General features: G+C 43.9%; 1 protein-coding gene across 2 annotated transcripts; it reads right to left on the minus strand.

The window, feature by feature from the left end:
• Nucleotides 1-320: 320 nt before the first annotated feature.
• On the minus strand, nucleotides 321-25169 carry DSTN (destrin, actin depolymerizing factor). Of its 2 annotated transcripts, none has more exons than XM_027559674.1 (4): nucleotides 25060-25169; nucleotides 5040-5347; nucleotides 2440-2516; nucleotides 321-617 (listed from the first exon to the last, which is right to left on the minus strand). In XM_027559674.1, the coding sequence occupies exons 1-4, from the start codon at nucleotides 25060-25062 to the stop codon at nucleotides 508-510; spliced, it is 498 nt and encodes a 165-aa protein (XP_027415475.1). In that variant the 5' UTR covers nucleotides 25063-25169; the 3' UTR covers nucleotides 321-507. The 2 variants fall into 2 exon arrangements, with proteins under 2 accessions (XP_027415475.1, XP_027415476.1); XM_027559675.1 differs by lacking the exon at nucleotides 25060-25169 and adding an exon at nucleotides 10760-10821.
• Between the last annotated feature and the right edge of the window lie 31120 nt (nucleotides 25170-56289).

The following is a 56289-nucleotide window of genomic DNA, read 5'->3' on the forward strand; positions in this document are numbered from 1 at the left end:
GTAGAATCACCAAGTTAGGACTTTAGTGCTGTTACATGTTGTGAGGAGAACTACTTTCCATGATTCAGTTTAGCTCAACAGAATAAAGAAATTTGGGCCAAAATTACAACCAGATTATGACCAAATCTCTAAGCAAAAAAGAAAAAAGTAAATACCTGGTGAGGTTAACAAAGATGCAGTAATTCTCTTCATGTGGCCACCTACTGGTTTGTGAACTGCACTATTAAATATTAAAAATTACGAGCTTTAACAAAAATGTTTATAACAAGCCAACTCATCCAAACAGGCATTTGGCCAGTAAGAAGTTAATTTCACACCAATAAAGTTTTAGAGTGTAGATTTATTTAGGGCCATTTGCACATGTTCATAGAATAGTTTACCCCCACAAATGACAAGACAGCTCCCCTTCAGTGAGTCCCTAGCCTAAACATTATCTGCTTTACTTATACATAGCAAGAGGATAACATTAAACACAGAAGCTTTCGATTTGTGGCACCAGATGATGGTCTACACAGGGCATCCTTCAAAAGCTACAATCAGGGATCCACCTAGCTTTTCAGCAATACAAGCCCGATTGAGGTCTTCTGGCCCATTTGCTTGACACTCGTGTTTTATGCCTAGGGAGGAAAGAAAACAATTATGTTTAGTTATGGCGGCGGTTTACCTATTTCTTTAACACAGCAACTGTTTTAAAAGGCCGGTTTAAACAGGGGTGGGACAGCTGTGGCAGAGCAAACCGCGGGCGAGTACACGGTGATGAGTCATCTGAAAGCACGGGCACCGGCGAGAGAGACTCTCGAACTAGTGCTGACAAAGAGGCGCCAGACCTAGCAGCGCACATTCTAGACGCTTCCACTCACATAACAAAATCAGCCAGAATTACTCTGCGCTGTTAGGAGCAGGGGACAGGGAGGGGCAGCAGTGAGGCTGGGATGCTGGTCATCAGATCAGGAGACAACCATGCTTCACGTACGCTTTCCATAGGTAGGCTGTTTTCAACAAAAAAGTTAAAAAGCGGGAGTAGGAATCCTTTTTCCTGGTTTTTGAAACGTACGTTAATACATGAATTTGACACTTTGATTCAGCCAGCTGGATTGAGGAGTAAGAGCACAAAGGGGATCATTCTGCCCAGAAAGCAGCCCTCCGGTGGCTGCACACCCCACGTCCAGGCAGCTCTCTCAGAGACGGCCTAGTGATGGCCTTCTCGGGAGGACAGCGCACGGCACCGGGAGTCCCGTGTACAGCAGAGGCTCTGCAAACAGCTGCTCGCTTCTGAACAGCTGCCTTGTTTTCTGGTTTTCCGTAGTTTTGAGACTGTTTCTTGAGCTGCTTTTAGCACAGAGGGGCAACTTCTAGACCACGCGGGACCACCGGGAGAAAGCCAGAGATGCTTTCGCTGGGGAGAAGGGCAGGACGGGGATGCCTTGCGAGTCACCAGAGCGTGTCCACAGAGCAGCTCCTCTCCGGGACGGCAACACAGAGCCGGGATACATCCCACACCAAACAAGCACGTGCGGAGCCAGGCAGGGATGCAATGAGGCAGCACCAGGTTTCAGGGAAGGAAGTGAGAATTTTGTTTTCCCACGTAAAACAAGCTAAGGCAAATCTGCCCTACTGCAAGAATATAAAACCAGTCACAGTGAAACCAAATGAACATGACCATGGGCCAAGCCCTTGTGACCTTGGCTCTCCCAGCGGTTTGGAGCCAGTCACAGCAGGAAGGCGGGCACCTTCCCACCCTCAGCTGGGAGGACCCAGGCCCACAGAGGTTATGCAGTCTGGGCTGAGCCACACAGCAGTTAGATGACAAGCTCAGCCCTCAGTGGGCTACGGGCACTGGCCCCATGCTCTGTCCATCATACCAGCATCTCCATCTGGTTGGAGACAGAAAGTAGGTCCAGGCCATCTTCTCAGGATCCCCGTGACCCAGCGGCAAGTCACATATAACCGGCCAGCCCTGGCCAGTCTCCTTTGGACACAGTTGAGTCAATAACCTAAAAACCATACCATTCCAAAGAAAAGCCAGCAATAAGAGCATCCCTTCCCATTTATGAACACGTCCTTTTTGCTACTTGGCTACGTTCAGAGGTAATAGCAGATTTATCACTTACTATGACCGATATAAACCAATTTGTCTCCACCTGCCCTGAGAGAAACTTGGCAACGTCTGAAACTAGTTTCAAACCAGACTGAACAAGCCACACACACACACACACACACAATGTTGAGAGGGCAGAGTATCAGGCACAGGCCTCCCGGCCCAAGGACCTGCAGGAGGCAGAGACGTGCTGAGAGCCGGCTCTGCCTCCGGGTGTCCTCAGAACAAGCAGTGCCCTTCGCTCTGTGTGGAGGTTTGCCAAGGAGATGAGGCGCCGCTCTGAAATGAAGCCCCACTCCTTGGCTTGCCACACCCGACCCCTGGCGGAGGCTAGACCTTACCTTGGAACTTCTTTTTGATGGCATCCTTGGAGCTCGCATAGATCATTTTACTCTTCAGAGGAGCTAGTTCTGGTGCCCTGGAGAGGAGAGGGGCCCCAAAAGAAGAAAACCAGTTTAGAGAAAGCACAACTAACATCGCGCTACACAACTGCATCAGATGGGGGAGGGCCCTCAGCCTTCTGGGAGAACTTTTCCAACTGCACGGTTTTCCAGTTCTGCTCCGAGACTGTGCCGGACGCGCATACACAGAGCAACTTGTGTTGACCAAGGAAAAAAGTCAGGGACCAATGATCAGATTCAGTTAATGGAGTGAAAATAAACAACACTGGATAATTCACTGTATTATCAATTGTCTTCTTGAAAATACCTTTTTAATCATTTGTATCAATAAAGGATTGAGTTCAGGCTAATAACCACCATCTTCGTGAGAGGTTTTTTAATAATTTCTGGTGGGAAAAACTTTCAAAATACAGGAAAGTATAGAGAATAATCTGTGAATCAAGTATCTGCCACCCAGAATTAAGAAATGCTCCCAATTTTTGCTTCAGGTTTTTTCGGGAGAAGAATGTGAGTGAAGTCCAAGTCCCCACACTGCCCTCCTGGTCACTGTGCCCAGGTCCACTCCAGCAGCAAACTCTGACCGTGTGCGCCTGTTTTCCATCTCGGTCTAGCGTCACAAAACACAACACAAAGATTTCTTCTTCTAAGCTTAATGGAAGTTCAGCGATAATGATGTCTTGCTAATATTACTATTACGTTACATTCACAGATTTTTCAGTGCCTCCCCCTCTTGAAAAAATACTGCATACGCTTTACCACATTCATTAGCAGCAATACTGAAAAGCAACAGATATATTAACAACCCACAGAAAAATCTCATCTCCTCAAACTGCATATCCACACATGCATTATTTCTCACTGCACCACTGAACCTCAGGCCCGCCTGCGTTCTACACTACATGACACCAAAGGGTAAAAGGAGTGTAGTTAAATACTTTTAAGCACTTAACAACTCCATTTAGTGGCCACATTTCCAGGACATCAACAATCATGAACACCATGGACTTGTGTGTCCCTCACCTAGTCTGATGCCTGCCAACAGCAGGCCAAGTCTATTCTTGGGAACAAGATGCGCATTCCTCCCCATTCTAGGGTCCAAGGAGGGTGGCAAAGCCACAACGTGGACCTCAGATACACGAGCTACAGAATTCAGTGGGTACGTTTCTTATGCAAAATAGGTCAGGGACAAAAAAAGCTTTAGCTGTTCTCATTTTACTCTAACCAGATCTTTAAAATACTTTAAGAGCCATTCCCTGGGCCCTAAACAGAGCCTTTTACAGGAAACTCCTAAAATAAGGTTTTATGTTTTAAAAAGTAACAATGCAAAATAAAACACAGCACTAACACTGGAATTTTCTCTTCTTCATTCATTTCCCAAATGTTCTTTAATGACAATGTATCATTTTATTAGTGGGGAAAAAAAGGGATAAAAAACCAGGATAAAAATAGTGCAAATAAAGGAAATATTCACCAATTTAAAAGCTTAAACTTTTACCTGCCGTATCTGCGGCTCAGAGTAAATTCCAGAGGGGCCAGGGCTCTCCCTGCTTTTTTCACAGCTACTTTCCCAGCCCTAACACAACACCTGGCATGCAGCAGAAATAAAAGTTTAACAGATGCACTTTCATTCCACATGCTCAGTGTTAATACTCAGTACTATCTTTAAGCATGTGTCTGTGGCTACCAGGCCTGCTCCACAGCAAGAGCCCAATATGACCTCACGACTGTAACCCCAAGGCATCTCTGCAACCCCATGGCATCTGTTTCCCCAGGTGCAGCCAAGGGCCGCAGTGGACTAGGGGTGGCCTAGAGTCACATTCCTTGAAACCAGAATGCTCTGATCTCCCAGTCCCCTGGCACACAGCTAAAGAGCTAAACCCCTGCTTGCCTTGCCCAGCTCAGGCCAAAGGATCAACAGGACCCACAGGGCCCACCCTTGCTCCCCAAATCACAAGCCATTACCACCTGCCCCTTTAGAAGCTGGAGAGATTCTCACTATGTGGCAATTCCATATCATGGGATGTACAGTAATATGATTAAGTGAGGATCAGGGTGACTTTCAAGTCAAACTTAATCTCAAGTATGAATTTACTTGAAAAGACCAGAATAATTTAAACAGCCTTTCAAGAAAAAGGCCATGTAAATGGCTCTACAGTTCTTTCCCGCTGTGTAAAGCAGCACTGTTGACAGAGCTTTCTGCAGTGATGGGAATGTTCTGTCTCAGCGCTGCCTAACGAGGCGGCCACTCATCACACGTGACTACTGGGCATCTGAAATGTGGCGACTCAAACTAAAGCCGAACTTCTGATTTTGTCTCATGTCAATAGCCCCAAGAGGCCAGCAGCTACCCTCCTGGAGAGTATGGACGAAGAACAAATCCCAATCAGAGATGACGACCGCACCCGCTTCAAAAGCACAAATCAATTGGGAAGAGGGCTGGCTCTGGGCACAGTGTCTTGAAGACTCTGGAGAGGAGCTAAGCTGACAACAAGAGATTAACTCTGAGTTTATGAAAACTTGATATTTTTAACAATGCTTACCACAGGAAAAACATCAACTCCTCTTTTCTGGATTCCTTTGTTTCAAAGCTTGCATCATACAGAGCATAGCGACAATCTTTTTCAGGAAGCATCCCCACAAAATGCTTGAAAGGATCGGTTATGGTGACACCAACATCTCCCACCAAGATCTCTTTGCCTTCCTCCACGATGATGCACTTTTTGTCTGCACTGAGACAGAAGATGACAGCCTTCTTTCTTTTCTTGATTTCCTCTGGCGTGGAGCACTTCCGAACTTTCATGTCATAAAAAATGCGACATACTTCATCGGCAACTTGCACTCCTGAGGCCTAGAGTGAGAAGAAAAGAACATCTTAAAGGGGTACAACCTTTATCATGCCAAATAAAAAACACTATGACTTCTGGTTATAGACTGGTATGCACTTACATGTCATCTACTAGGAAGACTAGAAAATCTGAGCTGCAAACACTAATCGCAGTCATTAAACTTTAAAAAGATGACACGTACAAAGCCGTTCATCACATTACGTGGGAGTAAGGGAAGATGTGGCCATAGCGGCTCCTCTGACCCCAGAACCTGGAAGACAGAGCTTCCTGGGGTGGTAGGCTAGTTTCTTCTCACAGAGGTTGCTCAGAGCCCAGACTGTGGGGAGTTCCCTCTGCAGTTCAGGTGTTAACACCCCCTCCCAAATTCTTTTCATAACGAGTAACAGATGGTCAGAGTAGCTGGGTTGGGAAAACTCCACTTCTACAGCATACCCTTTGCTAATATTTTAAAGGTTTTTGTTCTATTCACATGTCAAAATTATGATTAATATCCAGTAATGTATCAGTCACATACCTTTAAAATTTCACTTAAAAAATCGCCAACTTTTAAATTAAAATTAGAATAAGTAAGATTGCTAGGAGACTAGACCTTAACTATTTACACCACAAGTAAAGAAATATTTATGTGATGTGATACAAGTATTAGCTAACTAACAGTGATAACTGTATTGCAATACATAAATGTATCAAAAACCAACACCCTGTAAACCCTAAGCTTACATGTTACATGTCAATTTTATCTTAATTAAAAGTAGATATTCACTGTTATAACAAAGAGGATAACTTAATTCGGGATTGTACTGACCAGAAGAAAACACACAACCTTTTATCATATAATATTTGCTATCCCTAAATGAAGAAGTGGTCACACAAGATGTTGGTAACAGAAGATCTAAAACTGGGTTTTGATCTTTTCATCTTAAGGAATGTGCTATTCTCATTAACTTTATTTACAATTTTTTATGCTTCATTAACTACTTTGGTTTGCATGTTAGCTTTTCTAAAACAAGAATTGTAAACTTAATGGAATTTAACTACTGAACAATACCAATTGTTAATGATACCCAAAATTAACATCAAGTTTTTAAGAAGTTAAAATGCATGTGAGATGAAAAAATAACCCGCACACTAGGAAAAAATATTTGCAAACGATACATCCAATAAGAAATTTGTATCTAGAATATAAAAAGAAACCTTATAACCACAGTTTAAAAAAAAAAAAAAAAGACAACCCAATCTAAAAATGGGCAAGCGATCTGAATAGACATTTCTTTAAAGAAAATTTTAAAATGGCCAAGAAGCACTTCGAAAAAATACTCAACATTACTAGTCATTAGGAAAGTGCAATAAAGTCAAAACCATAATGAAAAAATACTGCACACACACTAGGATGGCTGTTAACAAAAAAAGATGACAATGACAAATCTTCGTGAGGCTGTTGATAAAACAGGGCCCTTAAACATTGCTGAAAGAACCTGTCAAACAGCACAGATGCTTCAGGAAACCGTCTTGCAGTTCCTCAAAACATTAAGCATGGAGTTAACACCCAGCAATGCCACTCTTAGTTGTATATACAAAGGAAGTGAATGTCCATACAAAAATCTGTACCTGAAAGTTCATGGCAGCATTATTCCTAACAGCCAAAAAGTAGAAAGAACCCAATGTTTATCAGCTGGTGAACAGATAAACAAAACGCGGCATATCCATACAATGGAATCTCACTCATCATAACAACGAGATGCTGTCACCTGCTACACTTCAAACTGTACCTTGAAAAAGATTATGCTAAGTGAAAGACTGAATTGGGAGGCTGAAGAAGACTCTAATTAGAGTCCCTTGGACACCAAGGAGACCAAACTAATCAGTTCTAAAGGAAATCAACCCTGAATATTCACTGGAAGGACTGATGTTAAAGCTCCAATACTTTAGCCCCCTGACGTGAAGAGCTGAGTCGACTCATTGGAAAAGACCTTGATGCTGGGAAAAATTGAGGGCAGGAGGAGAAGGGGGCGACAGAGGATGAGATGGTTGGATGACATCACTCCATACACATGAGTTTGAGCAAATTCCGGGAGACAGTGAAGGACAGGGAAGCCAGGCATGATAGTCCATGGGGTTGCAAATAATCAGACACGACTGAGCAACTGAACAAATGAAAGACCAGATGTAAGAGGCCACATATCTCACAATTCTATTTTCATAAAATGTTCAGAGCAGGCAAATCCATGGACAGTAGATGAGTGGTTGGAGAGGGAATGGAGAGTGACTACGGAGCCTCTTTCTGTAGAGACAGAATGTTGTGGAATTTGACAGTGGTGATGGGTGCACGACTCTGGAGATAAAACTGAAAATCTGTGAACTGTACTTTAAGGTCTATGAACTGACTCTCAATAAAGCTGTTACTTAAAACTGCATGTAAGAATTCTGGGGGTTAAAATACACAAAGATCCTAGCAGTTACTTAGTATTAAGGTAACTGGGCCATTTAATCATTCATTCATTATAAAAGTCGGACATGGCTGAGCAACTGAACCACAGTCCCACCTAATCTAATCCACATCCAATCACTAAAGTTAACGTGTCAGTTGCTCAGTTGTGTCCCACGCTTTGCGGCCCCATGGATTGTAGCCCACAAAGCTCTTTTGTCCGTGAGATTCTCCCGATAAGAATACTGGAGTAAGTAGCCATTCCCCTCTCCACGGGATCTTCCCAATTTAGGGATTGAACCCAGGTCTCCTGAATCACAGGCAGATTCTTTACTGTGTGAGCCACCTGGGAAGCCATAATTCACCTCAATCTCACCTGATCTAATCCAAATCTAACCATATTCACTTCAGTCCTAACTAATCTGATCCACATAGATACAGAAAATTAAGGCCAGAAAATTACCTCAAAAGTCGCACAATATCACTTTCCCACTTCTAAAAACTACTTTCTTAAACCTTCTGTTACTGCTTTAGGAGAAATATTGTTCCAGTCGTCACAGTCATCTATGTAAAGCAAGTTAATCTTTATTTTGATTTTTTACCCTTCTCTGCCTCATTCACTCTTTATACCTCAGATCAATTCTCTAAAACCAAGTTGAGTTAAAACCACTACTGCATACTTCCATGTGTCTCAAACCCATGACACTCACTACAGTTTCAAGTCTTGTCTGTAAGATTATTTGACTGTCTCCCCAAAGGGGTGGTAAGTGCCTTAACACTCTTAAGTCTGTCTTGTTCACTTTTATATTCCCTTGAAATCAAAGATGAATCAGATTCTCAAGGACATGCACTGATGGAGAAGACGAAGACAGGGGTAAAACACTCATTATTCCTTGATAAACTGCAACAGAAGGGCGTTTATAGCAGGCAAACTGGGGGTGGGGTGGGGACACAGGTAAGTCACGGAGCGTTTCCACTCTCTCGTGAGTCACTCTTTCTGAGGGACTGGAAGGATGAAAAGACAGTTTCTGACTAACAGGACCCAGCGTGCACAACACGAGAAGAGGGGACTGAGATGGGGATGGGCAGGGGGAGGGGGGAGGCACTGGATATTTTCAACATAAAGGTGACCAGAGCTGCGCTTTTGGAAAATAATGAAGAGACGCATAAGACAACCAAGCAGGAAGAGAACTGTGGCAAGACCATCACCTGCAAGGCTGATTCTGTCAGCAAGGCAAGAGCTGATGAAGACCTCATCAGGGAAAGGGGAAGCACGCAGGGAGGAGGGTAGGCGGACGCGCTGAAGGTGACAGTCACCTGTGCACCACACCCTGGCTGGGAAGGGAGGGTCGGAAGGAGTGAGTCAGAATCAGTATTTAGTCAGCAGGAGGCTGACTAACATCACGAAACACTCATCTTCTCTAACCGGACGTTATACAAGCACAATCTCTTTGTGACGAGTTAATGCTGTAACACCAGCTTTTGCTCTTGAAAGTAATTTAAAAAATGTACAAGGCAACATGTTTATTTGATTCAATTGTAATGAATAAAATACGCTTCAATATGTTAGACTTTGGTTTACTTAGCGTATACTTGGAATGTATTTGGTATGGAAGATTAAACAACTGGTCCCTAGACCCCTGATAATGACTCTTATGAAGCTAAACTAAAACAAAAACCGCAAGGGCCGACTGAGAAGGCAAGGGAACCACTACTCCTCCAGCCCAACTGGCTCTGCCCGCGCCCCCCACCCGCACCCGCTACGGCTCGGGGCACCAGCAGGGCTCTTCTTCCGCCTTCCATCAGCAGGCGACAGGGAGCCAACTGCAAAGCTGGGGTAGAGACTGGTGGGATGGAAAAAAGGAAAACTAATCCTTAAGTAACTATAGTTTACTAACTTTTTAGAGGCCAAAAGAAGCTAACTTGAAATTAAAGTATCAGAATTATGACAGCAACAGCTCCACCCAAGCTTCCCCACAACCAGCTGCGTCGCCCCGGGTGTGTCACTTAACATCTCCAAAGTAAACGAGTTCCTCAGCTGACTTATTAGATCAGTATTATCACCTGGGGATCCTGTTAAAATGCAGATTGTGCAGATTCCGATTCAGAGTATCTGGGGCAGACTCTGAGATTCTTACATGGCCAATAAACTCCAGGCGAAGACTGATACACTGCTGCTTTAAGTTTCAAGAAACATGATAAAATCTTAGCACTCATTGCTATTTTACTTCTCTGCCTACAAGTTTAATTTTTATAATGAAGCAGTAGAGATAAGAGTACATTACAAAAATGAATAGGCCCAAAGTCAAAGCATTTTTGGGAACACGGTCTCCTTGTAAAGCCTAAAGGGGTCCCTTCTCCACATGGTGTTTCAAACAGAAGACACAGCAGTAAAGAAGCCAATTATTCTGAAATATGGTCCATCTATCATAAAGATTAAGAATTCCTATGAGTAGTAAGTCCCCTGGATTTGTTACCACAAAAAGACATTACAAGGAATCTTCAAAGCAGGTGTAACCCTGATACACACAACCACTTGTTTACTGTGTTTTTACCTAACAGAAAAGATCCTCTCCCATAAGTATCAGTTTTCAGTATTTTTCTAAAATGTTAATTATTAACATATTAACTGCTAAGCTGTCATAAAAAACATCCAAAGTCTATTTTTTTTTTAAAAGGAAAACCAAGCTCAGTTGGGATTCTAAATTAATTTCTCTGGTGGTCTAGGGGTTAAGACTCCGTGCTTCCACTGCAGGGAGTACCAGTTCGATCCCTGGTTGGGGAACTAAGATTCCACATGCTGTCCAGCAAGGCCAAAAAAAAAAAAGGAAATTTATTTCTAGAGAGTTATTTTTATTCAACTGCAAAGTTTTAACAATAAAGACCTTTAAAGGATACTCTGAAATAGGACCAAAATCTGCTGCAGTTAGGAAAGAAAATCTTGAGAGCAAAAATAGATCTGCTATTACAACAAGAGCCTTGTGATTACCTTAAAAAGATATGTTATCCACGATTTGAGTTTCTCTCTGTTCTGTATCAGTGACCACTGGAGAATTAGCAGTTGCTCTTAGAACTCCACCCCCATGTCAAAATAGTTGCTGTTAAATGATTAACTTCACTGTATTTTATCTCATGTGGCTACCAGTTTTAACTTGTTCTTGAAGCATGGGAGTGCTTAGCCCACCAGGCTCCTCTGTACATGGGGATTCTCCAGGCAAGGATATTGGAGTGGCTTACCATGCCCTCCTCCAGAGTATCTTCCCAACCCAGGGATTGAACCCAGGTCTCCTGCATTGCAGGTGGATTCTTTACTGTCTGAAACGGATCTCAAACCTGAGTCATCTCTAGAAGAGCTTCTGTAAAACACTGATTCAGAGACTAAATGAATACATGGAGGCACTGCCTTTTATACTCAACATACACTCAATGTACACTTGTTTTTAAAAACTTATCTTTACTAACAGAGAGGGAAGGAAAAGCTACAAAGACTGTAAAACACTGGGTATTTTAAAGTTGCAGATGAGTGAACACATTTAAAACATCAATTCTCTCCATTCTAGTGGAAGGGTGGTAAGCTTCGAAAGAAGCTCAAGTTTCTGATTCAATTACTGTAAACAATTGAACCAGCTAAAATGTGATGGTTCACAGCAGCCCATCTTTCCCCAGAATATCACAGTGGTCTATGCCTACACCACCAAACGCAAGGACGACGCCTGACCGGCTCCAAACTTGATGTCAGCTATACCCAACAAAGCCCTCACTGCAGAAAACAGGAATGAAAGCTACTGTCTTACCTCCGAAAATTATTATATTTTAAAAAATTATTTCTCTAAGCTGAGAGAGTCTGAAATATTTGAAAGTAGGATATTGCATAGCAGACAAATACAATTTCAAATTTACAAAAACCTGGCAGAAAAAAAGGCATTAATTACGTCCTTTCTCAACCTGCCAACTCTTAACACCCAGCATAAATGCTAATCAAAGGAACTGGGGAGTTTTAAATGGGTTCATGAATATCCTTTACCTACACTCTCCTTGCACAAGGGCCAGGAGAAACAGAAAATTACTGACTACAAAATATTTAGGCTTCTGCCTACTACACACAGTGCCTCGGAGCAATAATGTTGAGATAACAAATGAGAGTGACAACTATGTCAGGGACATTTTTACATGTAAGGTTTAAAAGCCTCACAGATTCTGGGTCAAGAAGGGTGCTGAACACGTACATCTGTCTCCCTACCAAAATGCCACTGAATGTTCAAATAAATACGAATGAAAGTCTGAGAAGGATTTAGGTGCCCAGGTCTCCTCCTGAATGCCACTCTGCCGCCACCCCACATCCCAGGAATTCTGGCGAGGGTCAACAGAAGAGTCTTTCTGGCTCAGTTAACACGCCGAAAACAGGAAAATAGGTGGCCATGTGTAGGTGTCACTCTACCACCAGGCCCTGAAGCCTGACCAGGCATCTCTGACTCTGCAGTCCACTGTTCCAGAGAGCCGTGCTGAGCCATAGTACCTTCTGTGATGACACAGACGTTCTCCGTCTGCACTGTTCAACGCAGCAGCCACTACCACACGGGTGACTGAGCACGTGAACTACGGCTGATGCAACTGAGGACTTTAAGTAGCTTAATATAAAACATACAAAAAATTTACTCAATACATACTAAAACAGTACATTTTGGGTAAACAAATTTATATAGCTTATTATGTCATTTTCTGTCTTGGAAAAACTATTTAGCTTTATGGATGCCTCGTATCATCAGGAACCTCAGTTACTGTAGTAGGCAGTAAAATAATGCCTCCAAGGGTCAGGATTTCAACTTGAGTTTAACAATTATAGCCAACTACTGCTGGAGGTGAGGAGGCAATCTTGGGGGTCAATTCAGATAATAGACTCTCTGAGAGGGGTGTATTCCATGTGTTAATTTGGAAAAAGTCAAAACAACCAGATAATTTAAAACTTATAAACCTGACCTACATCAGTAAACCACAATTCACAAGGATGAAAACTTGGACCTGTGGGGTGAGCTAACAGTTTCTGTACTACAGTCTGTCCCTGCCCAGTAAGTATAGATCAGACCATCGACACACAGCATCCTCTATCCCTTGGTAAGTCCAAACTGTCCAGAGCTGCTGAGGATGGTTTTATATATTGTGCCTTGCTCATGGGGGCCTGACCAAGGGCGCAAGAAGGAGCTAGTTAAGTGCCTGTCCCACTAGCCAAGATAGGTAGGTGCCCATAGGCCCTCGATGTGGGACAGCCTGTCTCCCAAGGCCACACCACCCCGAGGGATGGCCACTCTTTCATTTAAACAGTCACTACAAAGACTATCAGTGATCCAGAAAACATTCCAAGTTAACTCCCTGCCCTAACTCACTGGTTCATTCCCCCAAACCAGGGCGACCGAACAGCGTTAAATTGATAGCCAATTACCACTTGTACAAGTCCTTCTTCACCTCACAGCGAAACAAACCATGTCCTTGAGACAGTCTATGCAGATCAAACAGCAACTCTACCAGCTATATGGTAAAATTCAGAGGTGCACAAAAATGATTTTATGGATACACTTTACTTAGTTGGGCGGGGGGTGGGGGTGGTGCGGGGAACCTCTACTTCAAAAACCTAAATTCTCTGAACCACCAGCCATAACCTCACCAGAAAAACAAATCTTACAGAAAAATTATTTCAACACCAAAGTAGACTAGACATAATAAAAGCCCAGTTGCTAAAAAATAATCAATCTCTCTTGCTCGGATTGCCTGCACTCATACAGACAATCTGACTAGGGTTAACAGGTTCCTCACCCAAGCTGGGAAGCAGGGAGTCAGAGAGGGTGGGGAGGAACAATAACAAACCGGACAGAGAAATAAAACCTAACAACAACAATAAAATACATAAAATTAACAAAAAATTTAAAAACAACAATAAAAAAAAAGTAACAATAAACCTGACAGAGAAAATAAAAGTCCCCATTCCCCTCCTACCCACTCCCAAAATGTAGACAGAAGAGCGGGAGGGGGAACACCAAGCAGCAGCGAGCACAATGGCAAGCAGTCCTAGGTCTTTCCTGTTCTCTTTCAAGCGTCTCATTTCCTTCAGGATAAACCCATGCCACGCAAGTCCTTTATGCCGTAACCTTCCAGTCTCCTTTCCCACTTCTCCCCGACACCTACCACGTAACTGCAGTCAGGCACAACTGTGACTCCCTGAATGCACCACACACATGAGTGGTGCTTTACTTTCCTCCTCTCCTCTGGCAAAGCCACGCACGAGTGGTGCTTTACTTTCCTCCTCTCCTCTGGCAAAGCCTCTAGGGCTCAGCTCAGGCATCTCCTCTGGGAAGTCAAGGCTTACCTGGTCCCTCAACCACCATCTGAACCCGAGTGACTCAAGGCTTCCATCTGCCAAGACAGAGGATAATCATTCCTAGCACAGCATCACCAAGGACGTGATCAACTTTCTCTAGACTGCACTCCTTAAGGGGAAGAACTAACTATTCTACCTAAGAAATATCATCTACTTGATTAGGTTCTGAAAAATGATTCTTCCATTTTTATGAAATGCCCTTCAACATGTTTTTCCCCATCCTTTACAGTACAATTCTTACACCAATGAAAAGATTGTATCTCAAAACTTTAGGGTCTCCTGAAGGGGAAAAAAAAGAGCAAAAAACTTGTAAGCAGAACTTCAGGGGTTCAGAGGTTGAGACTCTTCACTCCCAAAGTAGGGAGTCTGGGTTCCATGCCTGGTCAGGAAACTAGAGCCTACATGCCACAACTTGGACCCAGCGCAGCCAAATAAATAATTTTTGTTTTAAATTTCCTTTAAAAAAAGGAATTTCCTTTCTAAATTTCCTTTTCCCTGGTGGCTCAGATGGTAAAGAGTCTGCCCACAGTGTGGGAGACCAGGGTTCAATCCCTGGGTCGGGAAGATCTCCTGGAGAAGGAAATGGCAACCCACTCCAGTACTCTTGTCTGGAAAATCCCATGGCTGGAGGAGCCTGGCGGGCTACAGTCCCTGGGGTCGCAAAGAGTCAAAGACGACTGAGCGACTTCACTTTCACTTTAAAAACACTTCTAGCAATTTCCATTGATCTCCCTTGGACTGTTTTTTCCCCTGATGAGACATGCTATTCTTGTCTTTTTCTTAAAGACACAAAACTTCAGTCCTCTGAATGCTTTTTGCAAAAATTTATGTTTGGTTTTTAGGTTCCTCATAACTGATTGACAAAAAAAAAAAACTTTTAAAGAAGGAAAAATTTCACATAGCTTGATTTTATAAGTGACAACTCACCGCATATCACATCAAGGATCCATGAAAGTACTTGTGAAGATGGTGAAACTGAAAGATATTTTTTGCGCTATAACTGATAAACTGTTAATTTCAGGTGTACAGTACAATGTAATGATTCAGTATTTGTATACACTGTGAAACAGTCCCCATAAGTCTGGTGAACTTCCATCAACATAAACTTACAATCTTCTTTCTTGTGATAAGAACTTTTAAGGATTTGTTCTTTTAGCAACTTTCAAATATTCAGTAAGTACTATTTCTTATAGTCGCCAAGCTGTTCATGACATCCCGGGGACACTGGAGGTTTGTGTCTTTAGATCCCCTTCACCCATTTCGCTCACCATCCTCTTTGGCAACCATCAGTTTGTTCTCTTATCTGTGAGTGTGGGTTTTTTCTTTAGACTCCTTATATAATTGAGATCATACAGTATCTGTCTTTCTCTGTTTTACCTACTTCACTTAGCTTGTTGCCTTCAAGCTCCATCCATATTGTTGCAAGTGGTAAAACATCTTTTTTATGGCTAAGTAATATTACATTTATGTATTTATAAGTGCACATATATATGCCACATTTTCTTTATCCACTCATCCATCAATGAACACAGGCAGCTTCTATGTCTTGTCTACTGTAAAAAACGCTGCAATGAACAAGGGCTTGCATACATCTTTTATTCCTTTGGATAAATACCCAGAAGTGGATCATATGGTAGTTCTTTTTGAACTTTTGGAGGATCTCCATACTGATTTCCATAATGAAAAAAAGAAAAGAAAGAAAGAAACTGAAGTCACTCAGTCGTGTCCAACTCTTTGCGACCCCATGGACTATAACCTTCCAGGCTCCTCCGTCCACGGGATTCTCCAGGCAAGAATACTGGAGTGGCTTGCCATCTCCTTATTGAGGGGATCTTCCTGACCTACAGACCTAACCCACATGGCAGGCAGACACCTTACCGTCTGAGCTACCAGGGAAGCCCAATTTCCATAATGACTGCACCAATTTACATTCCCATAAACAGTGCACAAGGGTTCCCTTTTCTTCACATCCTCACCCACATCTGTTATTAACATTTCTTTCTTATAACTGATATTCTAATGTATATATAGTCAATTAATTTACCTCAAAAGAACCAAGATTATACAGTTGACCCTTGAATACCTTGGGAGTTAGAGGGCCCGACCCTCAGTGCAGCTGAAAAGAAGCATATAATTTTGCAGTCAGCCCTCTGAATCCGTGGTTTCACATTGGTGGATGCAACCAACCACACATTGTGTAGTACCGCAGCACAGATCTATTGAAAAAAATCCGTGGCTAAGTGGACCCAAACTGGTGCTATTCAAGGGTCACCTGTACAATGGGAAAGGACAGTGCTTTAACAAACAGTGCTGGGAAAAGTAGACAGTCATGTGCAAAAGAATCTTACAACATAAGGAAAATGACTCAAAAAATGGATTAAAGACTTGAATGTAAGATCTGAAATGGTGACTCTCCTAAAAGAAAACACAGATGGCGAACTCTTTGACAGGTCTTGGTGATGATTATTTGGATCTGACTACAAGAACAAAAGCAACAAAAGCAACAAATAAGTGGAACTATATCAATGAAGAGACTTCTGCACAACAAAGGAAACCATCCAACTGAACTCGTGGGAGAAAATATTTGCAAATCATGTACCTGATAAGGGGTTAGTATCTAAAATATGTAAAGAACTCACTCATACAATTCAGGAACAAAAAATTCAATTAAAAAATGGGCAGAAGCTCTGAATACATGTTTTTTTCAAAGACATACAAATGGCCAAGAGGCACATGAACAGGTGTTCAACATCAAGGAAACAAAATCACAATGACACACCACTTAACTCTGGTATCTTTATCAATGTCCTCTGCCTAACACATACACACAATCCCCCTCTACCCAGAACTGTATCCTAAGTGCTGAGGTCAGTTCTTGGCATATAATTTCTTAAGTATTTACTGAATAAACTGTTGATGTTGTAAACATTGGGGCTTCGCTGGTGGCTCAGATGGTAGAGTCTGCCTGCTATGCAGGACACCTCGGTTCGATCCCTATGTTGCAAAGATCTCCTGGAGAAGGAAATGGCAACCCACTCCAGTATTTTTGCCTGGAGAATCCCATGGACAGAGGAGCCTGGTGGGCTACAGTCCATGGAGCTGCAAAGAGCTGGATATGACTGCGCAACTAACACTTCCACTTCCATTGTAAACCTTGAGGGCCAAGAAGAACTGTGTTTCAATCTCCATTAATTACTTCAGGAAAAATATGAGTGGAAGACAAGATTTTTTATATTTAGAATCAAAGTCATCTGAAAAGTCAAATTAAAAAGTTGATCATAAAAAAATGATCATGTATAATGATTCCAAGCAAAATAACATGAATTTAAAGAATATAATAAACAATTAAAAAGACATGTTTTAATGCACTCACCCACTGTTTGCATTTTATCTACAATTAAACTTAAGTATGCACTAGTGTAATCGGAATATAAAGAAATGAGACTATTCATGTAATTTGGATCAAAGGTGGTTTAATATTACTATTTTAGCCAATGCTGCGGAGAAGGCAATGGCACCCCATTCCAGTACTCTTGCCTGGAAAATCCATGGATGGAGGAGCCCGGTAGGCTGCAGTCCATGGGGTCGCTAAGAGTCGGACACAACTGAAGCAACTTAGCAGCAGCAGCCAATGCTGATAAGCAGCACTTAACCATGTGCCAGGTATGCTTTAGTTTATTACATACACACCTCACCCAGAATGCTGGGATGGCAGGTACTATTACCATCCCCATCTGGAAGCATGATGAGCTGGAGACACCGCACAGTCAGTCATGTGTCTAAGGTCATATAGTTAATAAGTGGCAAGAGTCAAAACACCTAGACAGCCAGACCCGGTGTAGTCTCACAGCTATGATACAATACCCCTTCCCTGGGCTGCTGTAAGGATGAGTGAGATACAGTAACACAATGCCCGACACACAGTAAATACTTATAAGTTATCTGAGACAGCATTACTTCTTGTTCTTTGTTAAGCTTTCAAGTGCTCTTCTATGGTTCAGGATACCTCGGTGAGCATCAAATATCATTGTTTCATTTTTAAGAGAAGGGAACTGGCACTGCTGATGGGGCTTCTGTATGCCAGAATTGTATCAAAGCTGCCACTCTGGACAATACTTGCCTTATCTATCTCAAAGGATTTTCACTGTAAGACTCAAATTACATTATAACACTATACAAAGAGAAGATACTTAAAACTCAATTTTCATTGTATTTTTTTAAAAAAAGGTAAGGAAGAATAATAAGCATAAAAATCAAAGCAATCCATCTCTATGGGAACCTGCCCCATCATAACGAAGAATGTCCTCTCATTCACTTTCATTCAACAACATCTGTTGCGGGCCTACTAGCAGAGACTTCATGCTATTGAAACACACAAATCCTGTCTTACGGAGCTCAACGGTCCAGTTCCACAAAACATCTTAACAAGTCCCATAAAACAGTGCAATCAGTAACAGTGCTATCTCAGCAGTCATATGCAAACATGCAGAGAATTAACAAAAGTGCTGGTATCCACATTAACTTCCCCTTACAAAGTCTGACACTGGTCCATCAAGGTAGCCACTAGCCACTACATGTGGTTTATTGAGTCCATTAAACATGGCCAGTGTGGCAAGGAACTGCATTTCTAACCATATTTCACTTTAATTAACTTAGGGACTTCCCTGGTGGCTCAGACGGTAAGAAGTCTGTCTGCAATGAAGGAGACGTGGGTTTGATACCTGGGTCAGGAAGATCCCCTGGAGAAAGAAATGGCAACCTACTCCAGTATTCTTGCCTGGAAAATCTCATGGACAGAGGAGCATGCCAGGCTTATAGTCCATGGGGTTGCAAAGAGTCAGACACAAATAAGCGACTTCACTTTTACTTTCTTTAATTAACTTAAAATTTAAAATCAATTATCCATTCCATTACTGGAAAACCAAATAAGCTTGGAGCAACTTAGGTATGTGAATCTACTTTTTCAACTGTAAAGTTTATATCTAAATATATACCAAATGTGTCCAGTGAAAACTGAGGGTCTGAATTGAGATGTGTTGAGTATAAAAATATATACTGGATTTCAAACAATTTGTATGAGAAAAGAATGTAAAATGTCTCATTTTTGCATTGATTAAATGTTGACATATTTCAGATATATTTCATCTTTTTATTTTTCTAATGGGGCTACTGTAAAATTTAAACACGTAAGTAATTCACATTTTATTTCTATTCAACAACACTGGTCTAAAGATGACTTAAAACATTCTCAACACAGAAATTTGAGAATTCCTCAGAGCTTCGACAACTGACTTATAAGATTGCTCCCTAGCAACCTAGAGAAGTTTTACCCATATTTGCCCATGCTTTACTTTCAGCTCTATTACTACCAAAAAAAAAAAAACTATGAGCAAAAATGGGCTACATGAAACAATTAAAAAATAAACACTAATTACATTTACAAGTTGGCAATCTCCTGAAAACAGATCAAGATAGGAATATGGGTAGAAAATTCATCTTTCTTTTCTGTGATAAGACAAAGAGTAGCAACAACCTATAAAGTAACGCAAAAATGTTGAAAGGAGTAAACAGTCTTTCCTTAACATGATCCAAAAGCACAAACAAAGATAAATTAGTTTTAAATTAGGTTTCCTGCTATAGTATGCACTGAAGTTTCCATCTTTCAAGCACTCATCCTAAACCTTGTTGTAACAGTGTAAGATAAGAGTTCTTTGATGGTCCCTTGTCAGGTCAAAAATAAGTAAAGCCAAAGTCTCGTTATTTCACACTACAAATTAAAATATGAATTTTAAGAATTTTGATTGCATTTTTACTGAAATCGGGTATTTTTTAAAGATCTACCAAAAAATAGATTCTTCAATTTTAACACAGCAGACACATCATGAAATAGGGTAAACAGCACATAAGCATTACAATGTCAGCTACTAGAAGGCAATCTTAAAAGAGTTAAAGATCACTCAACTCTATGCAGTCCTTGTACAGAAGAGTCCATGATGAATTAAGCAACAAGTTTGTCAAAGCATTACTGAGATGGACCAATCTGACGTCTCTCTTCTATGCTTCTCCCGATGTAAAATTTCAAGCAAAATGAATAGGGGACAGCTTTTAGAAGAACAATTCCAAGTGAAACTCACTTGTAACATTGAGGCAAGGAGGCAGGGACAGAAGAAAAAGGAATTAAAACATTTCTGAGTGCGATGTATAATACAAATCTTTGGGTATATCTCTCATGGACAACCTGGAGAGGAATATTATGCTATGTGGGTAGGAAGCTCAAGATGCTGAAATGACAAGCATTATTTAGGTATGCAAATACCAAAGAGTCCAACAGAGACTAGACCTGGCTATTCAGACTAGAGCCTTCAGATCAGATCAGATCAGTCACTCTGCAGATAAAAACAATGTACATTTTAAAAAAACAGTTTTTAAAGAGTTTCAATTTTTTTTTTAAATTTCAAATTGAGTTCAGCTCAATTATTACTGAAAGAAAATAGCTACATTGTCATAAAAACACAAATGTTTAGTCTTCCTATATACTAAAAACATCATTTTGACTTAAACCAGTTCTATTTGTGAAAAACGATAATGGTTATTTTTGCTTATTTTTAATAAACTTTTTTTTTTAGAGACGTTTTAGGTTCACAGCAAAATTGAGCAGAAAGTACAGATTTTCCATCTATCCCCGTGTTTGTTTTCTTTTTTCTTTTTAAAATATCTTGGCTAAATATACTGCCTAGGAAAAAAGAAAGAAAAGGATACGGATAAAGCAGAGGATGTTAATCTCCACACCCAAACATAGAACTCTCTTCTGGATCACTCTACCACTACCAGAGCCTCACAAGGGCAGCTGGCTAGAATTAAGAGTATTGAGCTTAAAGAAAAGCAGGTGCCAGAGATGAGGGACATCAGTCTTCATTACGCAGGTCTGGTTCTGAAATGTCTCATTAATATTCTTTTAAGGCTGGATTTTATGGATCCACAAATGAGCTGAGATGAAGACATGAGGAGTATTTAAACAATGTCAGGCTCACTGAGAATGTATGCGTGTAAAAAATGAAAATATACTCAGCTATTGCTAATGAGAGAAACACAAATTAAAAGAATGAGAACCCACTTCACACCTACTGGATTGGTTTTCAAGGTCACATAATGCCAAGTAATGAAAAGACATAGAGTAACTGGCTGATGGGATGCAAACTAGAACTAAACCTCACAAAGCTCTTTTTCTCAAAGTTGCAAAAGGATGCATGAAGCATGGTAACATTTATATAAAAACTAACAATACATCAAGGAAACATAATACAGATACACACATGTACAGCTCAAAGTGTGGAACATCAATGAGAATCAAATGAATCAGCTGCAGGTGACCATGTTGAACTGTACCTGAGCCCTGTGCTCCTGGAAAGCAGAGATGATTAAGAAATCCACTCCCATCATTTTGTGTTCAGGGTAACAAAATGACCCTGCCCTTCTCAGTTTATCAGCCCCAGGTTTCTTTTTTGCAGATGTTCCTCATTTTAATTAATGTTCTCTCAATCCCAACAGCCTGCAAAAATAATCTCCTTAATTGGCCAGTAAGTGTATTACTTCTTTGACAAGGAGATGTTACCTCTAGGGAGGGAAGGAAATGGGATGAAGATGCATAATTTATCTAACATAAAAACCTGAAATATGGCAAAAAGTTAATCTTCTTTTGTACATAGGAAACTGTTAATTCTGTGTACCTTCCTGCTTAAAATGTTTCAAAATCAGTTTTTAAATTATTTTAAAACCAGATATGGAGCAGAAAAGGCCCCAAGTCAATTAATCCTTTACAGACTGTTTTCAAATATGTTAAACAGGCATAGGAATAATACATGACCAGCCTTTTCTACTGGATGGCTGTAAGTAAAAACGTTTTTGCTAATCATCAGGTGGCAGGATACACTTATAATTCATTCTGAGCCAACAGCTCAGTCTGTTAGAGCCGAGTTCTGATCAGGGTGAGGTTAAGGAAGAATTAATGCCTTTGAACTGTGGTTTTGGAGAAGACTCTTGAGAGTCCCTTGGACTGTAAGGAGATCCAACCAGTCCATCCTAAAGGAAATCAGTCCCGAATATTCATTGGAACAGGACTAATGTTGAAGCTGAAACTCCAATACGTTGGCCACCTGACGGAAGAACTGACTGACTCATTTGAAAAGACCCTGATGCTGGGAAAGATTGAAGGCAGGAGGAGAAGGGGATGGCAGAGGATGAGATGGTTGAATGGCATCACCGACTCGATGGACATGAGTTTGAGTGAACTCTAGGAGGTGGTGGTGATGGGCAGGGAGGCCTGTTGTGCTGCAGTTCATGGGGTCGCAAAGAGTCAGACACAACTGAGCGACTGAAGGGTGAGATTATCATGCAGACCTTTACTATTTCGGGGGCAAGACTACACTGACTGGCCAGAGAGCCACACAGCTATGCTGCAAATGCATTTACATTATCACAAGAGTAGCTAGGCCAGTCTCCTGTGATGTGTCAATCCATACCCAACAGGAAGAACTACTCAGCAGATAACCCTAGGAATTTGATGATAGGCTGGTAAATAATCTTCGTATGAGGAAGCTGGCACACCCAGTACACATGCACACCAAAGTTTTGTTTGGAGTGTGTATATGGTTCCTGTGAAGGGCAGGCTTATGGGGTGTTTTTTGTTTTTTTCTTTTTTTTGGCACTGTAAAGTGAGACTATGCAAACATGAAATCTCATTTTAAAGTGCCCAGGGTGATTTTGGGGGTTGGTTTCAAGTTACTTTATTCCCAAGTGCTTCTAGAAGTTAGTGAGTACCAGGAAGTGATTTTGTTAATGTAGAACAAACTCATCAGCAGTTAATACTTAATCCTAAAAAAAAAGCTAAGAAACTTGGAAGCAAGCATCTAACCAACAGATCTAAATAGTTTCAAACACAGACATAAAGTGCTACAGTCTGGAATAACTTTCAATCTTTTCAATCTTCACTATATTCTTTAACAGCTGGATTGAAGGGAGGATGCTCTTGTGCTCATAAGCCTAAATCGAACAGTAACTTTTAAAAATAGTCATCTACACAAATAAACCTATCTACAGAAGAGTCTCAGACACAGAGAACAAATTCAATTCATGGTTGTGAAGGGGGAGGAGGTTAGGGGAGGGATGGAGTGGGAGTTTGGGGCTAGCAGATGGAAACTACTATACAGAGAATGGATAACTAGGTCCTACTGTACAGCAAAATAAATCATATTCAAATATCCTGTGACAAACCACAATGGAAAAGAATACTTAAAAAGAGAATGTATACATGTGTATGTATGTGTGTGTATATATATATATATATGTACAACTGAAGCACTTTTCTGGGCAGCAGAAATTAACACATTGTAAATCAACTACACAATTAAAAAAATAGAAATAGTCATCTGCATTCTGAACTCACATTGAAAGCATCCAAACAAGAGTAGTTCATAAATTCTTCCTAAGTTTGAAACGTATTCAGACTCCACCCATCTTGATTTTTATTTCTCCTCCTCGAGCCATAAATAAAACCGACCATTTTATTTGAATGTACAGAAATGAAGTTAAGCTTTAAAATTCAAGCATTTAACTAAAGTAAAAAGGTTTGATTCTTTTTTCAAACAGAAAATGAAGCTACATCATATCAGAAAGCACTAAAGCAGGCTCCAATCTGATTCAAAGCACTTTCACTGGAGTGGATGGCCTTAAATTGATGAAAACTCAAAGCCGTTGGATGAAGTCTTTTAGTGTAGAGTAATATATAAAGTAGTATAATCTTAAAGCAGTTAAAAAGTTGTAAGATGCTGATCCTCTCTGTAGCTCACAGAATTAAACCAAAGAAGAATCAAAAATCGAACAGCAAATTCCTACTCCGTATTCTCAGTCATTAAGAAACTACTGGTTAATCTTTTTTCTTCCACTAATGAGCCACTCGGCATAACTATGAAAGAATACCTTAAGAAAATCCAAACTGTTACTCAGTGAAAACATTTTGTATGCAGATGAACTGGTACTAGCTGCTTTCAGGCAGACAGATGCAATAACAGTGTAATATTTCTAACAAAGTCTGGTAAGCCTTCGCCTGCAAATCATTGACCAAAAATGGTAACAGTGTGCGCGGACTAAAGAAAATGACTAAACGTTCTACTTGGTTGTCCAGTTAATACCACGGTTCTACAGCAAACTAGAATGCTACTTTGGAGGGAAAAATAGGTACATTAAACAAAAGGTCCAACATCTAGAATATGCAGAACATCTGTTTACTTTTAAGCAACTCGGATAACTTGATAGACTTGACAAAGCTTTTTCATTTATTTTTATTAGCATCCCAGCGTCAGGGCCACCCCGCTGTACGCCAAGGGCTGGCAGAACCAACCTGCCTGCAGGTAAAAGAAAATCTGTGACCACACGGGGAAGCCAGACAGGCCACCGCCCGGCCGGACCGGAGGGACGCGGACCGAACCGTCGGGGGCAGCAGTCAAGTGCCACAGGCCAGGTTCAGAATCACCAGGGTCAGGCCAGGTGGTCATCCCGCGCCCCCCCTCCCCCGCCCCAGGTGGCTCAATCAAGGCCTCATTCCTTTCTCTAGATGCACAGACCTACCGGGCCGAAACCACCCGAGTCGCTGACCGCCCGCGCCCGGCCTCGGCCAAACCAGCGCCGACGAAGCCTCCACTGGAGGGAGGGCAGGTGGGCCCTGGCGGCGAAGCCGGGGCGCCGGGCGATCGGCCCCGGCTGGGCTGCCGAGGCCGCGCGGGAGGCCTCGCGGCGGCGGCGACAGCGAGAATGTGGAGGCCGGCGAGTCGCCCCGGCGCGCGGCCCGGCGGGTCGCGGAAGCCGGGGTCCCTTCTTCCCTCCCCTGCCGCCCCGACCTCGAGGCGCCCCAGAATCCCGCTCACCATGTTCGCCGCGGCGGTCGCAGAGCGCGGAGAGGGAGCCGGCCGGCGCCGAGTCTACGGAGCGTCCTCTTCACCGCAGCCCGGGCGAGCCTCCCGGGGGTGGGCGGGCACCGCGGGCCCCGACGCGGCTGCGCACGTCACGCGCTGCCCACCGTTGCTAGGCAACCGGCCGGCCTGGCAACGCCCCGTCCCCGCGGACCCGCCCCACTCCCCCATCTCCATCCCTCAGCCTCCTCTGACTCCGGGCAGGCGGGGTCCTCCTCAGCTTCCGGATACCGGGGGGTGGACCCAGTACCCCTCATCAATTAGGGGCGCTGACGAGGTCCTCCCCAAGCTCGGACGAGGAGGCGGAGCTTGAGCAGGGGGCGGGGCACGTGGGGCCCCGCCCACTGCGTTGCCGTTGTCCTTACATGGAAGTAGCCACCTGGCCAGGTGTGCGCCGCGGCGAGGGGCGGGACCGAGGGGGGGGGGTGCCGAGGAGGGCCGAGGGGCGGGGCCTGAGGGCCGAGGAAGGCAGAGGGGCGGGGCCCGCGGCTGTGGAGACCGCAGGGAGGGTCCGCTGGAGCCCGGCGCCGGCCTCATGGGGGGCGCGTCCCGCATTTTTTTACCTACTTTGGTGCGATTCCCGCCAGCCTCCAATGATTGGCCCAGCCCCGGCACGTCAGGCCCTCGGGCGAGGGGTAAAGTCTGCGCATTTTTCCTCCTTCCCAAGGCGACTGTGGCAGCCCTGAGTTCTCTGAGTCACCGCTAATTTCAGGTCTGGAAAAAAAAAAAAAACAAGGAGCGATTTATTTATCTTCGAGAACAGCGCGGGGAAGGAAGGCCTTGCAGCCCGCAGGGTGCGGCTGGAAACGGCCTGCTCGCCTAGGGAGGGTGGCGCCGGCCCCGCTGCCCGGCTTTGGGGGTTTTTTAATTTGGGATTCCGTTTGTTTCATGGGCAGTTGCATCAGAAACACACTTTTCAGAGGGCCAGAAGGAATCCCAGCGTTTTTTTCAGAGGGCGTTTCAATGGAGGATAAAGGGAACAGAGAATTTACAACCTGCATGATGACGTTTTACTTAATTTAGGCTCCCCAGAGCATAACGCACCTATCCTATGTGCTTTGTGCTCAGTCGCCACCGACTGTTTGCGACCCCATGGGCTGTAGCCCAATAGCTTCTTCTATCCATGGGATTTTCCAGGCAAAAATACTGGAAGGGGTAGCCATTGCCATCTCCAGGGGATCCTCCTGACCCAGGGATTGAACCCAGGTCTCCTGCGTTGCAGGCGTATTCTTCACCATCTAAGCCACCAGGGAAGCTATGTGCTTTGCTATGCTTAGTCGCTCAGCCATGCCATTACCAACCCAGGGATCAAACCCGCACGTCTTGCATTGGCAGGCAGATTCTTTATTATTGAGCCACAAGAGAAGCCCCAGCAGGCCTCTACCAGAACTATTTTAATTCTCCCAATGTTAGGTTTTTGGACGAGATAATCAATACGCTTTTTGTTTTTCCTGGGCACTATATAAGGTCTAGATAATATGTAGCTTTTTATTCTGCCCATTTGGCATAGAAACCCATTTCTCATTACTGTTCTGTTTTTTTGTTTGGTTTTGTTTTTAAGGAAAAGTTTTTAAAAGTGGCAATTTTTAAGCCTTAGCAGCTACTGCAGAATTTTTGGCAGGTTAGAGCAGTGGGTTTCAACGTGAAAGAGAACTTAAAATCAGATTTGTGTGCCCTATCCCAGAGTTTCTTGATAGTATATCTCAGGTGAGACCCAGGAATTTCTAAGGATTCTTGGGTGATGCTGATGTGGCTGTTGGGTATTAGCACTTTGAGAGGAAAGAACCCACCTGTATCCACCTGAAACTGGAACCTGTGTCTGGAACCCTGTTGGCCTGGGACTTGGAGTCACCCTCCACCTCTGAGTCCTCGAAGACTTCCTTTCTAGTCCCAAACTGAATCGTGTTCATTTAAGGACACAAGTCAGGCCTGCTCCGGCCTCTCTTATGTCTTTTGTCCTCCACGCTGCCACCAGAGTTCCGTCCAGAAATAAGAATTTGATCCTGTTTCTTTAATGCTTAAAATTTTCTGTGACTTCCTCCAGAAATCTCAGCAGGTCAGTCCGGCCCTCCTGCCTCTGGCCTCAGCCTACCTTTTCTGTCCTGTCTTCCACATTTTGCAAATTTCCCAATTTCCTTCCCAACTAAACTTCTCATTCCAGAACTCTTCTTACTCTGTCATGATCACAGGCCTGCCAGTCTCATCCTGGAATGTTTCCAGGAGTCTGGAGATCTCTGACCACTTTCCAAGGGATCAAAAGTGGGTCCTTAGTAAGTGATACAAATGAACTTACTTACAAAACAGAAAGAGACTCGCAGACTTAGAAAATGAACTTATGGTTGCCAGGGGGAAGGGATAGTTAGGGACTTTGGGAAGGTCATGTACATACGGCTATATTTAAAATGGATAACCAGCAAAGACCTACTGTATAGCACAGGGAACTCTGCTCAGTGTGATGATGTGCCTGTGTGGATGCGGGGGCGGGGGGTTTGGGGGAGAAAGGATAAACGTATACCTATGGCGGAGTCCCTTCGCTGTTCGCCTGAAACTGCCACAATATTCTTCATTGGCTATGCCCCCATACAAAATATTTTTTGGTGTTAAAAGATTGAAATTAAAAAAAAAAAAAGAGGGTCCTTCTTTAGTACCACAGTTCATCACTTCTCAAATCTTGATAAGCATCCAGACCACCTGAAGATATTGTTAAAATGCAAGTTCAGGTGTTTAGAAGTGGGGTCTCATATGCCCCAGGTGATTCACATGGTACTCGTCCTCAGAAGACACATAGTGAGGTCTGCTTTCAAGTAAAGCCACACCGAGCACCTGGCAGTAACAATCCTGCTGCCCTTCGCCTCTTATATTATTCCTGTGATTCATCTCATCTGTAGATACTCATAGATAGGCATGCATATGATATATACAAAAGCATGTTTAATTGAATACATTGTTGCTATTATTTCAGACAATCGTTAGATCAAATTAAGAATAAGAAAAATAAAACCTTTTATTTTCCCTTCACTTCTTTGATGTTCTTTTTTCATATAGATCCAAGTTCCTGACCTCTATTCTATACCTTCTCATTAAAGAATTTCTTGTAACATTTCTTTCAAGGCAGATCTACTGGCAACAGGTTCTCTTAATTTCTGTTAGTCTGAGGAAGTCTATTGCTGCTTCACTTTTTTCTTTTTTGGCTGTGTCTCATGGCTTGCAGGATCTTAGTTCTCTAACCAGGGATTGAACCCAGACCCTCAGCAGTGAAAAAGTGCAGAGTCAACCACTGGACTGCCAGGGAATCCCTTCTCTTTCCCTTTTGAAGGATAATTTTGCAAGGTCCAGAATTTGAGGTTGGTGGGCTTTTTTCTCTCAACACTTTTACATATTTCCCTTTACCCTCTTCTTGCTTGAATGAGCTTTGTGGAAAAAGTAATTCTTATCTTTCTTCCTCTACAGATAAGATTTATCCTCCTTGCTTCTTTCAGTGTGTTGTGTTTTGTTTTGTTTTGTTTTTGGTCTTTGATATTCTGTAAGTTGAAAATGATAGACCTAGATGTAGGTTTTTGGTTTTGTTTTTTTTTGTTATTCATCCCACTTGGTGTTTTCTTAGCTTTCTGGGTCTGTGGTTTGGTGAAAATAATTAGGGGAAATTCTCAGTCTCTATTGTTTCTTGTATTCCTTTCTCTTTTCCTTCTCCTTCTGGTTTTCTCATTACCTGTAAGTCACCTTTTGCTGTTGTCCCTCTGTCCTTGAATTATCTGTTCTGTATTTTTCAGTCTTAGTTCTTTTTCCTTTTTGGTTTTGAGGATTTTGTTGCTGTGTTCTCTAGCTCAGCTGTGTCCAGTTAGGTATTTCCCTAACCCAGAGGAGTTAGGCTTCAGTACAATCCTGATTGGTTAAGGTCTGGTTAACTAGTTTACCCTGAGGGCAGGCCTTGTGAAGAAGAACAAAGTGGGACTTACCTGGTGGTCCATTGGTTAGAAATCTGTCTTCCAGTGCAGGGGACTTGGATTCAATCCCTGGTCAGGGAACTGGAATCCCACATGCCGCAAGGCAACTAAAGAGAAGCCCCTGTGCTACATGCTGCAAATAAGACCCAATGCAGCCAAATAAATGTTTTAAAAAAGAAGAAGAAAATGCTCTGGAGCAAGGATCTGCTTCAATCTTGGGGATCTAATGCCTGATGATCTGAGGTGGAGCTGATGTAATAATAATAGAAATAAAGTGCACGATAAATGTAGTGTGCTGAAGCATCCTCAAATCTCCCCAGTCCATGGAAAAAAATTGCCTACCATGAAACTGGTCCCTGGTGCCCAAAAGGTTGGGGACCGCTGCTCTGAAGGATTTCAGAGTGGCTCCTTTCCCCATCCCCAACTGCAAGCAGGAGGGAATTTCTCTCTGATATTTACTGTGGGAATCTGGTGGAGCTCCAGGAGGCAAACAGAGGGTGTGGGGGTCCCCCTGTGACTGAGTGTCTCTGGAGTTTTTCACTGTCAGACTTGTCCACCCTGAGCCTCCAGCAACATGTCCATCACAGTTCAGAGCTTCCCACATGGCACTGGTTCCCACGGCGGTTTCCCCTTGTGAGTTTCTGATCTGGAAGCCACAGCTCCCTGTGTTTTCCTGTCTGTCTCCAGTTTGAGGGGCAGCGGTTTGCCCCAGTTCTCTCTCTTATGGATCCAAGGAGAGTAGTCTGTCCAGCTTCTGACTTGTGGTTAGGACAGAGTGGCAGCCTCCAGGCTCCTTAAGGGCAGAAGTAGAAATGTGACATCTACCTCTGCCTTCTAAAGAAACTTCCCAGAAGTGCCAGGCGGGGCTTCTCCTTTTATCTCACCAACGAGAACTCAGTTGTATGGCTACAAGGGAGTCTGGAAGTGTGGTCTTTTCTTTGAGCAGCAATGCGCTTGGCTAAGAAGCTGGAGTTCCTTTCCTGAGGAAGAAGGGAACATTGGGAGGTGACAGCGGTGATGGGCACAGGTAGAAACAATTGTTAGTCCTGTTCTACAGATGTGGTGAGGGGAGGAGATGGTCTCTAGGAGCCCAGAGGAGTAAGTTGTCTGTTTATTATCATCAGGCCACATGACATCACTCACAGTGGTGCCAACAAGAGAACTGGGGACTCTTTGCTGCTTCCTAAATACCACAGGGGGTGGGGGTATACAAACCAAGGCAAATGGCATTCTGGGCATTCCTTTACCGTAGCCTAGTTCTGCGGGTCCAGGCAGCCCCAAGGGCCTATTTTAGAAAAGCGCTAAATATATTGTTGTGTATTCATCGGAACAGGATAGTCCCACATGGTAACACTATCGATTTCTCTGTTAATCCTTAAAGTCATATACTGCTATATAACATAAAATTTGAACACCTATGACATGTGTTTTTCAGATGATAGTGTACTACTAGAGAAAATGGGGTAGAATGTCACACAATTATTCTGATCAGTGAGTTTTCATCCCTCTTGGCCTATACATTCCCTTCAAGAGTCTGGTGAAAAGTAAAAAGCAATGTATCTGCAGTTATATTCTTTTCACTTCTGTTAGTCTAAACAAAGAAAATGGGCAACACTCAACTACCTCTGACTTACAAAAACAGAACTTTCTTATGGTTCAGCCTAATGCACACCAACCAAGTAGGAGTCCTAGCAGCCGGCCTTTTGAAAGGATGTTTGCACCATCCCATCTGTTTTCACCACCTGAATTTCTCATGAAAAAGAGGTGTTAAAAAATGAAAGTTTGTGTTTGGAGGCAAAACATTGCATTCACAGCAGGACACCACTTTGCATTTTTTTCAGTTAGATTTGACAACTGGGGTCCTACTCTTTGCCAGCTGTGGCCATGTTGCCACCAGGAACAAGAAGATGAATAAGTCATGGGCCCTGCCACAAGGAGATCACGAGTGCGAACAGATCGATGCCAAGATAAACGCCACCCAGGATCTCTTGGGAATTCTCAAACTCCCACTGATGAGGCAGATCATAGCAGGGAGATGTTACTGGAGCTTAATGAGCAAAGGCATCCAGAGAGAGACGAAGAAAGCATTTGTTCCCAACATGATTTCTTACTGAGGTTGGGGAACACGAGTCCAGAGGGGACGCTCAGAGATTGATGTTTGGAAGGAAAAAACACAAAGCCTTTCTACCAAAATGTTAGACTCCACAGACCAAGATACCTAGATAGATATAAATGTGATTTCCCCCCCACCGAGGGGATGCTTTGCTGTGCTTCCTAGTTTTCCCTTCCTTTGGGGATGGGAAGAAGGATGCCAGCTGATAATTCAGCCAAAGATACCCAGGTCTGCCCAATGAGGAGCTTGCGGCAGGCTCTATGACAGCTCCCATACGGGAAACAGCTGAGGGACCGTAGTTGTGATGTGACATTCGAGGGTCTTTTACTGTAAGACACCGGTATTTCTGCCATCAGTCTCTCAGTGCGGTGTTTGATACCATTGTGGCCAGCTCCAGCTGTGACTGGCTGTGTAACCCCTTGCACAGTGCCCCTCTCCGGGCTGCCTTGTCCTCACCTGCAAACAAGGTATTGATTAGTTTAATTTCTTTAGCTCAAAAATGTGATGCCTACACTAAACAGAAGATTTATTGAGCGTCTGGTGCAGTATCAGCCATTTGTAGAGTATATCCTGTTCTGGTGTTACTAAGGCAGACCCTTGAATTTTGGTTGAGAAACTCGGCCTTGGGCTCTTGACACAGGGCCTATTTTTACAGCAAAATCAACAAGTTGTTATAATTGTCCAGGTGGTGGCCTCATGGGCTTCTCTCAGGCAGCCACACCTAGGGGGAGGGAGCTGATTGGCACAAAGGGAGAAAATAGCATTAATGTCACGTACTCATCCATGTCAGTGAGAGGCTGACATGTCACATCATACAGTCATTTGTTTATTTTTATTTTTTTGGTCAGTAAATTCAGGCTCAGTCATTGAGAGGTGGTCCCCTGGCAAGGTTTTCCATGCTGGAGCTGGAAGGAATCACTTGCTCATTTGTATTTCTCGTGCTGTGAGCCAGTGAGTCACTTCCTGGCTTCAAACTTCAGCTTCCTCTGTTTCCCAGCCCCAGCCTGCTCTCCTTCCCTCCCGCCCATCTCCCCCCGCACTCTCCAGCCAGGGCTCTGAACTGGTGAGCAGGAAGGGTCCAGGCAGCAGGCCGCACAGCTTAAATGGCTTTGACGTCTCAGAGAAGGACCCTCAATGCAGAAGAAAGTGTGTATGTGGTCTGGTAAATGCTGTGTTGGATTCCAGCATTTTTTTCTTCCTTATATTTTAAATAATTCTAGCAAAGAAGTACCCATAGAAGGTACAGCGGAGTTCGGGTTTATTTTATGACTCACGGAAATTTCTAAAATGATAAATATTGGCTCGGCAGGAGCCTTGACAGAAGAAACACTGAACCAAACCAGACTCTATGGTTACAAGAAACAAGAACAGTGTAGTCAACAAATAAACTGGGACTCCACTTCCAAGCTTTCAGAGAAAAAAAGAGTCAGCCCCCTTGTGAGGTGGCCTTCCTGGCCAGCCACAACCTCGTGTGTTTTTCCTGAGTCCAAAAACTGAGCTGTTGTGAGACCTTCCTGACTAGGAAGCCATTTCAGATACCTGTGGTTTTGTACTTTAGGCCTGACTGTTTCTGACTAATATAATGAAAATACTTTACCAAACATAAAAATTGATGCGGGTACAGTTGGAAATATTTTCCTCTCAGAAAAGAAAAATATTTTCCTTCCTGAGTAAAAATTCCTCCATCTCTCAGTGTAGAAGCAATGAAGCATTCTGGGAAGAATGTTGGGAATCCAGAATGCCAACTTGTTTCAGGGAAAACTTAGAAAGTCTGAGCCATAAATAATGGTTGGACTCCTGAGTAGGATTTTCATTTCTCGTGAAACAAAGTCAGCATTATGTAACTTCCATCAGCTGATTTGATCTTCTACAGTGTTAGTCCCTCAGCTGTGTCAGACTCTGTGCGATCCCATGGACTGAAGCCCACCAGGCTCCTCTGTCCATGGGATTCTTCAGGCAAGAACACTGGAGTGGGTAGTAATTCCCTTCTCCATATTTTCTAAAGAAAGTATACAAATATTCATACCCAGTGCAAAGACTGATGTCACAGCTTACCAAAACCTGGTAATAAGTAGCTTAAATCTTCCTTTCAGCTGCTTTATCCTATGGGACCAAAGTAAGTTTATTAACAGAGCAGCTTTACTTACTAGTAGTGTTCCTCAGGGAGGCTTCTCTGGTGGCTCAGTGGTAAACAATCTGCCTGCAATGCAGGACATGCAGGAGCCTCAGGTTCGATCCCTGGGTTGGGAAGATACCCGGAGAAGAAAATGGCAACCCACTCCAGTATACTTGCCTGGGAAATCCCATGGACAGAGGAGCCTGGTGGGCTGCAGTCCATGGGGTCACAAAGAGTCAGACACAATTTAGAGACTAAAAACAAGAACAACAGTGTTATTCAGGACTGGCTTTCCACATACACACGCACTTTACAGTCTGGAGTCATCATAAATCCATAATAAGGAGGTGCTATGTTCTTGCCTGGAGAATCCCAGGGACGGGTAGCCCGGTGGGCTGCCGTCTATGGGGTCGCACAGAGTTGGACACCACTGAAGTGACTTAGCATACCATAGCATGAAGAAATAAAGTGAAGCCATGTGGTGCTGCCAAAATTAAAAACAGTGAGAAAAAGCTCAGGCTACATTTCCATGCCTCAGAGAAAATGGACTAATGACTGTCAGGCGTGTGAGGGTCCTGAGCCAGGGACCCGGGACAAGGCCACAGATCTGAAAAGACGTCTCTGTCCATCTGCGAGGTCAGCACGAAGACTTCCTTGGGAAGAGAAGACCATGGTGGGATTGATGCAGACCTGCAGGACAGAGAACCTGGAGCGGTTTGTAAGGGAGGTCAGAGGGCAGAGACATGATAAAGTGACTTTATCTGTGCTTTGGTAGGGAAGCCATTGACCAGCCTGGACCATGGCAAGAGGGCAGCCAAACACTGCATCCGACTGCCCTTTGCCCCGGTGTCCAGGAAGCTTATCTCCAGTTTCCCGGAGGGAGGGAAACTGTGAGAACCAGGTTATCAGGCAGATGAGCCCCGGGCTGGGTATGGGTGCTGAAGATCTGGGACTTTGCCTTCCGGAGGCCCAACCCATTGCATTCTTTCTCCCTTTGCTTCTCCATCATCTTATGTTAATAAGTATTGTCACCTGCTAGGGGGAAGCTCTTTCTACCCTTGAGGTTGTGGCAGGAGTGCCCGTAGCTATCCATGGTGATGCTGGCAGCACAGAGCCAGACATTGTGGGAGGAAGGCAGCCTGATAAGAGCTTCCCTTGGTCATCTGCTGACTGGGCCAAAGGACAGTAAAAATAATTACAGGTCAGAGATCACCTTGTTGCATTTTTTTTCCTGGTTGTTTAAAAATGCAGGCTTACTTTTTTAGTTCTGAAAATGTATTAGAAAGAAAATGTTCCCCACTCATTGCCCCATTGCCTTAAGCCAGTCATTTTAGAAGGTGATTTAAAAAAAAAAAAATTTAATTATACAAATTACCTGGAGTAGTTTCTCTCATTTAAAAAAAAAAAAAAAACACAGAAAATTTCAATTTCTCTCTCCTGCAGTTCTTTGCCCCTTACCAAGATGAAGCTCTCGCATTGGTTTGGAATGTATCTTCTAGTTTGTACACCTACACAACCACACACACACACACAACCGATCTTTCGATAGATATAGCTTTGCATTCCTATGACTTTTCAAAGCCATGACCAGCATCATATTCTATCATTAGCGAGTACCCCTGTGCAGGGAAGACGCCCTGATCCTTGCCTATCACTTCTCTCAGTTCTCAGCTAAGATGTCACCTCCTCCTCGAGGCCTTCCCTGACTACCCTGTCTGAAGTTACCACACACACCCCAGCCATCCTGTCCCCTCTGCTTTTTAATGTTGTTTTTTTTTTCCATTTTAATATTTAATTCTACAGAAAAAACAAATTTTATATCCCTTTTTTAAAATAGGGGGAAACTGTATGAGAAGCATGTCCGCACACCTCCGTGAGAGCTGGTTAATACTGATCTAATTGCCTGGGAGTTTCCCTAGTCACATCCAAGAAATTATGTCCAAGGTCCATGTGAAGGGAAAGAGCTCTGGAGAAGCAGAAAGGACTCAGGTAAAAACCTTCAGAGGATTGTAGGGAGGTGGGTCTTGCTGCTTAAACAATGAGGTTGAAAAAAACAAACAAACAAACAAAAAAAAAACAATGAGGTTGAGCTCTGAGCATCTCCATTTCTTAACACACCTTCTAAACCAGTCACTGAGAGTGGTTTTACCCACTTTGGGGACTTTTATAAATTCAGAGATAAAAATATATACATATAAAAAGAATAGAGAGTACTGAAGGCTTCAGCTGCTAAGCTGCTAAGTCACTTCAGTCGTGTCCGACTCTGTGCGACTCCATAGATGGCAGCCCACCAGGCTCCCCCATCCCTGGGATTCTCCAGGCAAGAACACTGGAGTGGGTTGCCATTTCCTTCTCCAATGCATGAAAGTGAAAAGTGAAAGTGAAGTCGCTCAGTCGTGTCCGACCCTCAGCGACCCCATGGACTGCAGCCTTCCAGGCTCCTCCATCCATGGGATTTTCCAGGCAAGAGTACTGGAGTGGGGTGCCATTGAGCAAGGCTAAAAGAGACCCAATATGGCTAAATAGGTTCCCTGAAAAATGTTGGGTCCACCCCACCCCTAAACCTGTGTGTGACAGGTGAAAATGCACAGTAAGAAGCGCAGTTCCCGGTTTTATTTTTCTCCATGTTACCCACCACCATATGACACAGGGCAGGTTTCACCTGTTTATCTTCTTTACTTTCTGTTTCCGTCATTTGAATATAAGCTCCCCAAGAACAAGGATCATTATATATTTTTTCACTTCTGTCATCTCAGTGCCAGGAGAGTGTTGGCACATCATAGGTTGTGAAGAACACCTGTTGAATAAATAAATGAATCTGATTCCAAAGAGTTGGTGGGGAGACACTGCTGGTGTAGACCCTGTGGGTGTAGACACTGCTAGAGGGCAGCAGGTATCTTGTGAGCATGGGCACCAGAGCCACAAACCCAGGTCAGCAGAATAAGAGTGGGAAGGAATTGGGGTCCACCAAGCCAGCCCTGGAGAAGGCAATGGCACCCCACTCCAGCACTCTTGCCTGGGAAATCCCGTGGATGGAGAAGCCTGGTAGGCTACAGTCCATGGGGTTGCTAAGGGTCGGACACGACTGAGCGACTTCACTTTCATGCATTGGAGAAGGAAATGGCAACCCACTCCAGTGTTCTTGCCTGAAGAATCCCAGGGACAGCGGAGCCTGGTGGGCTGCCGTCTATGGGGTCACACAGAGTCAGACACGACTGATGCGACTTAGCAGCAGCAGCAAGCCAGCCCTAAACTGCCTGCCTCTACACCCCACTGTATTTGGTTAAGCTATTGTTGGGTGCCTGTTCCATGTATCCGGATGCAAGAGCCCCAATAATTCAAAGATGTGAATTTGAAGAGGATATCTTCAAGAGGCTAAGAAGGAGTAAAGAAATGGGAAATCCAGAAGCACATGGTATCTTGGACCTAAGAAAGAGTGGTTCATGGAAGCAACCTAAATGTCCATGGACAGAGGAATGGATAAAGAAGATGTGGCACATATAGACAATGGAAAACTACTCAGCCATAAAAAGAATGAAATTACACCATTTACAGCAAAACGAATGAACCTAGAAATTATCATACTGAGTGAAGACAAAGACAAATATCATGTGATATCACTTTTTTGTGGAATCTATTAAAAGGGTACAAATGAACTTATCTACAAAGCAGGAATAGAGTTGCAGATGTAGAAAACAAACTTACGGTTACCAGGGGGTAAGGGGGGAGAGAGAAACTGGGAGATTGGATTGACATATACACACTACTATATATACAATAGATAACTAATAAGGACCTCCTGTATAGCACAGGGAACTCTACTCAATACTCTGTAATGACCTAAAGAGTAGATAAATGTACATGTATAACTGATTCGTTGTACTGTATGCCTGAAACTATTAATAACACAACATTGTAAGTCAACTATACTCCATTAAAAATTAAAAAGAAAAGTAAGGGCATGTGGTCAACACCCAAATGTTAGTGAGGAGACACAAGAAGGGGAAATGGGGTGTTGGACTAAGAGCATCTTTTGTTGACTCCTATTAATCTGTGAAGTCAGTCTTGACCAATCTTTATGATTAACTTTATGTGTCTCTGAGGCTCGGCTGCAGTGCCCAGTTGCTTGTTCAATACTTGTCAAGGTGTAGATGTGAAGGTATTTTGTAGATATAGCATATAATAAAATAATGTGGTTAACACTTATAATCAGTTGGCTCTGAGTAAAGCAGATTACTGATTTGGATGGACCTTATCCAATCAGCTAAAGGCTGTAACATCAAAAACTGAGGTTTCTGGAGAAGGAATTCGCCTCAAGGCTGTAACGGTAGCAATTCTTCCTGAATTGCCAGCCTACTGACCTGCCTTGATGGATTTCAAACTTAAGACTGCACTTCAACTCTTAGATGAATTGCCAGCCTTCCAGCCCTCACAATGGCATAAGCCAGTTCCTTAAAATAGATCTCTCTCTCTCTCTCTAAATATATATATATATATATATATATATTAGTTCTGTTTCTCTGGAAAGCCCTGACTGACACAGCGTCTGTTGAGAATATGTTCAGACATTTGTCCAATTATTTCCTTAGGCTGAATTCCTATGAGTAGAATTTGCTCGGTCGAAATTCCTGAGCTATCTAAAGAAATATGAAGCATGTTGTCAGTTTGCCATCTAGAAATGTTACATTCCTAGGAACAGTGTAATGATGTCTGGGTCCCTGGCCCCACTTCAGTGTGAGGTAAGTCTCAATGATCTTTCTAACCTTCACCAATTTGTTGGGAGGTGCCACTTTCTCGTTTTAAATTTGCAATATTTGATGAATAACGAGATTGAATATCTTTTCATATTTTTGACCATGCACCTTCCTCCTTATACTTTAACATTTCATATCAAACTCTATACTTATTTCCTCTAGAAACCTAGGCCATTTATATATGATTTTCCTTTTCATTTGAAAATATTACGAATGGTCAGACTCTGTAACAGAAAAAATTCTCAACTGCTTTTGATCTTCGTCTACTTTTCTATTAGATATTTGTCCTTTTCGATTGATTTGTAATCTTTATATAATACTTTGTCATTTATCTACTATGCAAACTTTCCCCCTGTTTTTGATTAGCCTCTAACATTGTTTTGGGGTTGTTGCCGTTAGGTTTTTTGTTTGGGTGTTTTTTGGGTTTTTTGTAGCACAAAAGAGTATATTTTATGTGGCCAAATCATTCATTCTTTTTCTCTGAGGCAGTTATTTATTTTGGAAATGTCAACTACTTTCCTCTTTTCACATGAAAAAGACACAAATGATCAGATTATGTAACATAAATTTCTCAATTTAGGAATGGAGTTCATAAGTGTTAATATCACTCTAGTATCTGAATCTTTTCCTGGATGCATGGGAAAGTTTTGTGTTTTTTTTTTTAAGATTTTTTGATGTGGACCATTTTTAAAGTTTTTATTGAATTTGTTGCAAAATTACCTCTGTTTTATGTTTTGTTTTTTTTGGCCCCCAGAGGCATGTAGGATCCTAGCTCCCTGAACAGGGATTGAACCCTCACCCCCTGCATTGGAAGGCAAAGTCTTAACCACTAGACCACCAGGGAAGTCCTGGGAACTTAATATGTTATTTTTCCTAAAAACTTGAGTGGTTTCAGTTACTGGGAAAGCATGTTATTGCATCTGTTAAAGTTTGGTGATTTGGGGGGGAAAGAGGGATTTTTTTTTCCCTTTTTCATGAAAACTTGGCAATTCCACAGCAATGTGAAAAAATATTAGCCACAATTTCTAGCTTCAGGTGATAAGTATTGAAGTAATGTTAAGCAATTCAAGGCAGAGTTGGAGTTTAAACTTCACATATTATTCTCGATGCTGTATTGACTTGATAGAAACTTATACATGTTTTTGAAAGTGAAAGTGGAATCGCTCAATCGTGTCTGACTCTTTGCGACCCCATGCACTGTAGCCTATCAGGCTCCTCCATCCATGGGATTCTCCAGGCAGGAATACTGGAGTGGGTTGCCATTTCCTTCTCCAGGATACATGTTTTTAAGTTACATAATTTATTTCCTATCTTAATATCTCCATTAAAACCAGCAGAGAATGAACACAGTTGTTTTGTTGCATTATTATGACTATAGGGTCGACCCACTGAGTATGTAGAGGAACTCATTTAATTATCAGAAAACAAGGATTCGGATTCTAGAAGCTCTGCCAGGCCCACCCCCCCCCTCCCCACCCTCCCCCACCCCCTGCCCCACCACCTCGCCGTGTCCCTAAACTTGTTCCTCTAAACCTGAAGGCTGCCCTTGGGATCAGCCTTCAACCAGAGATAGGGAGTTGGTGGGTAAGAACCCAGCCCCCCTCACCCCTTGGTGGGGTGTCTTTCTGGGGGTCCTGCTCAGTCTCCTGGAGCACACATTCACACTGAGCTCCAGTTGTCCTCCATGGTCATTGTGGGAACATCCCTGTAACTTGCTGCCTTCTCTCTCTATCCCCCTTCTTCAGAAGCATCTACTGGTGCCTCAGGACCCTCTACCCAGTACACTACAGTCACCCCTCAATATACATGGGGGGTCAGTTCCAGGACCCCCTTCCCCAAACACTCAAGTCTCTATAAAATGGTGTCATATTTGCATACAAGCTATGCACATTCTCTCTTACATTCTCTATCATCCCCAGATTACTTATAATAGCTAATAGAATGCTATGTAAATAGTGGTAAATGCAATATAAATGCTGTGTAAATAGTTGCCTGAATGTGGACAAATTCAAGATTTGCTCTTTGGAACTTTCTGGAATTTTTTTCATATGTATGTAAAATTTTTCTATATAAATTATATATAATTTTTCATGATATATGTGGCAAGGCTTGCAGGATCTTAGTTCCCTAAGCAGGGATTGAGCCGGCCCCCCGAAATAGTGAAAGCACAAAATCTTAACCACTTGGACCACCAGGAAATTCCTTCCAATTTTTCCCCCAAATATTTTTAATTTGCGGTTGGTGGAGCCCACAGACGCAGAATGACAATGATACTTGTATTTGAATCCTTGCCTCAGGGTCTGCTTTTGGGGGACTCCAAGCCAAGACAAATGCTTAAAGTAAGTCGGCTACATGCAAACAATAATGGCTAATATTTATTAAGAACTTACCATTGTAAGCACAAAAGGGCTTCTCTAGTGGGTCAGTGGTGAAGAATCTACCTGCAATACAGGAGATACAGATTCGATCCCTGGGTTGGAAAGATCTCCTGAAGGAGGAAATGGCAACCCACTCCAGTATTCTTGCCTGGGGAATCCCATGAACAGAGAAGCCTGGAAGGCTGCAGTCCATGTGGGTTGCAAAGAGTTGGGCATGACCTAGCCACTAAACAGTAACAACAATTGTAAGCACATCACTTAACCCTAACAACATCTTTTGGGAGCTAATATCATCTCCAGCTTAGGGATGAAGCACGTGAGTATTCAATCAGCTTTGGGAGGGCATTTTGCTGAGAGATGAGCTGATACAGTTTTTGTTTTTACACTCTCTTACCATCCAACTGAAATCTGAGTCACTGCAAGCTGCCTTTTTTTTTCCCCCAACCACAACAATAACTTTTCTCCTGGTTTTTCTAAAACATAAGTCTGTTTTTTTTTAGCGAATCACCATTCCTGTTGTTTTTGTCGAAGCTAGCTACCAAGCTTACAATTTCTCATATGTTAAGGGTTTCCATTTATGCCCTAATAACCAATTGAAAGGACCCAGGATGTTAGCTGGTTGTGTGAGACATGTTCATTACTGGTTTGAAAGACAACGTTTCACAGGCTTCAGATGACCTTTATTTGAACTGAAATATTCTTCCAGCCACTGATCTTATTAACGTTTTTCTTTGTTTCAAGGCAAAATACTATGCTGTCTTCTCAGTCCCTCTGTTGGTCTTCAGAAAGAGTAAAACAAATGTTGTGTGTTTTCTAGAAAATGTTATCAAATTGTTTCCCAAGTTAGGTCATTGCAGCTGCAAAATTCTTGTTTGGGTAGAAAATCTGGCCAAAAACAACAGAGCCAATGGTCAGCCATTATTTCAGGGGGAAAAAAGGTCCTGAGATTAGCTAAGGATTGCTGTCTACCATTCCACTAAAATAGAGACTGATTCCTCCAGCTGGGCCTGCATTATTTTTGAGATTAATCTTTTTTCTTCCTTTATAGAGCTATACTTTAATTTACTGGCTGACTCCCCCAGTTTTTTAAATGGCCCCATAACATTTTGGAAGCTGTTTTAACTCTATAAGGCAATTTATTGTAAATTACTTTTCAGAAACTTCTTGAGCCAACTTGACATGAAAACAAGCCATTTTCTCAGGCTATATAGTCTAATTGTTTCTTAAACTGAGCATTTCAAGTTAGGGTACCACTTTACATACTTGGGAAGACTGATTCTCTTTGAGTTGGCAGAGCCAGAAGAAAGGACATTAAAAATTTCTCCACATGAATTTCTGCCACTGGAGAGCTGCTGCTGCTGCTACTGCTAAGTCGCTTCAATCGTGTCCGACTCTGTGTGACCCCATAGACGGCAGCCCACCAGGCTCCGCTGTCCCTGGGATTCTCCAGGCAAGAACACTGGAGTGGGTTGCCATTTCCTTCTCCAATGCATGAAAGTGAAAAGTGAAAATGAAGTCGCTCAGTTGTGTCCGACCCTCAGCGACCCCATGGACTGCAGCCTTCCAGGCTCCTCCATCCATGGAATTTTCCAGGCAAGAGTACTGGAGTGGGGTGCCATTGCCTTCTCCGACTGGAGAGCTGGGTCTGTATTATTTCACAGGTAATGTGATAGAGTAAATGTTGAGCACCTGACTTTCAAGGGGCATGTGCCCCGAGTGTGTTTATGGTGTTTGTCAGTTCCTGTGCATCATGGTCTGTGAGTGGGTTGGAAAAGAATTTCCAGACACAGAGTATTTCAGAATAGAGTTTATTAGAGCAAGAGACGCTGTTAGTACAGTGGTCTGGCTCAAGTGAGAGCCAACGACTTTTATGGGTTGGTAACCAATTTTTACAGCCTCAAGACAAAATTCCTGCTGGAAGGGTAGCATTAGGTGACTGGTTAGGATGCTATAGGTGGGTAATAAGATGGGTATTTTTATCTAAGATGGAATCAGAAAGCTGACTGATATAGACGGGAAGGGATTCATGGTAACAGTTGCTATGGGGCTCAGTCCAGAGTTGACCTTGGTACAGGGCTCCACATCTATGGCCTTGATACAAGGCTTTACACCCATGACCTTGGTATAGGGTTCCACACTGTGGTGTAGACATTCCCATCTGGCTAATTTCAAGCTACTAATGAGGTGTCCCCCCACTCCTCAAATTCCTGAAAACCTAACAGTTGGGTCTTATTAGCTCTTAAGAAGCAGCCTCAAATGCATGCTTGGGACCACTGGCTTGTTAGCTCTGAGGTGCTCTGGAATTGGTCTTAGAGGTCCCTCGACTTCACGTAGCAAATCCTGGCAAAGTGGCATCTTCAGGTCCACTATGTGTGTGTTACCCCTAAACTCAGGTTGCCTGGAAAAAAGCAATGTGCCCTGGGAGGACTGCGACCCAAGTTAGGGTCATCGAGGACAGTCCAAGGCATGTTAGAGACCAGGGCAGCCGGCAGCTCTGTGGCTGGAGTTTAAACTGCCGTGTTCAGCAGAGACTGACCGCAGAACAAAATAAGCAACCAGAATGTACCCTGGATGCCACCCTTGGTGATGGGTTTTGTTTCATGTTTACATCTGAAAAGCCACAGCCTTGGAGGAGCCTGGGAAGTGTCTTCATTATGTATCACTTGAGGACATCTCTTCTTTTTTTCATCCTCTTAAAATAGAAAGCTCTTTTCCAAGGAATTAATTTTTCCTTTGAATGTGTCTTGTAACTGCAGTCGTTCTGCTGACTGGTGCACTGTTTTCTTCCACAAGTAATGTATTTTTGTTTTGTCCTTGTGTATTTCCTCTAAAGATGAAAGTTTGAACAGAACCATCACAGGGGAGAGCCGCTACTAAATCTGACTTTGAAACAGCCCCGTCAGCAAATGTGGGGTGAAAGGGCCAGGCCTCAGGTCCAGCTGTTGGTCAGAGCTTCGTGCTTCATTGTTGAATACCCAGCAATACTCAGCTTTCCCATTTTAAGGTTTCAACACGAACCTCCCAACATTCAAAAAATGTGTCTTTCATGTCCAGTTTCTATCTAAGATTCATTTGCTCTTTAATTGGTTTTTATCAGACACCTACTCTGAATCAGAAGCTCTACTAGTTGATGAATGAGATACCCATCAGGGTTCTTCTGTATCTAGCAGGAAATAATGACACAAACAGTCTAGCTAGAGAGGATTTAATCAAGGGACAACTTCTAGGGTTCTGGGCGGGGTTAAGTGTTTCAATCCACCAAGCATGGTGAGGGGCCCAGGAACTGGCAGGAACAGGTAGGGGTCATGCTTGAAGAAGAGGGAGGTAGGAAAGGGGTCTCCCTGACCTCCTGCTGGTGACTCCTGTTTGCCAAACTGCACAAGAAATCAGAGGACATGGAAGATAGGCGATGCAACCCTGGAGGCCCAGCCCTTTGGGGTTTAGAGCGGCCTGGAGAAGCGTGGAAGGTGGGTCTCTGGGACAATCCTCTGGCAGTGACGATCTTTGGAGAATGAACAGCATTAATATCATTGGCTCCGCCCTCAAAGAGCTGCTGGTAGCCAGGATGGTAGAGAGAGAGGTGGAGCCTTAGCCAGAAGGTATCTCGGCTCAGCCGTGGGGGCTCGGGTGTGGAGACCTGTCTTGACATCCATGTTCATGAATTAATATGCACGAGCTGAGGTGTAAGAGATGCAAAGGAACGTATTGGTATCCAAACCAAGGGATGTAGACAAATGAAGAAAAGGATGGTATCTATAGGGTGAGAAGGAAAGCCAGATGACACAAGTTTGAAATTAATGAAGTGGTGGGAGTCAACGGAAATCAACCGGGAGCAGGAAGCAGAGGGTGGAGCAGCAGGAACACCCACATCACTCAGAGCCTTATCCAGATGAACCAACAAGTCACATGGTTGCAATCAGTCGTTCTCTGGATTTGGGCCAAATCTATTGTGAAAAAGAAGAACAGACCTGACTCCATATTGGATCAGTTCCTTCAGCTCGAGGTTTGTTCTCTACTGTTGGGGCTTAGTCTTGTGGGCTCTGCACTTTTGGTAAAAGAATATTGACTGTAGCCTGGAATATACCCAAGAGCCCATTCTCAAAACTCCAATCTGCCAATGTATAACATTTCCCCATTCACATAGAGGACACAAACCCCTTACTGGGGCTGAAGAGTACAAGAGAGCCTTTGAAACAATAAAAACAAAGTTAATCTCAGCCCACGCTTTTGGACTACCACATCTGAAGAAAATCTGTGAAAGACAAGGCTAAGTGTCGGGTGTTAGTTCAGGTTCTGGGAGACATCCCTCAGCCTGTCACCTACTTCTCAAAGTAGCTAGATCATCCTGGTAAGGGGTGGTCCCTTTGCCTTCAAGCTGTAGTTGCTACTTGTGACAGACTTCAGGAAGCTGAGAAATTTACCCTGGGGCAGCTCCTCACTATGTACGTCCCTCACCAGGTCTTTTCTTTACTGAAATGAAAAGGGGGCTATTGGCTGACCTCTGGGAGAATGGGAAAGTACCAAGCTGTTCTCTTTAGACAATCCCAGTGTAAGACAGCAGGTCTCTTCAGCCCTGAATCCAGCCACATTGCTCCTGATGGGAGCCACACAACACAGAGCTGGTGTCCTCCAGCAGACCAGACTTAACAGACCAACCCTGGGCTGACCCGGAGTTGGAGGTGTTCACTAATGGGAGCAGCTTCACAGACGAGGCAGGTGATGCGCTGGGTACACAGAAATACCCCAGAGAGGAGTGTTGAAGTGAAACCTGTGTCCAGGGAGCTCAGCCCAGAAGGCAGATGTCATTGCTCTAACAAGAACCGTCTCTGCTGCTGAAGGAAGTGGGTGAGCATATATACAGACCCTCGCTCTGCATTCTTTGCAGTATATGTACATGAGGCAATCGGAAAAGAGAGGGGCTTCCTCACTTCAAATACCAAGGACACAAATCACACTGCTGAAATCCTGTCACTGTCAGAGGCAGCCCATAAGCCCTCACAAGTGGCCGTAATGTCCCTCCCAGGACACCAAAGAGGCGAAACTCATACAATAAAAGGCAAGCAGTTAGCTGACCACGCTGCAAAGAAGGCAGTCATCACGACATGAGAGGGTCACGTCTTTCCCAGCTCTGTCAAAATCCCAGCCAGTGTACTCAGGAAAGGACAAGGGAGGGGTTGAAAAAAGGAATTCACTCTTGATCACACCTCGCCGGGCTGGAAATACAGTGCAGAAGGAATTGTTTTGATCCCTGAGGCTTAGATGCTCTCCGGAGGCACCTTCATAATAAAACCCATGATGGGAGAGATGCCACCTTACCAAGGATTCCAAAGCATATAATGGGCCCTAATCTGCAAAGAACCATCCAGCGAGTCACTCAGAATTGTGTGATTTGTGCTAAAAAAACAATCCAAAACCTGTTCTAGACACCCCTTCGCCCCTCGGGAACTCAGTCCTAGAGAGGAACCTGCCCCACTGAGGACTGGCAAGCAGAGGGGCTGCGGAAAACTTCAGATGCTTCTTAGTGTTTGTGGACACTTTTGCAGGATGGATGAAAGCATATTTCACCTGGACAAAGAAACTCTGAGGTAGTTAAAGTTCTCCTTAAGGGAACTGTTCTCCAATTTGGAGGCCTAACAGCCTTCAAAGTGATAAGGAGCCCACTTTGTCTCCAGTATAACCAATGACTAAAGCACTGGATGTTGACTGAAACTGGATTCATCCTGGAGACCACCATCAATAGGAAAAATGGAGAAAATGAATCATATATTGAAAAAGAACATTGCTGGGACTTCCCTAGTGGTCCAGTGGTTAAGACACTGTGAGGCCACTGGAGGGGGTATGGGTTCCACCCCTGGTTAAGGGAACTGAAGGTCCCACAGGCCGTGTGTATGGCCAAAAAATTAAAAGTTTATAAGAGTAATAAGTAAAGATATAACTTGGAATAGCATCCCTCCTGATTTCAGATCAAAGGTAAGCTGGTACACTTTGGAAGATAAGACATCTCTTGTAAAATAGCTCAATCAGTTCCTCTTGTTTTCCGTAAGAAAGCAGTATGGACCCGTAGAAACAATGGATACACCAGATGTAGGCTTAAATCTGTGGCTGTGTATTCCTAATAGAAATGCCTTCATGGATGTTTGTGTCTAATTCCTTAGGATCCATTTCCTAAGTGGTGTGAATCGGGGTCTGGAACAGCTTCCTTTTAGGGCACAGTGAGCACGCCATTTGGCCAACTGTGGCTTGATGATACACCAAACCACTGGACAATCTATTCCTAGAAGAGAAGAGGGTGGTTCAGATGTACCCTGACCCAACTTGAATGTGGCAGTAGTGATATCATTTAAGATATCATTTAATGATATCTTGAAGTACAGAGCAGAAATGTGAACAGCATGGCTGGATTGAAATCCACAAGAAATTATAACTGTGAAAGAGACATCTCCAAACTTGGTCCTGAGAATGCTGCCTGTTGGGACAATGACTCATTGCTGCATCCCTGGGGTCAAGGATACGACCACTTCTCATGCATAACCAGAGTGATGACACGTAAGTAGGTGTGACAAGGTCTCGACCACGTTCCATGGTTGTGCCCCATCGTCTGGTGCTCAGGGAAGGTGAGCTTAGGTATATTTCAAAACCCCTTCGTCATTTGTGTGTTAAACTCCTACCATGAAATCCTGGTGAATCAAAGGAGCATTTTTGCATTTTCTTGCTATCATTATGAAGCATCTACTCTCAGCACACATTTTCCAGAGGTGTTTGGGATTTTGGAGGGCAGCTTTTTCTCTCTCTCTCTCTTTTTTTTTTTGTGATTTCAAACTTACAAAAAAGTTGCAGAAATAGTACAGGGTACTCCTACTATACCCCTTACCTAAATCCACCAATTATTTACATTTTTCTCCATTTGTTTTACTATTCTATGAATTGATTTATATGTGTGTATCATATATTGTGCTCAGTCACTCAGTGACGTCCGACTCTTTGTGACCCCATGGATTGTACCTGGCCAGGCTCCTCTGTCCATGAGGATTCTCCAGACAAGAATACTGGAATGGGTTGCCATGCCCTCCTGTATCATATATACACGTATATATTATTTGTTTTCTGAAACACTGCCAGTAAATTAGATATTGTGCCTAATTATTCCTTAAACCAGCATGTATTTACTGAGAACAAGGTCCTTTTCTCATACGCCATTGAATGATTATCAAAATTAGGCAGTTTAACACATACTGTTACTATCTATTCCATTTTTCCATACTTGAATTTCATCAAACGTCACAGTAATGTTTCATGGTAGCGTTTTTGTTTTTTCTGGTCTAGAATCCCATTCAAGTTCATGCACTGAATCCAGTTGTCATACTTTTTCGGTCCCATCAATCCAAAACCTCAAGGAATACACGTATCAGCACACTGGATATTTGCTTCGGTGTCTGTACTGAACCCGAAGGAAAGCAGGTAGATGCTTAGTGCCCTCCTGGCTTTGACAGTGAGAGAACCTGCAGCTTCACTTTCCCGAAAGCCTGTAGCATCCACAGTGCATGTGCAGTTAGAGAGAGAGCCTTGCTTTTGAGTGTCTTTCTCCCTCCGTTGTCCCCCTTCACGGTGACACATCACTTATATGGCAGCCGAGCTTGCTCTACAGCTGATGGGGAGGTCGGTTTAAGGAGCAGGGCCTGGGAGTCAGAGGTTTGCCCTTTCACTCTGGAGTTGTTGGCCACTTTACTCAGTAAGAGCCTCTCCTGCAGGACCTGTTGTTCCAGTTTGGTGGCACGGCTTCAAGCTGTGCATCTGTGCACCCAGCCTCCCCCCACCGCCACCCGCTGCTGACTGCAATTGCCCTAGGGGTCAGGAGGCAGGTGTCCACTCTCAGGGCAGCGTGGCCCTCTTGTGGCACACATCTCTATGTCCTGGGAAAGGACAGACTATCAAAGGAGACCGTATAGAATCAGAATGCTCCCGCAGCCTCTTAGACGATCAGGGCTGCCATTACAAAGTCCTGCAGACCTGGGGCTCCAACAATAGTAATTCATTTTCTCACAGTTCTGCAGGTTAGAAGTCTGAGATCAAGGTGTCAGCAGGGTGGTTTCTTCTGAGGCCTCTTTCCTTGGCTTGTAGATGGCTGTTTTTCTCCTTGTATCTTCACGAGGTGTTCACCCTCTGTTCCTGTCTGGGCTTCCCTGGTGGCTCAGCTGGTACAGAATCCGCCTGCAATGCAGGAGACCTGGGTTCAATCCCTGGCTTGGGAAGATCCCCTGGAGAAGGGGATGGCTGCCCACTCCAGTATTCTGGCCTGGAGAATTCCATGGACCGTATCGTCCATGGGGTCACAAAGAGTCAGACACGACTGAGCGACTTTCACTTTTCCTGTTTGTGTCCTAATCTCCTCCTCTTATCAGGACACCAGTCATATTTCATCAGGGCCCACCCACATGACCTCATTTCCCCCGAGTTACCTCTTCAAAGGCCCTGTTTCCAAAATACAGTCACATTCTGAGGAACCAGAGGGTGAGGACTTCAACATATGAATCTTAGAGGACACAAGTCAGCCCATAACAAGCAGGAAGCTCATACAGACACCTTAGCTCAGATCTATCAATTTAGAAAATGGGTTAAAGGAATCATTCAAGGCCACACAACTGTCAGACGGCAGGGAACCCCCCTCTACCCTTTATGTTTATAAAAAGCCCGGAGCAAACTCAGAATGTATCTTAACTGAAAGGGAAGGTTTAAAACTCTATAGGGTATGAAACTGACTTAAAGACAAACCATCTCTGCCTAGTTTTTGTATTTGTTCAGTGGATAAACAAGTTAATCAAATTTTTTTTAAAATATCATGTATTGAAGCAAGTTAACATGGCAATAAAAAGATGTGATGAACATAAAGCCTGGTAGATTAAACTAATTTCTAATTATATATATTTTTATATGACTGAAATCACCATGCATGTGGCTTTTTGTTTTATCTCCTCCCGTTCATGTTTGTTATAAACATTTCACTGATGTCATCACATATTTCCCCATGATTAAAACTGGTCAATGGTTACAGACCATTTTCTCCTATTGTTTTTGCCCAGTTGACTAAACTACTTCTTCTCTGTCCCCCTCCCTCTCTTTGCTTTTTTCATAGCTACACAGCTATAGAGTGAAGCAAGGAATCTTTTTCAGATGTCTGCATTGCAAAGTGCTTCATGTATAAGGTGATCACAGTTTTCCCAAAGGGTTTTGAAAATCATCTCAGCCTAAGAAAAACTGCAAGAATAGTACAAACAACACCCATACACCTTTTATCCAGATTCATTGTTACTATTATTAGTAACAATACTAATTAATACTATTATTAGTTACTATTAGAATAGTAACTAATTAGTTACTATTATTACCTTTACTAATAGTTATCAGCTTACTATTGTTGCTATTATGCCCCACTTCCTTTCTCTTTTCATACATTTGATTAGTTAATTAGGCTGTGCTGGGTCTTAGCTGTGGTGTGTGTGAGTTTTAGTTGTGGCATGTGAACTCTTAGTTGCAGAATATGGGATCTAGTTCCTGGACCAGGGATGGAACCCGGGTCCCATTGGACTTCCAGGCAAGTCCGTCTATATGTGTCAATATTTATGTTTATGTGTACATGTATACAAGTAATTTTTAAACCATCATTTGAGGGTAAGTTGCACACATCATGCATTTTACCCCCAAATTGTTCAGAGGATATTTTCTAAGAATACAGACATTATTTTACTTGTCTGTGGAGTAGTCATAAACTTCAGTAAATTCAATATTGATTCAGTTCTAATCTATTGTCCATCTTCCAGTTTTGCCAGTGGACCTAGAGGTGACCCTACAGCGTCTTCTCTCCTCAGTACAGAATCCAGTCTAGGATCACTATGCATTTGGATGTCATGTCTCCTTTAACCTGGAACGTTTCCATGTCTCTCTTCATTTTTTATGATATTAACATTTAAAAAAATATTGTTCCCGTCTATTTTTATTAATAACATTTCTTATTTGGGGTTTGTCTGGATGTTTTTATATGATTAGATTTAGGCATTGGAAGGACTGACGCTGAAACTGAAACTCCAATACCTTGGCTGCCTGATGCGAAGAACCGACTCTTGGAAAAGACCCTGATGCTGGGAAAGATTGAAGGCAGGAGGAGAGGGGGACGACAGAGGATGAAATAGTTGGATGGCATCACCAATGTGATGGACATGAGTTTGAGTAGGTGCCGGGAGTTGGTGATGGACAGGGAAGCCTGGCGTGCTGCAGTCCATGGGGTTGCAAAGAGTTGGACACAACTGAGCGGCTGAACTGAAACGGATGCATTCAAGGCTGGGATGAGATGCTGTGTCCTCAGACAAACCGCAATACTCTTGGGAGTGAAAGAGGGAGCCACCTATACTCACACTGTGATAGAGGGGGTAAATGTGGATGGTCTCAGGTGAACTGGGAGGCACAGTGACCCTTGTTCTGTAAGTGACTATTCCCCTTTACCATACTGGGGCCAGATGGGTTTGCTGGCTGAGCTCCTACCACCCACAGCTGCTTCATCTGGCCACCGTCCTGCCCTTGGCTATGCCCAGCCACCTTGAAGTCAAGACATCTCTTGTTCAAATTTACCTGGAGTAACTTTCAGGTCTCCTGTCATGATGAAGATTGGTTGGTTGCCTGGCTGTGCAGGATAGAGTGTGAGATCTGAAATGCTAACTGCTCCCGTGCAGACTCTCAGGCAACCCTCTTGTGTTTCAGCTCTACTGTGACAGAGATGAACAAACCTGATTCCATGTTGGGTCTGTTCCTCTAGCCGTAACCATTGTGCCCTGTCACCTGTGCTAACTTCTCCGGGGTCTGCACCTTCTGTCAAAGCGTGCTGCCTATAGTCTGGAATGTACTTGAAAGTCCTTTCTCAGAGCTCTGACCTTTAAAGGGGTAACACTTTTCCATTTGTATAGAGATAAAAAGTTGCAGAATAGAGAATAACACTTGTCTTATTGGAGGTTTATAGGAACATTGTGACCAGATGTACCTGGACAGCTGCTGGAACAAAGGATTCCTGCACCAAGAAGTCTGCAACAACCAGCCACACCCCCCTCCCTTCTTAGTATAAAAATGGCCTGAATTCTAACTCAAAGAAGATGGTTCTTTGGGACACAAGTCCACCATCTTCTCAGTCTCTGTTCCTTGCCCTGACAACTCATCTCTCCAGTTATTGACCTGTCATGTGGCAAGGAGTACGAACTTGGACTGGCAAACACTACCCTTCACCTCCATCTTCTCCTGTATCTGCTACGTACGATTCCTAAAATTTTCTGAGATCCTCTTGCGTGAACCAGCTTTCTTCTCCCACCCCCGGAGACAGTCCCGGAGACAGTTGGGTTTCAGCTTTCTCCACAGCACCACATCAGTCTCCCGGAATCTGTCCCTGGTCAGCCTTCTGAAAATCTGTTGACGGAACTTGTCCACTGTCATCTTTTCCTCCTTATTTTTGTGAAACTTTAATCTCAAAAGATTCCTTACTCTCATTTTTGGTGGGGCTTGGTGAAAGGAATGGAGGTAATGCCCATGTTCCAGGGTCACTCATGTGGAGCCTTTGAGCCTTCCTTTGTGGGACTCCTCTTGCCACACCTGCCCCGGTTTAGCTACAAGTTCAGGGAACTCAGAGTACACACCTCGTTTATGCTATTTCATCTGGAATTCTAACTTGCCTACCTGCCCACCCACCACTCACTGCTGCTGCCCTGATGCAACCACAGTGCTTTGTTACCATCTCTGTTTTTGAACTTATCCCAGATTTCTTTGTATCTTCATTTGTTAAGTAGGAATTTGTCTCCTGCCCTTTAAGGGTAAGGACTTGACCTTGTCCAATATTTAACTCTTCCAGGTGATGCTTTGTGAGTAGATATTTTCTAAGTGTTCCACTGGATTAAACAGAATTAATATTTTTTCTGTTGTTATGTTTCTGGAAGTTTGTATTTTTCCCAAAGGGCTCTCCATGGGGGACAGACTGGGTGGCTGGTCCCAACGCTTCATTCTGTTGTGATAGAGTCACACACCACACCCTTGAAGTGCCCTTGGGTGGGCCATGTCTCTTCCTTGCCCCTTGACTGTGGCTGGGTACTTTGCTTTGTTTAATATTCATTTATTTACTGATTTTTGGCTGTGCTGAGTCTTTGTTGCTGTGAGGGCTTTCTATAGTTGTGATGAGCAGGGGCTACTCTTCTTTGAGGGCTTCTCACTGTTGCGGAGCACGGGCTCTAGGGCATGTGGGCTTCAGTAGTTGCAACACGTGGGCTCAGTAGCTGTAGCTTCTGGCCTCTAGAGCACAGGCTCAGTAGTCCTGGGACATGGGCTTGAGTGCTCCGAGACATGTGGGATCTTCCCAGGCCAGGGATCGAACCGGTGTCCACTGCCTTGACAGGCAGATTCTTTAACACTGAGCCACCAGGAAAACCTTTCATTTATTTTTATTTGTTTATTTGACTTGCACCGGGTCTTAGTTGCAGCATGCAAACCCTTAGTTGTGGTGAAGGAGGAAGCAGAACAGGCTCTATCTTGAAAGCGGGACTCCATCTTGAGCTGGACTGTGGACTTTGAGCTATATGCCCAGTATCTATGGAAACGACATACCAACTGGAAAACCAGGCCCCCGGAAGAAAGTGAAGTCGTTCAGTCTGTCTGACTCTTTGCAACCCCGTGGACTGTAGCCCACCAGGCTCCTCTGTCGATGGGATTCTCCAGGCAAGAATACTGGAGTGGGGTGCCATTGCCTTCTCCAGGGTATCTTCCCAACCAAGGGATTGAACCCGGGTCTCCCGCATTGCAGGCAGACCCTTTAACCTCTGAGCCACCAGGGAAGCCCATTGTAAAAGAATACCCTAATTATCTGTGTAACCGGATAGAATCATACATTCTATTATGCTTATTGGGGTATGACCACAGGCCTATTGATAATTGTCCACTGTTACCTAAGCTTAAGGCATATGAATCACGGGTTAACTTTGATTGTCAGGGAATTTGGGGAGGTGGGTTTGTGCACGTACACTTAGGGTATATAACGTTTTCGCAAAAACCGGTCAGGGTCCTTGGCTAAGAGGAGACTCTACCTTGGGCCCACTGGTGTAATAGACTGCACTCACTATATGCATTGTCCTTTTAAATGAGTTTGTTTCCTGGAACGTGTGGCTACAACATTTGGTGCATTGGCCAGGAAACTCCTCACTTTGAGGAGACAAGTCCCATTTGGGACTACTCCGACTTGAATCTTCTAGAGGGGGGAAGGCGCCTCGCCCTTCTGGAAGGATTTTGCTTCTCAACGTCTGGACCTTTCATGTTAGCAGGTAGTGGCCGGCAGCAGGGGAACTTAGCACTCAGGTGAGGAGGAACCTACCTGGCAGAGTGGAAGAGGGGGCCTGATCACCTGCCTGGGAGGGACTAGAAGGGGCACAGACCCACAGGAGCCTGGAATAGGCAGGCAGCGATTGCTTGTTACACAGGTCGACGAGCATGTTAGGGTTTAGGGAGGAAATTTGTGAAGGTCATTTAGGAGGTGTGTCTACGCTGTCTTAGGGAAAATTATTACCAAGCAATCGCGAGGGGATTTTTTAGGAGAAGAAACTTGGTCCTTGTGTGCTCATATTCTTCCCTCCACCAGGAGGTGTCCTGTCTGCTGTGAAATTCTTGACCCCCTCATAATTGTCAGGCTAGAAGGAAGGGGATACATAAGTGAGTATGAATTGGCCTTTCTGGAGACGGCCTGGGACATGGGATATTTAACCCCTCTGTGTTTTCATCCGCACCTGATCAAGCCCATCAAGGCAGAACGGACTTTAGGGAGAAACAGTCTTGAACCGTGTGGTGTTCTGGTTTGGCCATGCTGACCGGCAGGTGAAGACACGCCGGTCCCCTTTCTCCCTCTGGGATCTGGAAGGATTTGGATGAGGATGACCTGCCCCCCCCCCATGCCCCCGCCATACTGGATGATGACGTGCCAGCTGCCCACTGCTCCACTAGGACCGGAGGCTGCCTTAACGCCCAATCCAGGGCCAGGTGAAGTTCCTGCAGCAGCCGCTGCTCCTCCACCAGCTCTCCCAGAGGTCGTAGAGCCACCACCTTGGCAGGCTCTGATCCCAGTGCAGAAGCCTCTGGCCAACACTTTCAGGATCCGGCTTCAGCCGAACCGCCCAAGCTATACCCGCCTCTCCCAGTGAGTACTGACAGGAAGGGGAAAGGAGACACCAGAATCAAACAGAGGCTGCGCTCTGCTAAGGAGCCAGAGGAAAGGGCCCCGCTACAAATGCCCCTCAGAGAGTTACAGCAGCCTCCGGTTCAGGGGGCAGACGGCCACTACCATCAGCCCCCTGTAGCCTATTATTACCAGATTAGGCTAATGGAGACTATTTTTCGAACCCACTGCCCTACATGCGGAGAAGGCAATGGCAACCCACTCCAGTACTCTTGGCTGGAAAATCCCATGGACGGAGGGGCCTGGTGGGCTGCAGTCCATGGGGTCGCTAGGAGTCGGACATGACTGAGTGACTTCACTTTCACTTTTCACTTTCATGCATTGGAGAAGGAAATGGCAACCCACTCCAGTGTTCTTGCCTGGAGAATCCCAGGGACGGAGGAGCCTGGTGGGCTGCCGTCTATGGGGTCGCACAGAGTCGGACACGACTGAAGCGACTTAGCAGCAGCAGCAGCAGCAGCCCTACATGGGATGACATAATCCAACTACTAGTCTCCCTCTTCATCACTGAGAACAGACACAGGATCCCGAGGCCAGAAAATGGTTAAGAGAAGTGGCACCCGAGGGTACTGCAAACCCGCAGCAGTGGGCAGAGCTAGCCACCCCCGATTAGAGGCCCAGCTGGGACTATAACACAGAGGAAGGGAGGGGCCGCCTGGAGAGATCAGGCAGCTGTTTTACAAGGTCTCAAGAGGGGGGCCAAAAACCTATAAATAGGGCAAAACCCGTCAAAGTGATTCAAAGGGAAAGTGAATCACCCTCTGAGTTCTATGAAAGACTGTGCGAGGCCTGTGTACTTTATATGCCAATAGATCCAGAGGCTGCTGGGTCTCAGATGGTGATAAATGCAGACTTTGTGTTTCAAGTCTACCCCGAAAATGTCAGATGGGGGGACACCAAGTGACTCATGAATTTTTATACATCCCTAAATGCTCAGTACCTTTGTTGGGAAGAGACTTGCTGTCTAAATTGGGGGCACAAGTGACCTTTCCCCCCCATGAAAGACCCACTTTTTGAGTGGGCTTCACCACTCATTTACTCTTACTCTCAGTAACCCCCAAGATGAATGGAGGTTACACCATCTCCTGGAAGGGAAACCGGATGGGCTGAACCGTTGAGAGAGAGAGTTAACTCAACAATTCCCTCAGGTCTGGGTGGAAGACAACCCTCCCAGGCTTGCAAAACAAGTCCCAGTGGTAATAGAACTCAAACCCACTACAATTATGTCAGTACCCACCCTGGGCCTGCCAGACCTTGCTAAGCCATTTACTCTTTACGTGACTGAAAAGGACAAGGTAGCTATGGGACTGTTGTCCCAGACTATGGGGACATGGGACAGACCTGTGGCTTATCTCTTGAAACGGCTGGACAATGTTGCCATTGGGTGGCCAGGATGCTTATGGGCAGTTGCTGTGGTTGCCTTACTGGTCCAGAAGGCAACCAAGCTGACTTTGGGCCAAGATTTGATCATAAAAGTCATGCATGAGGTCAATACTCTCCTGCGAGGGGACCCCCATAAATGGCTGTCGACATCCCGGATTACTCAATACCAGGGACTGTTATGTGAGAACCCCCGTGTTGCTATTGAGCCTTGTCAGGCCCTGAATCCAGCCACTCTCCTTCCTGTGGGAGAAGGTG

Source organism: Bos indicus x Bos taurus, chromosome 13, assembly GCF_003369695.1.
Source record: "Bos indicus x Bos taurus breed Angus x Brahman F1 hybrid chromosome 13, Bos_hybrid_MaternalHap_v2.0, whole genome shotgun sequence".
Taxonomy (NCBI): domain Eukaryota; kingdom Metazoa; phylum Chordata; class Mammalia; order Artiodactyla; family Bovidae; genus Bos; species Bos indicus x Bos taurus.

Bases quoted from the DNA above. Each gene is read 5' to 3' on its own strand.
- DSTN (XM_027559674.1), bottom strand. The intron at 2,517-5,039 runs GTAAGCATTGTT...TCTCCTCTCCAG, and splicing joins GAGTTGATGTTTTTCCTGTG to GGCACCAGAACTAGCTCCTC. The intron at 618-2,439 runs GTAAGGTCTAGC...TTTCCTCCCTAG, and splicing joins CATCAAAAAGAAGTTCCAAG to GCATAAAACACGAGTGTCAA.